This window comes from Thalassophryne amazonica, chromosome 1 (assembly GCF_902500255.1).
Source record: "Thalassophryne amazonica chromosome 1, fThaAma1.1, whole genome shotgun sequence".
Classification (NCBI taxonomy): domain Eukaryota; kingdom Metazoa; phylum Chordata; class Actinopteri; order Batrachoidiformes; family Batrachoididae; genus Thalassophryne; species Thalassophryne amazonica.
In genome coordinates, this window is record NC_047103.1 from 141,260,840 (window position 1) to 141,332,928 (window position 72,089).

The 72,089-nt window shown below is 42.1% G+C and overlaps 1 long non-coding RNA gene across 1 annotated transcript; it reads left to right on the forward strand.

Moving 5' to 3' along the window:
- Window positions 1–26,140: 26,140 nt before the first annotated feature.
- Window positions 26,141–42,939, forward strand: LOC117520499. The gene is made up of 3 exons (XR_004563665.1): window positions 26,141–26,338; window positions 37,036–37,039; window positions 42,930–42,939. It is a non-coding gene; the product is annotated as an uncharacterized LOC117520499 (long non-coding RNA).
- The last annotated feature ends 29,150 nt before the right edge of the window (window positions 42,940–72,089 follow it).

The window sequence follows — 72,089 nt, forward strand, 5'->3', positions numbered from 1 at the left end:
ATTGGGGTATTCAATGTCATACAACTGTTGTGATTTTTTTTAAACAAATGTAGTTGTCCCACACTATTGCCGTAATTTCCACCACAACACTGTAATGTCCCTTTAAACAGTTGTATGAGATTGTTTGGGTAGTTTCTATGGAGATAAACATGGGACATCAGAGCACATGTATATAGCGCCAAATCACAACAAACAGTTGCCCCAAGGCGCTTTATATTGTAAGGCAATGGTGTGGTGGAAATTACATTTTACAAGGCCAATAGTGCCCGTAGTTAAGAATCACCCGCATATGCTGTGGCCGAATGGTTGTGCCGACTGTTGTACGAGGCATTTGAGTGAGGCTCTGATTTTTCACAAGTGCAATTTGAATCCTCCTTTGTTCTCCATTCTGGCTCATTCATGTTATGTTTTGAAGGGGCCTGTAGCTACATCCATCATGTGCACCACATTTGAAATTGGGATTCAGTTTTTGAACTGTTCAAAACTTTCATCCTAGTCTTAAAGTAGTTGAAAGTACATGGTAACTTTGGCATATACGTAGTCTTAACACCTTCAATCATGCTCAAACATTTTTAAATGGAGTGTTCGCAGTGAGTACAGCTTGAAAGATGTTTGATCATGCTCCATCGAGATAAAATTTGAAGCTGAAGCAGCATTTTTTTGTGGTTTCAATCATGCCTGGCAGAGGGTGCAGCTCCTTTATTTGTTTTCAGGCAAGTTGCCACATGTGTACTTTATAAGCCACAGAGTTGCAAGGTCTGCACTTTATAAGGCAGCCTGTTAGGAGGCAAGGCAGTTTAAGCCGTTTCATCCCATTTTTGCACTTTTTTGGATCATTGGGGATTCATGGGCGATTTGTCACATTTTATGCTCCCTCAGAATATAAGTGATACTCTTCATCCTACTCTTGTAGTTACTGCTTGTTTGATACAAAGTCATTCCAGCAGTACCCAAGAACTTCAGAACTACAAACCCATGCTAATATTAGCCATTGACATTGCCCTTTGTCATTCTAGAAACTTCTAAAACATGACAACATTTTTAACCCACATTGGGGGGGGATAATGGTCTATCGGGGGGGGGGGGTCTACTGGTTAAGCTTTGGGGTTCAGACCAGAGGATCCTCCGTTCAAAACCCAGCCAGACCAGAAAATCACTAATGGCCCTTGGGCAAGGTCCTTAATCCCCTAATTGCTCCCAGTCTGTAGTGAGTGCCTTGCTTGGCAGCAGCCTGACATCAGTGTGTGAATGGGTGAATGTGAGGCATAATTGTAAAGCGCTTGGAGCTTCTGATGCAGATGGAAAAGCGCTATATAAATACAGTCCATTTACTTTGAGGTGCTCACCTTGGTCACGTCCTCAGCCACAGCCTGAAACTGAACTTCTAATATATATAATCATATAAAAGTATTATTCAGCTTTACAAGTGCATGCCACCACCTACTGAATTGGAGTGTGTGGAATAATGTGTAACACAATAACATGAAAAGTAAAATAATCAAAACTGAAAATCCATATTATGAAATGACACAAATTCATATGTTTTTGCACAATATATAGCACTTTTTAAAGACTTTGCATTGATGTGCTGATTTCAACAATGTGCTAAAAAAATAAATAAATAAACATGCTTTAAACTTAACTGTTTTTGACCAAGACGACAGCGGGTAGTTTTTGCTAGTTATTATGAAATACAAACACTGAGGTTAATCTGTCTGGAATTTAATAAAGAGATCAGAATGAAAGTCTGTCCAACAAGGGAATCTATTGACAGCAGCACCATGGCAAGAAGAATGTAGATGTCAAAGGAGAATATGTTAAAAATTAAGCCTCACATTGAATCATCCAACAAGGTCCTCATGTCTAACCTTGAATTCTTTTTCATCTCTCCAGGACTTCTTACAAAGTAAAAAAAAAAGAAAAAAAAAGAAAAAAAAGTGATGTTAAATTTATATTTCTGTGACAGCACCAGAAGCAAACTTTGACCTTAAACTTTTGGCACATTTTGACAGTGAAACTACCGTGTGATGTTTGTCTCATTTGTAACTGCAACAAGTCATTTTTCATAGGAAGTCAATTAAAAAGTTAAATTGGAAAAGGCAGACTATAAAAGAATAAATAACACGCTTTACACCGCTGACCTGTCGCTTGAAGAACCATTTAAAATGCAGCTGTCGTTCTTTGAAAGAGTCACGGATGAAATGGAAATCCAGTTTCCCCGGGCTTTTACTTGTTTTGTGTCATTACAAAGGAAAACAACATATCACAGACGCACATCCTGCCGCCTCAAAGCAAACCTGACACTTCATGCCACCTCGTATTCTAGTCCACGTCACCGGGGTGAACTCCTGCTTTTTTCCCCTGTCTAGTTCAGAAACGAGAGCCTTTATCTTGCAGAGGAGGAAAAAAATTAATAAATAAATACACAAAATATAAATCCTGCTTTGTGGCTTGCTTCTTCTCGCTCAAATGTCAGCCAATCAAGTGTGGTTATTCACAGTGTTTTCATTAGCAGACAGTAGAAAAAATAAAAAAAAATCCCCTGCAGGGTTGTTTGTCTTTGTGATTTCAAAAGTAGCAGTGGCCTGAATTTGGAAATTCAACCACTAGTGAGCAAGTGCTTGGATGTTAATTAAAGAATGCAAATTTCATGTTTCTGGTCCAAGGCTGACACACACTTGAAGCCCAGAGGTCCACAGGACAGAATGTGCACATACCCTAAAATATGCACACAAACAGCAAAAAAGAAAAGAGAGTTTGAATGCTTACAACCGCATGGGTACGTGCACACAAATAAACAATTAATCAGGCATGTGCAGTCCATTTGTTCTAATGAATACCAACAAGACAGTCAGCATTGACCATATGGGGAAAAATACAGGAAACTGATTATACAGAATGTGCAGCAATATGTTTACCAATATTCCAACAGAATGCAAATAAATAAATACAAAAAATAAATAAGTAAATAAAATGTAGGTCAAAAGTTTCATAAAGTTTGCAAAGGTGCATATGCATAGTTCTCATGGAGAAACTCAGACTGACTGACACATGCAATTATAGTTTTTGCAATGCATTTGATAAGTCCAGGACACAGCCCTGGTTAATAAGGCAGCATTTCCCACAGTAACAAGAAATCATTGCAGGGTCTGTTCCAGCTTTTACTTCGACTGGAATTTTGGATGCATCTTTCACTGGGCTGCTCATAATCTGCTGCTCTAAGATTATTTTGAACGGAAAATTAAATATTAGATAATGTTTTTATAATTGTGCTTTTACTTTGGCTTTATGGTTTTAGAGAATAATAATAATAAAAAAAACAATACCCTGCTGTCACAGCTCTGTTGACATGCAGCATTCCAAGTAACGTACAGCTGATAGACCTGTACAGACCATGGATCTTTCTTTCCTCTTTGTAATTTAGGATGGTTAAAAAAAAATATGGGCATAAGTAATTGAGAGTGGATCTTTCTTGATTGGTAATATGTGCTAATAAAATCAGCCAATCAATATTTGAACATGTTATCCAATACCTATATAATGACACTTTTATCACATATCTATTCTATCCCAACATGTGACACGCTGAATTTCAAGATTCTGGCATTCTTTGTTTTGGAGTTATTATGCCTGAAAGATGGTGGATCCACTCAGTGATTTATGCACTCAGATTACTGTCATATAAGCCAGTAATGCTATGTTTTTGGTGTGTGTGTGTGTGTGGGGGGGTATTATTACAACATTTATTATTACAACAATTACCATTTCACAACTGGTCCAATTAATCATTATTATTATTATTATCTCTCTTTTTTTTGCAATATTTTATTTATCAGTTTTGAAATTTACAGAGAACAAAAGAAAACTGACATAAATACAAGTCCTTCTCCCTCCCTCGCCTGCTCACTTGAGAGAAAAAAAATCAAACAATAAGTAGTACATAATAAATAATTATTAAATAATCATTATTATACTCCAAAGAAAGACCACTGCTCTGATTTTGAAACAAAAAAAGACATGACATATCTTTAGTAGGACCAGCTTATTTACCTAGTTGTAGTTGTACCTATGTAATCTAAGTAAGGTCCCCAGATTTTAAGAAAGGTTTTGTATGACTTTCTCAAACTGTATGTTATTTTTCTAATGGCACACAGTTGTTCAATTCAGCATACCATCTTGTTAGGGACAGGGGGAATCACACTTCCATGTAACAGTAATACATTTTCTAGCCACTGCCAAAGCTATTTCTAGAAATTTAGTTTGGAATTTGTTTAATGGTTCTTTAATTTTTGCAAAATTTCCAATTAAACAAAGTTCTGGATCCATCGGAATTGAAATTTTGGTCATGTTAGACAAGGTGTTGCACAAGTCGAGCCAGAAATCAGACATTTCTGGCTCGACTTGTGCAACACCTTGTACAATGTACAAAGGAACCAATTTCTGTTGCACATCGAAAACATACATCAGAAAGTTCTGGCTTAGACCTGTGGTTTTTTTGTGGAGTCGGGTACAACTGGTGGAGAAAGTTATAGTGGATAAGTCTGTACCATGAATTTGTTGTGGCTGATGTGCTGTCCTGACATAGATTAGACCACAGGTCCTCTTCAGTTGTAATGTTTAAGTCTGATTCCCACTTATTTTAGATTTATACAATGCTGGTTTAGGACATTCTTTTATTCGAGCGCCGTAAGATTAGGTAGTGCCATATTTTACCCAAAGTGCCAAGGAATGACCGTAATTGAAGATAGCAAAAAAAAAAAAAAAAAAAGTTTTGTCTGACAGGTTGTATTTGTCTTTCAGTTGTTGAAAAGCCATCAAAGTTCCTTTCTCAAAGCAGTCCTCCAGGATATGTATTCCATTTTGATGCCAGGTGTCCAGGATCTTGTTGTTTACAGTCAATGGAATAAGATGATTTTGTTTCAGGGGTGACTTTGGGGACAGTCAAATTTTTTGTCCAATACATCTATGTATGTCATACCATAATGAGATGTAACAGAACTGGGTTATCACTTACTTTAGAAAGAGTTTTTAAATCATAGCGGCAAAGTAATATTTTTAAAATTAGGTAGTTGAAGCCCTCCTGACTTATAATCCCAAGATAACATTTCTAAAGACCTCCTAGCCCCTTTACCATTCCAGATGAACTGTCTCACAGCTTTGTTAAGAGATTTAAAGAACGCTTGTGGTAAAGGTATGGGGAGTGATTGAAAGAGATACTGCATCCTTGGTAGGATGTTCATTTTAATGCAGTTAATTCTTCCAATCAAGGTAATGGGTAGGCTAGACCATCTGTGCAGGTTTTCTTCAATTTTTTTAATAAGTGGGGCATAATTCAATTTATAGAGATTTTTAAGGGTGCCATCCAGAGTTATGCCCAAGTATCTTGTGCTTGACGTCCATTTAAATGCGGAAATTAATTTACATGCCGATTAATCAGATGTTGTAAGTGGAATAATTTCACTTTTATCATAATTTACCTTATAGCCCGAAATAGTTCCATATGAATCAAGTAAATGCTGTAGCCGAATAAGGGATTGGGATGGGTCTGTTATATACAGCATAATATCATCAGCTAATAAGTTAATTTTGTGGACTGTCCGACCAACCACAAAGCCCTTTATGGCAGGATCCTGTCTGATTGCCTCCACCAGAGGTTCAATTGCAAGTAGGAACAAACTTGGAGTTAAAGGGCAGCCCTGGCGGGACGATCTAGTCAAGGAAAATGCCAAGGATATCTGCCCATTAGCTGTAATTCGTGCTTTTGGTTTATAATAGAGTGTTCTTACCCAATCAATAAATTTTTCCCCAAATCCAAATTTTTCCAATACCTTGAAGAGGTATTGGAAAACAGATTTAGATTTAGCAAGGTGAATTATGTTGAACAATCTACACAGGCTATTGGCTGATGTGCGTTTCTGGAAAAAGCCACTTTGATCTGGATTCATTATTTTTGGAAGAATATTACTAAATCTGTTCGCTAACAATTTGGAAATCAATTTATAATCTGTGTTAAGTAGTGAAATTGGTCTGTAAGAGGCACATTTCACTGGATCTTTATTTTTCTTGTGTATAACTGTAATTATGGCTGTTGTAAAAGATTTGGGCAATATATGTGTTTTGGCTGATAAATTAATTACGTCCATAATCAAAGGAATGAGCTGGTCTTTAAATTCTTTATATAATTCAGGAGGGAATCCATCCTCTCCTGGTGCTTTGTTAGACTGCAGTGAACACAAGGTTTTGTTGATTTCTGCTTGAGTGAAGGGGAGCTCCAAATTATTTTGGTCTTTTTTATCAATTTTCGAGAGTTCAATTGTAGATAAAAAATTGTCAATGTATGTCAAATCATCTGTAAGTTCTGACATATAATTTGGAATAAAATGTTTTAAATGTATTGTTTATCTCAGTTGGATTATATGAGATTGTTCCCATTTCAGTTTCAATAGCATTAATTGTCCTTTTGCTTTCCTCTGCCTTCAGTTGCCATGACAAAATTTTATGTGCCTTATCTCCCAATTCATAATATCTTTTTTTAGTTTTTAAAATAGCTCTTTCAATTTTGTAGGTATCTAATGTGTTATATTGAAGTTTTTTTTCTGGACTAACAATTGGTAGGTGTCATCTTAACCATTTCTTTGAAATTCTTTTTCCAACTCTGAAATGTCTTTTTCAAGATTTTCAATGTCTTCTGTATATTTCGTTTTTAGGCATTTGGTATTGGTATAGGAAATAATTTGTCCCCTTAGGTAGGCTTTTAGTGTGTCACACAAAATAAAGCAATTTGGAAAGGAGGCACTGTTTGTTTCACAGAAAAAACTTGATTTGATCTCTTACAAATGTTCAAAAGTCAGTTCTCTGAAGAAGGGTGGGGTTTAGACGCTACCTATAGGTATTTCTTGGTACAGCCGGGAACAGGATGGACAGAGTTAATGGTGAGTGATAATAATTCTGAGTGATCATAATTCTGGATAAATATTAGGAATCCAGTACTCTGTGGAATAATTGTGAGGACATCAGTAATAAATCAATTCTAGAATGGGAGGCATGGCGGGATGAATAAAAGGAATAATCACACATTTGAGGGTGCGTCTGTCTCTAAATAATCCATTAGGTTTAAATCTTTCATAAATGTTTGAGTGGTAATAGCTGCTTTCGATCTGGTAATAGTTTTAGATGATTTGTCCAAAGCAGGGTCTAAACAAAAGTTGAAGTCACCCCCTATTAGTACATTGTGTTGTCCACCTGCAACCTTTAGAAAAATATTTTGCATAAATGTTATATCATCATAATTCGGAGCGTATAAATTGAGGAGGGACCATTTTTCTGAAAATATTTTACAGGTAGTCAGAACATAGCACCCTGATGGATCAATAGTAGTGTCAGTAATTTCCAAAGATATATTCTTGTTTACCAAAATAGCCACTCCTCTTGCTTTTGAATTAAACAATGAAGATATCACCTGTCCAACCCACTCTAGTTTAAATTTTTTGTGTTCTTGGGGGGTAAGGTGAGCTTTTTCAGATATGCCAAAATCCTTTTTCTTTTAATTGGCTCGTTTAAACCATTAACATTAAAACTACCAAACTTCAATATTCTGTCCATTCAAATCTGCTGGTATATAAGCTTTTATAGCAGATAAACATAAGATCTAAACAAAATTAGATAGTGGAGCATTGTATATAGAAAACAAAACAAACAGATAATGTCCCCAAAACAAAAACAGTGAGCACAAAACCCTGTAGCACCATCTCCGAACGTATGGCACAAATCCCCTCATCTGGAATGGTCTTATTTGTGAACAACTTCTATTTTACCAATTGCCCTCTGGGGGCTCTCCACACAGATAATGTCAGTTTACAAAACTTAAACACTCTCAACTTGGTAACATGTTGATATGTCCTGATGCCTTGGTGATCGTAAAACTGTGTATAATAAGTTATTAACATACTCAAGAGCAGCTCGCTGGATAGCGGTAACAAAATAGAATTTGACTCCAAGTCAAATTCTAATATTCCAGAGTGTCTACAAACACACCTGCCTCCTTCGGTGTTTTGAAGTATTTCCCCTTTCCATCCGGGAGGGTTTCCTCAGTGTCGCAGGATGCAGTAGAGAATAATCGATGCCCATAGACCGTAGTTTCTTCTTCACCTGGTCATATTCCTTTCGTCACTTCACCAGGCTGGCGCTGAGGTCAGGGAAGAACATCACTGGCTCATTATCAAATAAGATTGGACCTTTGTTTTCTTTGGTTAGCTTGGAGGCGATGCGCAGTATATTCTCTCGGTCCTGGTAGTTCAGCAGACGTACAGTATAGCCCTTGGCTTCTTGTCTCCAGATGGTCTGGGTGCGAGGGTCCGGTGTGCCCGCTCTATCTTCAGAGGCTCAGTGAAGTGTTCACGGCAAAGGAGATTTGGTAGCCAGTTGGTAAAGAATGACACATGGTTGTTTCCCTCACAGCCCTCACATAAATTCACAATGCAAATGTTGTTGCGCCTGCTGAAATTCTCTAGCGACTCTGCTTTCTCCAACAAAAGCGTATTATCTTTGGTTAGCTTTTGCACCTCCACCCTCATTTCAGCTATCTGGTCCTCCACTGTTCCGATGCGGTCCTCTGCCTCGGTGACGCGGGACGAGAAACCGTCAAGCAAGCCCTTCAGTCCCGCTATGGACTCCTTGATCTCTGCCGTTCTTATGTCCATCTTATTGGAAAGGGCTTGGTTCCCAGTTCGTATCTCCTGTAGTACAAGCGCTGCGTCCAACGATGCTTGTATAGCATGGGCTGTGCCATGATGGTAGCCTTTCCGTGTGGGTTTTCTTCTTCACGCGGCAGAGATTGCATGTCTGTCAGGTTACCTGGCTTTTTTTTATGCCTTAGGTCCATGGTGTGGGTCGACCTGAGTAGGTAGAGATTTATGCGTTTCAAAAAGTTTAAGAGTGTTTTGCAGGATAAATTATTGGAGAGCCACCAAACTAGCGTCCTCCTAGCAGTGCTGCATCACGTGACCCCCCATTATTATCATTACTACATTAAAGCAATTCATAGTCGATACTTTATTTTTTTATATTTTTAGTGATATTATTACAATTACCATCTCAGAGTTGTTCCAGTTAATCATTGTTATTTTCATTACTATGTTAAAATGATTAATATTCTATACTTAAGTAATATTTTTCAGGGTAAGTAATATTATTACAATCATTAAAACATTTCACAATCCAGCCATTTTCTGTACCCACTTATTCCAGTTAAGTGTGATGTGGGGGAGGGTACACCCTGGACAGGATGCCAGTCTGTTGCAGAGCCACATATAGACAAACAAACACATTCACACCCACATGCACACCCACGGTTGATTTAAAGTTTGGAATCCACCTAACCTGCATGTCTTTAGATGTGGAAGGAAACTGGAGCACTCGGCGGGAGCCAACACAAACACAGGGAAAACTTGCAAACTCTATTTCACAATTGTTCCAGTTAATTATTTTTATTATCATTACTATGTTAAACTGATTTATATTCTATACTTAAGTAATATTTTTCAGGGTAAGTGACATTGCTCAATAAATTGTCATGTTTATAATTGCTGGGATTACTCAGGGTAGCTTAGCAGTTACCACTGTTGCCTCACAGTGAGAAGGTTGTGGGTTTGCATCTAACCTGGTCCTTTATTGAGGAGTTATTTTATTTTTCCTCCTGTAAGTGATTTGATCACAGCAGTTATTATTACAATTATTAATTCAGCAATTACCATGTCACAGTTGTTGTAATGATTACTTACTGTTGTGTTTTTTCAGGTGCCCCAAGTTTCCAGTGGGATACACTCCAGATCCACATTGGGATTTGGCACTAATGTTATGCTTGATCCCCTTCCTGACACAACTCCAGTTGTACAACCCCAATTCCAATGAAGTTGGGACATTGTGCAAAATGTAAATAAAAACAGAATATAATGATTTGCAAATCCTCTTCAACCTATATTCAATTGAATACACCACAAAGACAAGACATTTAATGTTAAAACTGATAAACTTTATTGTTATTGTGCAAATATTTGGTCATTTTGAAATGGATGCCTGCAACACATTTCAAAAAAGCCGGGACAGTGGTATGTTTACCACTGTGTTACATCACCTTTCCTTCTAACAACACACACATATGACTGAAAACAATAGCCTGCATTGCCTCTTCACTGGCAACTGGCATTGAGGGTAAAAAGCCCCTCATGACTGCTGTAGTCTCTAAAGAATTGCATTTCTTCGTGTTAAACACTACATAGCATATTACCTATATTATGAACATTATACACACGGCATGTGAAAACGAGGTGTTTGAGTTTAGGTTCCTGGCTTTATCAGAGTTCTCCTTTCCATATCTTCACTTAAAATCCAAAATTCCAGTGCTCTTCCAGTGCGCCATCTTCGGATGGGATTATTATTTCTGGAATAAAGTCTATGCTTTGCTGCTAAACATTGAAGATTATTGCTTTTTTTATGCACAATGTGAAGATTGAAATGTCAGAGCAGTAGCACATTCAGCATGGGAAAAATATTGCTCCAGGTACTAAAATATATTGCTGAGTTTTTGTAAGTGCATACAGGCTCATTTTTGCTGCTCCTACATTTTTTAGGGAAGTCGAAGCAAACTATAATGCAGAGCCTGTGGAGATATAGTTTCATTACACTTGCATAATGAGTCAAAATACATTTTTCTTTTTCCTAAACTCTTGTTTTCATGTATTTTAAGTATGATATCAATCATATTTAAACAAATGTATGGATGAAAGCATGCATGACATGCTGATGCCTGGGCATACGTGCATAAATGCTCACTTGAAAAAAAGCATCTGTGTACAAGTGAGGCACATCAAGAGTGCCACTGCAATGCTTTTAATTCAGTAATAAAAGAAAACAAATTGCTTCATCCACGTTGACAAGCTAATGTGCTGTGTTTCACAGCTCTGTGCCCGCAGGCTAGAGTTAAAGCGCAATGCTCATTTTTCCAGCTGATAGATTTCTCTTTCAAACTGCTACAAACTTTTAAGACAAGGCAAGCCTGTTGGCAGGAGAGTTTATAGGCACAATTTGTGCTTAGATTAAGGAAGAAAAAAAATGATATATGAGTACTTCTGACTGAGCTCAGATCTGGTGGTGGTGCCTGAACTCACTTTAAAAACTCAATGGTAATAAAGGCATAGCTTCACTGACTATACTGAATTTGGTCATATTTTGAACTGAATCTGAGGATTTAATGAGTTACACAATGCACCCGGAAACTATTTACAGCACTTCACTTTATCCACATTTTGTTATGTTAGAGTCTTATTCAAAAATGGAGTAAAATTTTTTTTCCCCTTCAAGTTCCTACTCACACACTGGCACCATGTGTAGTAACTGATTTGGTGTTAGAAATGGGTTTCTCAAAACCTTTATTTCACAAAATTAGTGCAATATATGAAAAGGATGTTTAAAGTACTTGCATATAGTATGATGCCCATGTGTTGCATATCAAAATGTTCAGAACAATCTCTGTTTCAGAATATTAGGCATATATCTATCTAGAACAGATTTATGTATGTGTTACTACACATGGAGCCAGATTATACATCTGGCTCCATGTGTAGTAACTGATATGGTGTTAGAAATGGATTTATCAAAGTCTTCAGGTCACAAAATTAGTGTAATGATATGTAATGGATTTTTTAAATGATGCATAAACATGTTCTTTCATATTCTCCCTTTTTCACTTGTGGTTGCCAGAGTAGATCCAATATGGATGTGCATGTTGATTTGGCACAATGTTTACACCGGGTGGACATCCTAGCATTACCCTACATTACGTTTTGAGTTGGCAGGGGTTGTCAGAACCAGGAATCTTCTGCTTTGGGAAAAAGCATGCTCATTCCCTTCCCACCATACACCAGTGATGCTCCAGCACCACTTGCTGGGACATGCAAGATAGATACTTGGTATATTCACTGAGCCTATTTGTGAACTACAATCACTCACAAGACCTGTAAACTCTGTTAGTTGGACATACTTTTGTGCCAAAAATGCTATTAAATACATGCCAAAGCTTTTGGCAGGTACAGTTTACATATTTATCAAAAAAATGTTCATCCAAGAAACTGGTTTATTGACTTAGTGACAGAAACATTAATACATCAAGGTGAGCATAGGATTTTATTTTAAACTATACATTTTTTTCAAAATGGATGCTTCAATGCCGCTTAACCCTTTGGCGGCCGACACCGTCGTAAACGGAGGCTAAGACCAAGCTTTATTAAATTATAAATAACTTTAATGATATGAGACAGAAACTTACTTTTTTGTAATTTTTTTGCTGAAAAGTTAACTCCGCGGACGTTCGAGCCAGCCATGGGCCATCTTTGTACTCCTCATAGAAGCTGTGTGATGACGTGCGCAATGTGAGCGGCCAGTCGGAATTGGTTCACCGTCACATGGTTTTCCAAAATCCAATCATAGGGCAGATTCACCTCACATGAAAAGCCAAAGATCATTTTCAGGACTGATATGTTACTAGTTGGCCCGTTTGAATAGCCCCCTGGGTGCCCCAATGAGTACATACTATTGGGCTCCAAATGCACCCTGCACCATTACGCACACCGATCACTGAAAGCAGACGGAGAGCCACTGATAACAATCTCACATGCTCAAACAAAGAGTGTGTAACTATCAGGATTGCTCCACTAGTTTGCATGTGAATGTTACTGTGAAAAAAATGCATAGACCATTTTGTATATTTTGTTCAAAATGTGCATATGTGTTTATTGTTTGAACCTTTTTGTTATACAGTCTTTCACACAAGGCCTCAAATTACCTTTATAAAGTGTCAAAACAGTTGTTACCTCTGCCAAGGAGGTTATGTTTTCGGTCGAGTTTGTTTGTTTGTTTGTTTGTTTGTCTGTCTGTCAGCAGGATAACTCAAAAAGTTTTGAATGGATTTTCATGAAATTTTGTGGAGTGGTTGGAAATGACAAGCGGAATAAGTGATTAAATTTTATTGGATCCGGATCCAGGAATTTTTTAAAGGATTATTCACCATTGCGGGATGGGGGGAATTTTGACATTCTAGTTTCTAACTCCACAAAAACTAGGCAGAAAGGCTTGAAAAAAATTAGGGTGTAACATAGTCAAATGTTCTATCAAACAACAAAGTTTGGTGATGATCGGATCCGGATTCCGGATCTGGTGATCGAGAATCAGGGGCGTAGGCAGAAATAATAAAATGGGTGGGCCCAGAAAAAATCAGACGGGCCCAACCTTTGGGGTTGTAGGTAAGGTGTAGGTATTATAATACACCGTTTGAAAAAGTATGCCTTGTTTGGACATTGCAAGCAACGTTATCACTTAGCCTACAATACTGGTAAAGTGAGCACACAGACGTGACACGTCAGACACAAGTACTCTTCATGGATAATGCAAGCTGCAGTGCAGCGCCACACACACACACACACACACACATTCAGTGCAAGTCTGGTAGCCTACTTGGCTGGGCCTAAACCCAAAACGTCAACAGGTATTTAAGTAAAGCATTGTTTCAAAAATGAATTCCAAGTTTAATGATGAACACATCTCAGCCAACTGCACAGACGCTGTGTGCACAGTTACACAGACGCAAAGTGTCAGACACAAGCACCCCATGGACAATGCAAACAGCAACGCAACGCTTAGTCATGTAAAGTCCTTTAAAATAAAAATTCTAAATATATCCGCAACATGAAAACAGGTTGGCTCGGCGGCCAAATTATGAAATTGATAAACAATGGAAACCATGGCTCGGCGGCCAAATTAAAAAACATCAGAACGGACACCAACATGATTCGTGGCAGTTGCAATATAATATTAACAATTAGGCCTATTTAGAAGAAAAACGTAATTAATGGTCTCACACTTACATTTGATGAATCCTTTTAATGCTACAGCAGGAGACGACGGGGTTTTTTGTTGAACTCTCTTATCACGTCATCATAGTCCAACGATTGGGTCAGTTCTCTTTCAAGGGAAAGTACAGAGAGTACATTCAGTCTGTGAGTCAACATGGATGTTCTGGTGGACGTTTTTATCCAATTAACAGTAGAAAACAGTGAAATCCGCGAAGTAGTCAGCGCTATTTTTTGCAATTATTATAGTTGTTTTAAGGCTGTAAAACCCCTCACTACACACTTTATACACTTTTCTCAAACAGGCATTAACATTTTCTCACTTTTCTCTCTTGTGTAAACACTCTTTTTTCTTCTGTGCAAGAAGATTATAAACAGACACATGCAGAACACAATGCGCGTACTCTCCCTTCTCTCACTGCCTCCGGAGGTACAGATGCGGGACCCGCAAAGAATCCAAGTCCTCTCTCGTTGGCCACGGAGCTCTGCGGCTGTGGTCAACATCCGCATCAAAACAGCGAGTGTAGTCTCTGGACCTGTTGCCAGATTTGGCGCAATTCCGCACAGCAGACAGGAGGGCGTGTGAGTGGCCCGCTGCTGCGTTTACCGAGCCCGCAGAAAGCGCATCGGAGGCAGTGAGAGCAATCGCGGTGATGCCGACCAGTGCCGCGACCAGCCCGCCTGATAAGGACGCAGAACACAATGCGATGTTTAAAAAAAAGCATGCAAAATTGTTCTTAAAAAATCTGCGAAACTGCGAGGCCACGAAAGGTGAACCACGTTATAGCGAGGGACCACTGTACTCTGAAAATGAATTAATAAAAATCACAGAAGATGAATCAGATTTTTTTGACAAAATGTATTAATTGTCGCTCAGTGCTAATGCAATACCATATCATAGGAATACAATGAGGCAACAACAGGCCCAGGCCCAGGCCCATCCAGGCCCACCCCTGGCTACATGTAAATCCAGAATATTCAAAAATATAGGGAAAATAGAAAATGTGTCAGTGTGAGGTGACAAATGAAGCTAGAGATGCACAACTAACACCAAATTGTAGCTGAATCTGTACTGATTCAGTAAGGTGTCATCAGATTTGATGTAGCTTCAAATGTTTGGAGCTAGATCCAGAAGAAAACCGCCATTACCGAAAAATTGTTTTTATACAATAACTTTTGAACTAATAAAGATATAAAAGTGATTCTAAGTTCTAGTGGCATGTTTTCATGGTCAAGGATGTCAAATATAAAGGAAAGAAAAGTGTATGTATCATAGTTTTGGTTGTAACACTGAATTGTTGAATAGATCACTGTGCCAAGGAGGGAATTTCTTTAGGGTCAGTGACCATATGGCCTTGGCGGAGGTTTGTACTCTCTGAGTGTTTCTAGTTTATTATAGTTTGCTGTGTGTTTTGAATAAATGTGTGTGGAAAATTATTTTTCGCTTTACTTTTTCCATCCTTATTTTTGATTGTAAACCTTTATTACACTTATAAAACACAACAAAAGCATATATATTATGAAAGCACAGGTTGTCCTGAAAAAAAGAGACATAAAACTTGATTGTGTGATGCAGGGAGAGCTGTTAACAGCAATAATAAAACATTTATGTCAGGCGAGTGAACTGTCCAAAAAATGCCCTTGGACCCCAGGGGGTTAACCTGAGATGCAAACTTGTTTTTCTAAACCTTTAAAAGGTTTTATGTCCATTGCTACAGAGTAAATACCTTATTACATATAAGCATTTAGTTTTGGTGGTATCATTTATGTAGAAATAACACAAAACACTTGGTTTCTAAAGGTTAATCAAAAATATTGATATTGTGTTTATTACTTCCCCCAGCACTTAAAACTGAGTGATAGGGGAGGAAAAAAAAAAACAAAAACCTGCAAATATGTGAGAATCTATACATCATTTACATATGACAGTTACTGTATCATTTCTACTGCTTGGAATTTGTGGCTCATTTCTCTAAGAGCAATGGGTGAAACGAGCAACGCTGTAATGTTCTCCACCCGGATCACACAGATGACCGTGAAGGACAACAGGCCAAGTTTTATTGTCTGTGAAGACGACATTTGGTGAATTTATGACCCTTGACCTTCACTGTGTCTCTAGGCATAGGGCATGCTGCTTGTGGTGCAGTCTGGGACATTAATGATTCTCAACTCCAGAGTTAGGCTCTGTCAGCCTCTCCGCCTGTGTATTAATCTTCATACTTGTGAGGATATACATAGCAGTGAGGGGAGGGAGCCGAGTGCATGTTGAGTCTCTTTAATGCTTGCTTTCTTAATTATAAATCTCTCCAACTGTCATGAGTTCCCTGCTTGGTTTCCAGGAGTTTCTGGTAATAGTTCATGTCACTGTCCTGTCCACCAAACAAATCAGATGACCAGCAATTAGGCTTCTACTGAAGCCCCCTATAGGTGCTTGGGAGATCACAGTGGATATATTGATCTGTTTACAAACACTCATCACAGAGAGCACATACACGAGGCTTTTAAACCCTTTTTTAAGGGATAGAGTTAAACATTCAATATCACTGAGCAGACAAATTATTCTACAACATAAATAAGCCTGGTAAGTCAAATGGAAGAGCGACATATCAATAATGACCATAAATCCAAAAAAGTGTAGTTGCCTTCTATTTATGGCACGTACGAGGTCTATTAGAAAAGTATCCGACCTTATTATTTTTTTCAAAAACCATGTGGATTTGAATCACGTGCGATTACATCAGACATGCTTGAACCCTCGTGGGCATGCGAGAGTTTTTTCACACCAGTCGGTTACGTCATTCACCTGTGGGCAGTCTTTGAGTGAGGAGTCGCCCACCCTCTCGTCGATTTTTTCATTGTTTAGGAATGGCTCAGAGACTGCTGCTTTGTTTGATCAAAATTTTTTCAAAACTGTAAGGCACAACTGAGTGGACACCATTCGATAAATTCAGCTGTTTTTTGGTAAAAATTTTAACGGCTGATGAAAGATTTTGGTCTGGTAGTGTCACCGTAAGGACGGCCCACGGCGCCTGACGGCGATCTGCGCTTCGAGGCGGCAGCGTCTCGCTGTTTCAAGTTGAAAACTTCCACATTTCAGGCTCTGTTGATCCAGGAAGTCGTCAGAGAACAGAGAACTTTCAGAAGAAGTCGGCATGAGGAGTATATTCGGACATTCCATTGTTAACGGACATTTTGTAATGAAAGAACGTGCGGGCAGAGTCGCATGTCGGGCCGGACCCGACCGCGGGGGGTCGCAATAGGAAAAACACCTCCGTTGGAAACCTTAACGGGCAAGTTGGAACATGCCCAAGCTGTTAAACAATTTCTCAGTTACTCACTTGTTGAAAGCCATCAAAAGCCGCCTGAATTTTACAAATGGTTTCCAACATGGAGGTGTTTTTCCTGTCGCGGCGCACATAGATTTGCTGAGTCGTCACGGAAACGACTCGGCGAATTTGCGCGCACGTCTTTCATTAAAAAATGTCCTTAAACAGTGGAATGTCCGCATAAAGTCCTCATGCCGGCCTCTTCTGAATCTTCTCTGTTCTCTCACAACGTCCTGGGTGAATTAAGCCTTAAATTAGGATGTTTTCAGGTCGAAACAGGCCAACGGCGGCGCCTGGAAGCAATGCACGACGTCCTGCTCCATGGGAAGTCCTTACACCGACAGAAACACCCCATAATCTCTCATCAGCCGTTAAACTTTTCACCGAAAACCAGCTTAATTTCTCGAATAGTGTCCACTCGGATATTCCTCACAGGTCCAGAAAAAATGTTGATAAAGCAACGTGCACCGTCTCGAGCAGCGTGTGAAACAAAGGAATTCAGCCAAGAGGGCGGGACCACATCTCACTCAAGGCCTGCCCACAGGGAAATGACGTCACCGACACGCGTGAAAAAACTCACGCATGCGCACGAGGGTTCAAGCATGATTGGTGTAATCGCACGTCATTCAAATCCATATAGTTAAAAAAAATAAATAAAAGGGTTGGTTTATTATCTAATAGACCTCATATTTTACTTAACAGTTATGCAAAACATTAATAATATGCAATTGTGTAATTAGCGGATAATTACACAATTCATCAAATTTAAGAAGTGGTATCATAGTCACAAGCATGCATCTTTTATACATTGCAGTTTGCAATTGTGATATGATAAATAGCTGATCTTATATCATTACATTAAACTTCATAAGTATCTGGACACTTACAATTATTGTAATTTAGCTTCAGCAAACCACTACAATGGGGTTTAAATCAAACAATCAAGATGTGCTTAAAGTGTGGACTTTCATCTTTGATTCAGGGGATAACACAAAATATTGCATTAACCATTTGGGAATTGCAATCACTTATGGACACAGTCCCTTCATTTTCATCTGTCCATCTTAATGTGCTAATTTGGATAACTACTTTTGACAGCCTCAATGTTTAGAGTACATACGTAAATATAGAGATTATTGATAATGCAAATTGTACAGCAAGTTTTCTTTAGACAAGTCAGGATGGTATATCAACATTTTCAAATCATGAAACATGTCTAGGACTTCGTTTGCAACAATCATAAAGAAACTAACATGCCCCACACACTCTTACCTGTAACTTGATGCTTGGTCAGTACCCCTTTGAATAAATATGTGATAACTTGCGTACCCATTCACGTGATTTATTTGAGGACAGGGTAGCATGTTAGCATACAATAGCCTAATTTATCTCTGATAACATACTTGCTTGACTGTCGTGCCACCCATCGACACAGCATGGAACGTCTATCTATGTTTGGGTTAGGGTTAGAGTTGGGATTAGTATTTCCTCACATTTCAATAAATGATGCAAAGGGAACACTCTATTCATCACATATTGGCATTCGGTCAGAATAGGGTTTTTGCATCTAATGTGACAAGCTGTGTGTGATAGTGTTTTGATATGTCATCCTGTCATCCTTATTGCTTCTGTTCCTGTATGCAATAACTAATAACATTGGTCAAATACCACAAAATACAGATGAGTAGCTCCCTCCAAAAGCTGGCACAGTCTACCCCGCAGCATCAGCTATATGGAAGAAGTAACATTTTGCAGTTTCCCTCCAATTCCCTTGTGGTGCTGCATAGACATAAAGTGCTCTAATACAGACATTCTAAAGATATAGAGTATGGAAGACTGAAAAGGAACTGGAGGTGACAGACTCTCAGTTTTGACAGGTCAGTCCAGGCATCTATAGAATCAGAAAACAACCAAATCTAACACCATTTTCTGATGCCATCATGAAAAGTAAATTGATTTATTCCTTGTGCTGAGGCCTAACAGCATACAGGTGCATCCCCTGGGTGGCAGATAGTGGAAACTCATTTTCCTTTGGAGTTTGAGAGGGCTTCCTTTGGCTCCATTGGGCTGGGACTGGCTGTGTGGGCAGGTCCTGCTGGCCTTGGTCAGCATCTGGGGCTGGCAGACTGGCCTGAATGGCTGGTTCTGCTTCAAGGCTTCCTGGGAGGCCATCTCTTGTTCCATGTTGTGGGCAAGGGGAGCTTCTTCTGGTTGCCTTGGGCTAGGGTTGGCTGTGCAAGTGGGTCCTCCTGGCCTTGGCCAGCAGACTGGCTTGGGTGGCTGGTTCTGGTTAGGGGCTTCTGATGGGAGGCTAATTCTCATTCTTCTTAGGGATGGGAGAGCTTCCTTTGGTTGCTGTGGACTCAGCTGGCTGTGTGGGCAGGCCCTGTTGGCCTTGGTCAATGATTGGAGCCAGCAGGCAGGCCTGCATGGCTGGTACTTGCTCGGGACTTCTTGGGAGACCGTGGACCACAATGGCCAGGTAGGTGGGACCCGTTAGTCTTAGTTCACCCCCCATCTAGGAGATGGAAACTCTGAATTCAAATCCGGATGTAGTCAACATTAGTTATTTTTGGGCCCTCAGCCTGCAACAAATTTACTAAAACAATGATGGGTAGCAATTCAGAGACCGGCCCTCAGTAGCCAGCAAATGAGGGTTCAAAACTCAACGGGGACCCAGCCCAGGGTGTGCAAGGAGCAGTGTCCATGGGTGATCATACATGTGAGCCCCTGACTTGTCCAGTAGGGAACCGAGCTGGGTCTGTCATTAATAATATTGGAATGCCTTTTTTAGTGAAGAGAGTTTGAGACCTTCACATTCTCAGGAGAGTTTCTGCATTCATTCCTTGTCCCCTGCAGGAGTCCGGGATTGTTTTGTTGAGACTCCAGAGGCAGGATCTAGGCCTTCATACAGAGCTATGGTGAGTCCTCCAAACTCAACCACAAGAAGGTTGGCAATTTCTTTTGCTCTTGGTGGATCAGGACTCCCTGACAGGCCTTGATGGACTAGAGCAGGGGTAGGCAACCTGTTCCAGAAAGAGCCATGAGGGTGCAGGTTTTCTTTGCAGCCACTGACTCCACCAGGTGATTTTACTGATTAATATCACTTTGAGCAGATGGAATCAGTTAATCGGTGAAATCACCTGGTGGAGTCAGTGGCTGCAAAGAAAACCTGCACCCTCATGGCTCTTTCTGGAACAGGTTGCCTACCCCTGGACTAGAGAAAAGAGCCTAGTTTGACCTGAGCCCTCTGACTTTCAAAGTCAGTGGCAAAGCCATTATTAGGGTATAAGATAACTAACACGATCGTGTGCCAAACTGGCGGGGACAGTCAGGAATATTATCCAGATTAATTTGCATCACTGTAGGAGGCGAGTGCTGTTTTGCGTGCTTGTATCAGCAGGATGCATAGAGCTATAGCCCTAATCAAGGACCCTGAGTTTTTAGAGATCTCATAAGAGGCCTGGGTTATCCAGGGGGTACTCTCCTGTATGATTCATGCAGTATGAGGCCCAGAGCAGCAATACATCTTACAAAAGAAGTAGGATACATGGCACTGCCAAAACTGACATCTTTAGATGCAGCTGCAGTTCAAGTAAATGTTAACTGGAATGGTGAGGGTAAGGCTTCAGTCATTACATCTGTATACCTCACATTTGACTTACCAGATCCCCCACCATCAATGGAAGTGGTTAGTGTAGTTACCTATTGCACAGAGATAGAGACATTTCCTCATCCTGCTTGGTTGTGATGCCCATGCTCAACATGTAGGCTGGGGGAGCTCAAATACAAACCCTAAGGGTAGGGCTTTATGAGAATTTCTGGTGGCCACCAATCTCTTTGTTTTTAATCAGGGCAATGAATCAACTTTCTGTGTTTCTAAATGAGAGGAGGCCATTGATATCATGGTAGGCTCTATGGACCTAATAGATCCAGTCGGTAACTGGTCTGTTTCAAAGGAGGAGTCCATGTCAGACCATCAACAACTACACGTCATACTGAAGGTAGGAATTACAGAACCAGTAACCAGAATGCTCTCAGGATAGTTGAGAAGTGGTATGTGTCCAACAGTTGGTCTGTGAATCCACACAACAGAGTTATGGTCCTCTTCACAAATAAGATAACCAAATTTGGTCTAGCTCCACCAAACTGTCAGTTAAGTTCAGTTAAGTCAGTTAAGTTCCTTGGTGTCTACATTGATAACAAACTTTACTGGAAGAGAAACAAAAGTTTCCAACAGTGCTGTTGTGTTGTCAGACAAAGATTGGGAGTTAGTCTGAATTTAATGAGATGGATCTACACTCCGGTGGTAAGAGCCATGCTAAGGTATGCTGTGGTAGTTTTGTGAACCGGAGTGGAATTTGAGCTGCAAGATTTATGCTGACTCATGTTCAAAGACTCAGATGCCTTTGCATCAAATGTGCCCTCAGGACAACACCAACAACAGCTTTTGAAGTTCTTCTGAACTTAGCCCCTCTGGACCTCTACATTGTTGTAAAGGCAATATCTATGTCAGTAAGGTTGCATCAGTTGGGCAAGTGGTGAAGACTAGCGGATGCCAGTCATACCTTAATCATGGAAGGAAAAACAGTGGCTCTTGTGCTTATTATTTTCCCATGTGATCGGGTAGGAAAAAATGTATTCTTTTGTGAATAAATTTAGTACAGTCATAACAGAGAGAGAGTCGTGGTTAGACGCGGCTCTGAACACAACCTCACCTGCAATCACTTGTTTTACAGTGGATCATTGATCAGGAGGATTGTGTAGCTGGAGTGTTAATACAACATGACAGCCTGACAGAAAAAGAGCTTTACACTGGGCAGTTACACCACCATCTTTCAGGCTGAGGTGTTTGCTGCCATTCAGTGTGTGGAGCTCCTAATTAAACTTAATTTTAGAGGTAAAAGAGTTTTGATTTACTCAAATAGTCAGGCATGCATAAGAGCCATTAAAAGGGCCACTCTTCTCAACAGCTTTGGTGTGGGAGTGTGTCCAGCCAGTTAAAAGGGACCTCCTTTAAAAATTTTGTGGGTAACAGTTTAATTCTAAATGGTAAATCAAACTAATATCTGCGGTTATTTTCACAATATTTTTTTTATTTTCAAAATAATTTTTTTCTATTCATAATTATCATGCTAAACAAATGTACTAAAAATAATCCACCACTAGAGGCGCTGCAGTCAACCAGAAGTGTGACGTCAGTGTATGGGCATGTTTACAACACAATGTTTTTGCAAGGCATTTTTTCATTTTATTTTTTTTTCTTTTTGAACCTACTAGGTTGTTTAGTGACAGTAATGACAGTGATTTTGAAGATGCATACAGCAGTGATGATGAATAATCATCCAGGACTGAAAATCTGCTTTAGTGTATCTCTGGGCATTCCGGTTTGACGCCGTCAGTGTTGGAGTCACTCTGCTGTCAAGAAAATGATGTGCTTGGACTGAAAATGGACCATGAACCTGGGACTCATTGCATCTCCAACATGGACTCATCCAAAAGAGTCTCGACCCAGTTATTTTGGAAATTATAATGGTATACCTAAGGGCCCCTTGTGAATTTGGTCGAATTGCGCATGAAGTGCGCATGAAGCAGGAATCGTATGCAATATGTGTAAAATTGTAGCTGCTTCCAACGCCTTGTATTTGGCACACCAGTGGCTGAAAGACAGAATGTGCGTTGTAAGAACCCATCGAACCCTCTTCCAGCAGGTGTCGGCCAAAGTCCAGGTGACACAGACAAACATCTAACACCGCTCGTTTGGCACTTAGAAAATGTGTGGCCATTCACACTATCATCATGAAAACAGTCAGCAGACGATCACTTTCAAGCTGGATGTGCCCAACGACTGTGGAGTTGCAAAAAGCCACACAGATGTCTCATGTGTGTGCATGTGTTGCACCCCCCTCCCCTCAACACATCTGGCATGCTGGAGGGGGGCACACTTGCAAAAAATGCTTATATGTATGTACAACGCTGATCACATGGGGCACGGGGAGGTGCATGTCAGCTGATCACAGCACATTGACAGCTGGATGACAGCTCCATGCACACATTACAAACACATAAACCACCGCCAGGACAGTTATATAAATAATTATGACAATAACTACATACGCAATTACATAACAAATAACGAAAATCAGTGACCACTTAACACAGAGAGTGACACATTGGTCTGGGCACTGAATGGACAGGGGGGGTCATGTCCGTTCACAGCCACGGCTGTAAAGTTCTCTGCTCCTGGATGTCCCAGCTGGAGAACAGGTTCTGTGTTTGGAAGGACATGAACTTACAACATTCCTCCATGAGGTGCGAGTCTCTGCCTGCAGTCCTCACGTGGAAATATATAAAACATCTTTCGCCTTTGCACCGGGCTGCAGCGGCCCCACACAGCGCACCTCCTTCATGTCCTTGTTGATTTCAGGCATTTTTCCACTCTGATTACAGGCCAGCGATGGTAGGGCAGTGGTAAAGTTTATGTCTGGTAATCAGAGCTTACAGGTTCAAATCCCATTAGTGGTATTTTAAAATTTTATTTAACCAGGGTTATTTAACTGTGGGGTTCTGTATTGCGTCCCCTTTTATGTATTATTTATATCAGTCCAGTGATATTCACTACTTATACAGCTGTTTTTTATGTTATTCTCCTCCACATCATTGGCGCGATATGGTGCACCTCATCCCAGCTGCTCGTACTGTGTTCCTGTTCGCACGACACCGTCGCACTGGAATCGTGCACACTTGCCCTGTCAGCTCAGTGTTTTCATGGTTCACTCATATGAGCTGTTCTGCCGTGAGTCACCCAGACTTGTATTTAATCGTAGTATGTGTGAAGGAGCCCTGAAACACGTTGATGCCGAGGATTTGAGAGACCCAATTTCAAACAGGTCCATATGTATCTCACAGACTTTAGTATGTCTGTAAGCATGTATATTGTCATTTTACATATAATACACCAACCTTCTGCATCAGTGTGACATTTTTATGTCCAAAATATAGGACAAAAACTGCCACAGTAATGGATTATTTTAGAAAAGTGTGATGTGGAATAATAATTGTTTCACATTGTTTAATTATATACTATTTGTCAATGCCTTGTCTACAGCCCGGATTGAATAAATGAATGAATGAATGAGTGTTGTGTGGGCCGCTGAAGAGGAGGTACTGCTGGCCCACCACCACCAGAGGGCGCCCTGCTTGGAGTGCGGGCTCCAAGCACGAGAGGGCGCCAGACCCAGAAGAAGTGACAGCTGTCACTTATCCTCTGCACCAGCTGTCACTCGTTATCATCACTACCATAAAAGCCGGACTGCAACTCCACCTCCCCGCCGAGAAATCGACTACCAGAACCAAGGTAATTTCTCTGCTGACTAATAAGCTGTCTAACTTTGTTCTGTGTGCAGTCGCATTCCTGTGAAGACCCAGAAGAGGGACAAACAGGAGCTGCATGAGTGTGTGTGATTTGGAGGTGGAGGTGCTCCCTCCTAACGGTATCTGGACTATAGATTACTGAGTGTGCGGACTCACACTCACACATCATATTTCTGCTTTCTGCCAGCAGTACCAGGGTCGACAGTCGAAGACAGAGGCCACCTGGGGACTCGGGACTTGGCGGCTCCGGTGTTCTTCAGGCCGTTGGTGGTGGAAGCCGTGTGGGACGCGGCTTCTTTCTCGTCGGGCGTCTTCTATCTTCGAGCCTGCCCACACTTCACCTGGTGTTTATTGACTGTGAAATTAAGACACGTTTCGTTGTGTAATATCACAACATTAAATTGTTACCTTTTGGCTTACTCATTGTCCGTTCATTTGCGCCCCCTGTTGTGGGTCCGTGCTACGACACCTTCCCAACAATGAGTTTATTTATTCGGCACACGTGTTATATGTGTACAATTTAACAATTTAACAAAAACAATAAAAAACTAATGTAACATTATAACAAACATAACAATAATATTAACCAAAAAACAAACCCCATGTGTCCGAAAGGGAGTGGGTTGAAGCAGAGCTTATCACGCCCACCCCTTATACCACAAATCTAACAATTATTTTCACTCATACTCACAGACTTGTAAACACATATCACTACGCAGACACAGACTCACATATTCATACACTCACACAAATGCATGATACATACATGTCCACACACACACACATATATTCATATATTTGTCCATAATTAAACAATACCTATAATTCAAATCATATTTTCTTCACTGTAATACTTTGTTATAATATTCTTTTTAAATAATCTCTTGAAAAATACTGAAATACCACACATTCTTATCTCTGTCAGACATTCATTCCATTTCTTCACCCCAATCACAGACACACAAAAACCCTTTGCATTTGTTCTTACTGGTGTTTCTTAAAAATTGCACAACCTCGTAAACTGTAACCGAATTCCCTCAATCTAAAGAGATTCTGGACATGTCTCAGTAAGGCTTGGCTTTTTGCTTTAAAAAAAAGTTTGAATAGTGATGTAATCGACCACATCTCTGAATTTGAATAAATTTAAAGAGACAAATAGAGAATGTGTTGGTTCACAGTAATGTTTATTGCAGATGATTCTTATAGCTTGTTTACATTTTTGATTTGATATAATTTATGCAGTTTCCAGCTAAGTTTGTTATCAATTATCACACCTAGGAATTTGTTCTCCGTTACTACTTCTATTTCCATATTGTTTATAGTAAGGTTTTTACATTTAGGTACTTGTTTATTTCCAAATATAATACATTTAGTTTTCCCAAGGTGGACTGACAAATTATTAGCATCAAACCAAGCCTTAATCTTTTTCAACTCATTCTCCACCATGTCCAGAAGCTGTTCTAGATTATCACCACTGCTGAAGACAGTTGTATCATCTGCAAATAAAATTCACTTTCGTGATTGCGACACCCAACCTACATCATTAATATATAAAATAAACAACAAGGGACCAAGCACAGAGCCCTGCGGCACTCCACAAGTAATTTCCCGAAGTACAGAGTCAGTGTTATTGAACTGAACATATTGAAATCTTCCCTGTAAATAACTTATCCAGTCATATGCAAGACCTCTGATCCCATATTTTTGTGATTTAGTTAGTAATATTGCATGATTCATGTGTCAAACGCTTTCTGTAGATCAAACAAAATGCCAACTGTATATTGTTTTCTATCAATTACCGTCACTATACTTTCAAGAAAATCCATCAATGCCAGTGATGTAGTCCGAGATTTTCTGAATCCATATTGCTCATCACAAAGTATCTCATGCTTTAATAAATAGTCATGCAATCTCTTAAATATTTTTTTTCTAGAATTTTGGAAAATTGTGGTAGGAGTGATATAGGTCTATAATTAGAAAAAAAAAAAACATGTTTGTCACCGGTTTTAAACAAGGGTATTACTTTAGGTATTTTCATTTGAGAGGGAATTTACCAGTACTTAATGACATATTGCAAATGTGGTTGAATGGTTTTACTATGCAATCAATAATTATTTTCAATAAAGCCATATTCATTTCATTTTTCATTTCATTTATGGGTGCAAGGACAGCATACAATTACATTATGCTCATTGAGCAGAGATGTTTGTACCAGATTATAGCTGCAACAGCTAATTTCCATCTGTAGTCCTTGAGGGTCAGGGGGATACACATAGGGCTATTAAATACATCACAAACAACACCTACAAAATATGTAATACTAAATTCATAAAATATATAATATTAAATTCATTCTTATGTCATTCATCTCTAAAATACAGCCATATCAAAAACATTTAAAACAATCATTCATAATTCATCCATGTTACTCATATCATGCAGCATCAAAACATCAAAATTATCAAGACATTTATAAATTCATCTAAGCCTCTCAATTACTGTACAATATCAAACCACTTGTAAAAGATATTCACAATTCATACAGTTCATCTCTCAGTTTCTATGTAAAATCAGAACACTTATTACACATGTTCAATGTTGTCATGCTTTCGCCCTGGACCTGCCCCGAATCTGGTTTTGTCCCCCAGTCTCTGTCTGTTTCCCTCTCTTTGTCCTTCTGTCTGACCCTGAATGTTTATTTTCTGTTTCTTCCACTTTAGTCTTGGTTTTATGATCTGTTACATTTCAGCCACGTTAAGTTCTGTTATAGTTTAGTCTCTGCTTTTTATTTAGTCATACTGTGTTATCACATTAAGTTTTGAGGATTATCTGTTACACTTCAGCCACTTCTTGAGTTCTGTTCTAGTTTAGTCTTCATCCTTTACTTTCTGGTTATTCAGTCACTGTCTTGAGCACATTTGTAAATCAGGGTTTTCTGTACAATCCTGCCACATGTTGAGTTCTCATCTAGGTTAGGTCCAGCCTTTAATTTTCTGTTCTGTTCCTGCCTTTGTTTATTCTGTTACCACATTTGTATTCTAGGTATCATTATTTCCTTATTGTTTAACATTTGTTCTGTCACTGTCATATTCCTCTTTTTCCTGCTTTTGTCTGACACGCCCACCTGTCACTCCACTCGTCTCACTCAGCCATGCCTTCTTTCCTGCACCTGCATATCATCACGCCCTGATTATCCCCTGATTTAAACCCCTTGTCTTCAACAGCTCACTGCTAGTTCGTTGTGCATATTGCCTTGTTCCAAGCCTCTCGTGTTTTCTGCCATAGTCTGTTTTTCTTGACGTGTATGACCTTCGTCTGTTTTGAGCTTGCTTTTTTGCCTGAGCCTGTTAACCTGCTTCTCTGTGCCTGAACCCTGCTTGTTTGTTGGACTCCGTTTTGCCTCCTCTGATACACCTGTTTGCCCATGCTGGAACTCTGCTCGTTACTGACCACACCACTGCCTCACGACTGTCTGTACCTCCGCCTGCCTGCTTGTGACCCTGTGTATCGACCAGAGCCTGTTTTTTTTTTTAATTAAACCTTTTCTAAATCTGTCCTCTGAGCCATGAGTCTGCATTTGTGTCCACCTGCCTGTCGTGCCAAGTCCTCACAGTTCCTGACAGTACGAACTAGCCAGAACCTGGACACAGTGGACTCAGATCCCGTCATGTCAGTAAGCAGTCATTCCATGGACTCAAACCCAGATATGGCTGCAATCAAGAGGGTTTTCTCAGATCTACAGTTCTTTTTTATCTGTTTTCATGACTGTATCTCTCCAAGGGAGAAGTTTGATTATTCAGATCAAGTGTGGGAAGCTTTAGAGGCAAACCCCTGGCTGTTTGATGTGTTTCCTGAGTTAGAAGCTCTCGACAACTTATTCTTAGCAAGAAAGCTCCCAGCCTGGATTAAAGAACCAGCGCTGCACCTGCCGGCCCGCCCCCCGCTGGATGACAGCGAATCAGAATGGTCTGACCTTGAAGATGACACGTCATCCGAAGCTGAAGGCCTGGCTCTCCAAGACACAGCAAATATATTTTTTTAGGATTCAAGACTTATTTTTTCAATATCAGGACAACCCAGACCGGGAGAACAGAAAACGGATTTTGTCTGTGCTTGACCAAATCCTGCAAACAGAACCTGATGTTGTGTCTGCTTACCCAGATCTGGCTCAGATAAAGACATTGTTCAAGCAGGGTCAAGTTCCTCCCTATATTGAAGATCCCATGTATACCGCTTGTATGCCAGCAGGACCAGCTGCATGCGCTCCACCACTTCATTCAGCTGTGAGAGCGTCTCTCTCTGAGTCCGCGCTCCTGAAGACCACAGCTCCATCAGCTGAATCGTGTGGACTGAGGACTCCACCTGCAGCGCTCGCTGCATCCTCAGCGGCCCGCACACCTCCGGAGTCATCTGTGCCGCCTGCTTTCCCGGAACCACAGGCAGAGGAGTCAGAAGAAAAGATCACTTCGTGGGAGCTTTCAGCAACATGTGCACCTCCCAACTCATCAGTGGCACCGTGGAAGATCTGCGGTGCACCATCTGTAGAACCGCTTGTGTCACACTCTACAGCGTGCCCTGCTTCCGGAACTCCAGTGGCACATGCAGAATCACCTGTTCATGCACCCGTCACATCTCCTGCTACATCACCCATGGTGCTGAAGCCATCACTGCTCTTACCTGAGAGCGCATCACCCGATGCGTCCACAGCACTCGCTTCACCCGAATGTGCAGCCCAGCCAGCATCTCCAGAACCTTCTGTTCGTGTCCAACCTTCAGTGACCTCTCCAAGGACAACTGCTGGACTCACAACTTCCTGGATGGTTGGTGTGACATTATACTACTTATTGGTCATGCTTTTCTGTTTTTTTCCACATCTGTTGTTTCTTTTGGACACACTGTCTAACATCTCTTATCTATGTCCAGTCAGGTCTTTGCTACAACTCAATGCCAGGGTTTTGACAACCATGAGTTGCTTGTCTGTGTTTTTCTGGTTAAGGTTTTCGCCTTTTTGGTTGGTTAATGCCTTTCCTGGATCCAGTATTAAGTCTTCCATTTGTGATTATTTCCTGGTTTTACTTTATTTGTTCTCCCATTTTTTTGTTTTCTTTTGCCAAGCATTTTTCTTCATGTAATCCGGTAGCTGGTTTCTTTGGTTCTTGCATTTTTTTTTCGGTGGGTTTCTTATTTTTCATCTGCTTGGCTTAGGCAATTTCTTTTTTCACTGGAATCTTTTGTTGGCACCACTTGCTGTTTTGTGGTTAGGGTTTCCATTTTTGAGTGGGCCTGGAATGCATTTTTGAGGATTTATCATCTTGTGCATTTTTTATGCCTGCGCTTTTATATTTTATGTTCCTTTTTAGTTTTGCTTGGTCACAGTTCAGTATTTGGATTTGTTTCTCACTCATTTCGCAGTATGACCTTAGTTTACTCCTCACGTACGTATATATTTAGCTTTCTTGTTTTCTCACTTTGCACATTTTTTGGGTTTCTGTGTGTTTGGCCAAAGCAAATTTTGCCTCCACGTGGCACCTGTACTAATCCATTTTCTGTATACAGCTCTCATTGCATTGCTTTTTGTAACTTTTTTCAGTTTTCGCATTCCATGAGCAAGTGGATGGTGTCCATCTGTCAAAACATTTGCATATCTCTTGGTTCAGTTCTTAAGTCTTTGTTAGCATTCAAGGTACTATGGTTCTTGGGTTCAGAAATACTCAGGTTTTGGTTTCCTGTCTCGTTCATCTGTATTCCTTCTTTTCTTTGGATTCATGTGTTTATTTGTTTTGTGTTTTTGATTGCTTGGTTGTTTAATCTGTTTCCTCGTTTTTGGTGCTCCGGGCAAAAGCAGGTTGACTGTGCTCGTGGCCCTGGTGGGCGTTCTTGCCCCTCCCATGTTGACAATTTTTGCAAGACCCGTGATTCCACTGTTTTTGATTCTGTCTCTGCTCCTAGTCCTCCAGGTCTCACAGCTTCAACTTTTGGCAATTCTCCTGACAGACCCCTTACCTCAGGTTCTGGCCATGTTCGTCCACATGGTCGCCCCCCGGACCCTGTCGGTGTTCACCTGCCTGATACCCTGGCTAACCCCTGCATGCTGCTCCTCCGTTGCCCATCTGTGAGTCCTTTTTTGTTAAGTCGGTCACTTGTTTCCTCTCCCTTAGGCTGTGGGTGGGTTCCGTGGGTCCCTGCTAGGTCTCGGGGGTCTTGTTTCCCTCCTCCGTCCCCCCTCCTTCCTGCCCGTAGTCGTCTGTGGGTGGGGTGGTCCCTCTCGGGGTTTTGGGGTGGTGGTGTGGGCAGCCCCCGGTGTTGGCTGCCTTGGTGGGGGGTTCTGTCATGCTTTTGCCCTGGACCTGCCCCGAATCTGGTTTTGTCCCCCAGTCTCTGTCTGTTTCCCTCTCTTTGTCCTTCTGTCTGACCCTGAATGTTTATTTTCTGTTTCTTCCACTTTAGTCTTGGTTTTATGATCTGTTACATTTCAGCCACATTAAGTTCTGTTATAGTTTAGTCTCTGCTTTTTATTTAGTCATACTGTGTTATCACATTAAGTTTTGAGGATTATCTGTTACACTTCAGCCACTTCTTGAGTTCTGTTCTAGTTTAGTCTTCATCCTTTACTTTCTGGTTATTCAGTCACTGTCTTGAGAACATTTGTAAATCAGGGTTTTCTGTACACTCCAGCTACATGTTGAGTTCTCATCTAGGTTAGGTCCAGCCTTTAATTTTCTGTTCTGTTCCTGCCTTTGTTTATTCTGTTACCACATTTGTATTCTAGGTATCATTATTTCCTTATTGTTTAACATTTGTTCTGTCACTGTCATATTCCTCTTTTTCCTGCTTTTGTCTGACACGCCCACCTGTCACTCCACTCGTCTCACTCAGCCATGCCTTCTTTCCTGCACCTGCATATCATCACGCCCTGATTATCCTCTGATTTAAACCCCTTGTCTTCAACAGCTCACTGCTAGTTCGTTGTGCATATTGCCTTGTTCCAAGCCTCTCGTGTTTTCTGCCATAGTCTGTTTTTCTTGATGTGTATGACCTTCGCCTGTTTTGAGCTTGCTTTTTTGCCTGAGCCTGTTAACCTGCTTCTCTGTGCCTGAACCCTGCTTGTTTGTTGGACTCCGTTTTGCCTCCTCTGATACACCTGTTTGCCCGTGCTGGAACTCTTGTTGTGTGTTGGGGGGTTTGGCTGGATGTTTTTGTGTTGTTTTCTTTTCTTTGCTCTCCAGGTGGTATGCAAACTGGTTTTTGTCTGTGGAGACGGTGCTGGCAGAAGAGTCCTTCACCCTCATCAGCATTATTAGCTGCACCTGTGGAGGATGTTCACGTGCAGGCCTACTGACTCGCAGCACCTGTGGATGATGCTCACGTGTAAACTTAAAGACTTTCAGCTGAAGCAGATAATGAGATGGCGTTCTGCATTTAAGCCATGAGGGGCTCAAGCAGAATTGCCGGGAACTCGACCTTGTGACGTTCGTTTGTGAGACGCTGAGGACCACGCCAGGGTTTGACACATCGTGCCTGTGAAGGAGGACGGGTGAGGGACACATGCTGTCAGCACACATCAGAGGTGATTATTGTCTGAATGATCGTTAATAGTAATTTGGTATTTTGTTACGCAGTGTATTTGAACATTGATGAGAATTGTGCAGTTTGCTTCTCACTGCCGTGGCGTACGGACTGATGATCCTCCACCTGTTGTGAGAAGCTGCTCATTTACATAAAGCTTAAATTCAGACCTGAATGTGTTGCTGATAGTGTGTGCCTCTGAGGGATATTTGATGTAGCTCTGTTGACTTACCTCACCTTTTCCATCCTTCACAGAGTCAGTTTGTCGTGTCCACCTGGGGGGTGTTTGGCGGTGAATCTGAGTCCAGAAGCGCCGAGGCTTCGATCCTTTTGGGTGCTGGAGAGCGCGCCGTCCTTCACTCCACCAGACAAACTAAATATTTATGTTTTACACTAATTATTGCACTAGAGGGGGAAATAAAATCATTTTGTTTGTGGAACCGCTTTCTGGTTATTTAGCACTGGGTTCGGTCAGACGTTGGTCCGCTCCTCAACCTGCATCTGCACATAACTCTGCTCGTTACTGACCACGCCACCGCCTCACGACTGTCTGTACCTCCGCCTGCCTGCTTGTGACCCTGTGTATCGACCAGAGCCTGTTTTTTTTTTTTTAATTAAACCTTTTTCTAAATCCGTCCTCTGAGCCATGAGTCTGCATTTGTGTCCACCTGCCTGTCATGCCAAGTCCTCACAGTTCCTGACAAATGTTACCTTTAGCAGTGCTATATATTTAGTGCCTGCATCTTTAGTTTTGAAGGAGCCATGATTTTACCTTTACAGAAAATGTCTTAAAGTCTGGATGTGTTTTTATTTCTTCTGGTAATATGTTCCACTTCTTTGTGGCTCTGTAAGAAAACGTTGATTGTGTAAATGCAGTCTTACATTTGGGAATGGTACACTGCCTCTGAGTGGTTGCTCTTGTTACCCTTGTTGTTGTATCAGAGGACAGGTGAATGAAGTTCTTGAGAGGTGGCGGAGCTTGATAATGGACTATTTTGCATACCATTTGAACCTCATAGAGAAAGATAAAATTTTCAAAGCTGAGAAAGGCATATTTGCTCAATATATGACAATGGTGATATTAAATGGTTTTTTGATCAAGGATTTTAAGAGCCCTTTTGTACAGGGACTCCAAGGGTCTTAATGTTGTTGGATTTGCTTGGGCCCAACTTGTTATACAGTAAGTGAAATGAGGTGTTATCATTGCATTTAGAAAGCATTTTGCAGCCTCTGTTGTTAATGTATTTCTGATGGTTTTAAAAGTAGGTAAATTAAATTTCAAAGTGTTTGAGATCTTTTTTTATATGCTTCTTAAAGCTGAGCGTTGAAGCTAATGTAAGCCCTAAATATTTAAATTCAGTTACATTTTTTTTTATAATTTGATCATTGATAATAGTATTTGGATATACTGTTTTATTCTTAATAGTGAAGTACATGGCTGCTGTTTTTTTCTGTTTAGTGTTAGACAGGATTCCTGAAGCCAGGTAGAGACTCTTCCCATGGCTATAGTTAGTTTGTTCACAACCTCAGTCATATTTGTTCTGTGTGTGTATATTATTGTGTCGTCTGCATACATTTGTATGCTCACATTGTCACATGCTAAAGGTAAATCATCTATATACAAAGAAAATAGTGCCGGGCCCAAAATTGACCCTTGTGGTAAACCTATATTACACAGTTTTGTCTCAGATACTACATTATTAATTCTGACACATTGATTTTGCCCTGATAAATAAGATTTTAACCAACTTATTGTATTTTCTTGTTGTGAAAAGTGTGATGACACGGATCCACAACAGGGTGCGTAAATGAATGGTCAATGGAAATACGAAGTAACAATTTTAATGTTGTGAAATGTGCACAGCGGATACAGATACAATTCAATACTATGGTCAATTATACAGTTGGTGTCATGTGGGCAGGCTTGAAGATAGGAGACGCCCGTCCAGTGAAGAGTCGGGACCCACACGATTTCCACCGCCAACGGATCTGGAACACTCCAGAGCCACCAAGTCCTGAGTCCCCAGGTGGCCACCATCTCCAGCTGTCAGATCGGGTACTGCTGGCAGGAAACAGAAACAGTCAAGAGTGGGTGTGTGTGCACACACCCAGTAAAACAGTCAGCTGAGTATTCCTGATGGAGGGAGAAAACACCACCTCCCAATCTCACTACTTCCTCCTCAAGTGTAAGAGTGGAGAACGGCAACTCTTACCACTCCCTTCGACTCGGCAGTCAGTGGAGAAGCTGCAAACTCAGAAGGTACATTAGCTACCAGTACAGATGTGAAGAATGTCACAACTTAGCTGAAACAATATTACGGCTGAGTGTCTACCTGAACGGTTTAGATGATTTCTCGGCAGAGGTGTGGTGTCTTCTCAAGGCTTTTATGGGTGGCATGATGAGTAGATGAGTGACAGCTGTCAAAGTTCCTGGTGCTCCTGGCGGCGACTGCGCCCTCTGGTGCCTGAAGCCTGCCTTCAGGCAGGGCACCCTCTGGCGTTGGGCCAGCAGTACCTCCTCTTTGGGCGGCCCACACAACAGGACCCCCCCCAATGGGTGCCTCCTAGCGCCCGACCAGGCTTGTCGGGATGTCGTCGGTAGAAATCGGCCAGGAGGGCCGAGTTCAGGATGAAGCCCCGCTTCACCCAGGAGCGTTCCTTGGGTCCGTACCCCTCCCAGTCCACCAGATATTGGAATCCCTGGCCCCGTCGACGAACGTCCAGAAGCCTGCGGACGGTCCACGCAGGCTCTCCATCGATGATCCGGGCAGGAGGCGGCCCTGGTCTGGGAGTGCAGAGGTTGGAGGAGTGACATGGTTTAATCCAGGACACGTGAAAAACTGGATGTATCCGCAGTGAAGCTGGCAGCCTCAGTTTCACTGCGGCTGGACTGAGGACTTTGGCGATCGTAAAAGGTCCGATGTATCTGTCTTTCAGTTTTTGCGAGTCCACCTGCAGAGGGATGTCCTTAGTTGACAGCCAAACCTCCTGCCCGGGCTGGTATGCAGGGGCTGGCGTACACCGGCGGTCTGCATGGTCCTTAGCTCTCGTCCGGGCTTTTAGAAGGCCAGAGCGGACAGTGCGCCACACCCGACGGCACCTTCTGAGGTGGGCCTGGACCGAGGGGACCTCGACCTCTCCCCCTATGGCTGGGAACAATGGGGGCTGGTACCCCAAACACGCCTCAAAGGGGGAGAGGCCGGTCACTGAGGAAACCTGACTGATGTGGGCATATTCGATCCAGGCCAGATGTTGACTCCAGGCCATCGGGTTTGCGGAGGTGACACACCGCAGGGCCTGCTCCAGGTCTTGGTTCACCCGCTCTGCCTGTCCATTAGTCTGAGGGTGGTACCCGGACGAGAGGCTCACGGTGGTCCCCAGTTCCCTACAGAAACTCCTCCAGACTTGTGAGGAGAACTGGGGACCACTAACCAAGACTATGTTCATGGGGATATCATGCAAACGCATGACGTGGTGGACCAGGAGGTCTGCAGTCTCCTGGGCCGTCGGGAGCTTCGGGAGGGCCACGAAGTGGGCTGCCTTGGAGAACCGGTCTACTATCGTCAGGATGGTAGTCATTCCCTGGGACGCAGGGAGACCCGTGACAAAGTCCAGGCCTATGTGGGACCAGGGGCGACGAGGCACCGGCAGCGGCTGGAGGAGTCCTTGGGCCTTCTTATGTACTGCCTTGCCCCTGGCACAGGTGGTGCAGGCCTGGACATACTCCCGGACGTCGGTTTCCATCGACGCCCACCAGAAGCTCTGCCGGACCACTGCCATGGTTCTTCGCATCCCCGGGTGGCAGGAGAGCTTAGAACCGTGACAGAAGTCCAAGACTGCAGCCCTGGCCTCTGGTGGGACGTACAGCCGGTTTTCAGGTCCATCTCCGGGGTCCGGGTGTCGAGTCAGGGCCTCCTGGATGGTCTTTTCCACATCCCAGTGAGAGTTGCGACGACAGTGGACTCGGGGATGGTGGTGTCCGGTGGATCCGACAGCTCTGGCCTGACATCCTCTTCATGCACCTGGGACAGTGCATCAGACAGTTGGTTCTTAGTCCCGGGGCGATACGTGATCTGGAAGTCAAACCGACTGAAGAACAGTGACCAACGGGCTTGCCTGGGGTTCAGACACTTAGCGGTCCGGATGTATTCCAGGTTCCGATGGTCCGTGAAAACCGTGAAGGGAACCGTGGCTCCCTCCAGAAGGTGTCTCCACTCCTCAAGAGCCTCTTTCACCGCCAGAAATTCCCGATTGCCTACGTCATAGTTCCTTTCTGCCGGGGTCAACCTGCGGGAAAAACAGGCACAAGGATGGAGAACCTTCTCGGACTCCCCACTCTGGGAGCCACTGGTGGTTGGCTCTCACTGCGGTATTGTATCACTTCCTGTTCCGGAGCACAGCGGTGTTTTGCTGTATCTGTTAGCTGTTTAATCTGCGCAGTTAGATTGATCTAGTTACATAGATAACGATTTGCTTCACAGTGTAATCTTCATGTGCCTTAACTAAAGCACTCCCTCTGCTGAATCACCTCTAAATTATTTACACATTATTCACTTTGTGTGTTTTTTGGAATCCGCTAGCTTAGCGCAGCTACTAGCTCTTAGCTGGTTTAGCATGGCGGCTTCTCCTGTCTCTCCCGCACTTTTCTGCTCTGGGTGTGAAATGTTTAGTTATTCTTCGGCCTCCTTTAGCAGTAATGGTACTTGTAATAAGTGTAGCTTATTCGTAGCTTTGGAGGCCAGGCTGGGCGAATTGGAGACTCGGCTCCGCACCATGGAAAATTCTACAGCTTAGCCGCCGTTAGTTTCCCTCTGGCAGATCCCGAGCAGCCGGGAAAGCAGGCCGCTTGGGTGACTGTGAGGAGGAAGCGTAGTTCTAAACAGAAGCCCCGTTTTCCCCCACCAACCCGTTCACATTTCTAACCGTTTTTCCCCACTCGACGACACACCCACCGAGGATCAACTCTGGTTATTGGCGACTCTGTTTTGAGAAATGTGAAGTTAGCGACACCAGCAACCATAGTCAATTGTCTTCCGGGGGCCAGAGCAGGCGACATTGAAGGAAATTTGAAACTGCTGGCTAAGGCTAAGCGTAAATTTGGTAAGATTGTAATTCACGTCGGCAGTAATGACACCCGGTTACGCCAATCGGAGGTCACTAAAATTAACATTGAATCGGTGTGTAACTTTGCAAAAACAATGTCGGACTCTGTAGTTTTCTCTGGGCCAATCCCCAATCGGACCGGGGGTGACATGTTTAGCCGCATGTTCTCCTTGAATTGCTGGATGTCTGAGTGGTGTCCAAAAAATGAAGTGGGCTTCATAGATAATTGGCAAAGCTTCTGGGGAAAACCTGGTCTTGTTAGGAGAGACGGCATCCATCCCACTTTGGATGGAGCAGCTCTCATTTCGAGAAATCTGGCCAATTTTCTTAAATCCTCCAAACCGTGACTATCCAGGGTTGGGACCAGGAAGCAGAGTTGTAGTCTTACACACCTCTCTGCAGCTTCTCTCCCCCTGCCATCCCCTCATTACCCCATCCCCGTAGAGACGGTGCCTGCTCCAGACCACCAATACCAGCAAAAATCAATTTAAGCATAAAAATTCAAAAAGAAAAAATAATATAGCACCTTCAACTGCACCACAGACTAAAACAGTTAAATGTGGTCTATTAAACATTAGGTCTCTCTCTTCTAAGTCCCTGTTAGTAAATGATATAATAATTGATCAACATATTGATTTATTCTGCCTTACAGAAACCTGGTTACAGCAGGATGAATATGTTAGTTTAAATGAGTCAACACCCCCGAGTCACACTAACTGCCAGAATGCTCGTAGCACGGGCCGAGGTGGAGGATTAGCAGCAATCTTCCATTCCAGCTTATTAATTAATCAAAAACCCACACAGCTTTAATTCATTTGAAAGCTTGACTCTTAGTCTTGTCCATCCAAATTGGAAGTCCCAAAAACCAGTTTTATTTGTTGTTATCTATCGTCCTCCTGGTCGTTACTGTGAGTTTCTCTGTGAATTTTCAGACCTTTTGTCTGACTTAGTGCTTAGCTCAGAAAAGATAATTATAGTGGGCGATTTTAACATCCACACAGATGCTGAGAATGACTGCATTTAATCTATTATTAGACTCAATTGGCTTTGCTCAAAATGTAAATGAGTCCACCCACCACTTTAATCATATCTTAGAGCTTGTTCTGACTTATGGTATGGAAATTGAAGACTTAATTTCTTAATAACAATTACATTTACTCTGATGGACTACCCAGCAGTGGGGAATAAGTTTCATTACACTAGAAGTCTTTCAGAAAGCGCTGTAACTAGGTTTAAGGATATGATTCCTTCTTTATGTTCTCCAATGCCATATACCAACACAGTGCCGGGTAGCTACCTAAACTCTGTAAGTGAGATAGAGTATCTCGTCAATAGTTTTACATCCTCATTGAAGACAACTTTGGATGCTGTAGCTCCTCTGAAAAAGAGAGCTTTAAATCAGAAGTGCCTGACTCCGTGGTATAACTCACAAACTCGCAGCTTAAAGCAGATAACCCGTAAGTTGGAGAGGAAATGGCATCTCACTAATTTAGAAGATCTTCACTTAGCCTGGAAAAAGAGTCTGTTGCTCTATAAAAAAGCCCTCCGTAAAGCTAGGACATCTTACTACTCATCACTAATTGAAGAAAATAAGAACAACCCCAGGTTTCTTTTCAGCACTGTAGCCAGGCTGACAAAGAGTCAGAGCTCTATTGAGCCGAGTATTCCTTTAACTTTAACTAGTAATGACTTCATGACTTTCTTTGCTAATAAAATTTTAACTATTAAAGAAAAAATTACTCATAACCATCCCAAAGACATATCGTTATCTTTGGCTGCTTTCAGTGATGCTGGTATTTGGTTAGACTCTTTCTCTCTGATTGTTCTGTCTGAGTTATTTTCATTAGTTACTTCATCCAAACCATCAATATGTCTATTAGACCCCATTCCTACCAGGCTGCTCAAGGAAGCCCTACCATTATTTAATGCTTCGATCTTAAATATGATCAATCTATCTTTATTAGTTGGCTATGTACCACAGGCTTTTAAGGTGGCAGTAATTAAACCATTACTTAAAAAGCCATCACTTGGCCCAGCTATCTTAGCTAATTATAGGCCATTCTCCAACCTTCCTTTTCTCTCAAAAATTCTTGAAAGGGTAGTTGTAAAACAGCTAACAGATCATCTGCAGAGGAATGGTCTATTTGAAGAGTTTCAGTCAGGTTTTAGAATTCATCATAGTACAGAAACAGCATTAGTGAAGGTTACAAATCATCTTCTTATGGCCTCAGACAGTGGACTCATCTCTGTGCTTGTTCTGTTAGACCTCAGTGCTGCTTTTGATACTGTTGACCATAAAATTTTATTACAGAGATTAGAGCATGCCATAGGTATTAAAGGCACTGCGCTGTGGTGGTTTGAATCATATTTATCTAATAGATTACAATTTGTTCATGTAAATGGGGAATCTTCTTCACAGACTAAGGTTAATTATGGAGTTCCACAAGGTTCTGTGCTAGGACCAATTTTATTCACTTTATACATGCTTCCCTTAGGCAGTATTATTAGACGGCATTGCTTAAATTTTCATTGTTACGCAGATGATACCCAGCTTTATCTATCCATGAAGCCAGAGGACACACCAATTAGCTAAACTGCAGGATTGTCTTACAGACATAAAGACATGGATGACCTCTAATTTCCTGCTTTTAAACTCAGATAAAACTGAAGTTATTGTACTTGGCCCCACAAATCTTAGAAACATGGTGTCTAACCAGATCCTTACTCTGGATGGCATTACCCTGACCTCTAGTAATACTGTGAGAAATCTTGGAGTCATTTTTGATCAGGATATGTCATTCAAAGCGCATATTAAACAAATATGTAGGACTGCTTTTTTGCATTTATGCAGTATCTCTAAAATTAGAAAGGTCTTGTCTCAGAGTGATGCTGAAAAACTAATTCATGCATTTATTTCCTCTAGGCTGGACTATTGTAATTCATTATTATCAGGTTGTCCTAAAAGTTCCCTGAAAAGCCTTCAGTTAATTCAAAATGCTGCAGCTAGAGTACTAACGGGGACTAGAAGGAGAGAGCATATCTCACCCATATTGGCCTCTCTTCATTGGCTTCCTGTTAATTCTAGAAATTAAAAAATTCTTCTTCTTACTTATAAGGTTTTGAATAATTAGGTCCCATCTTATCTTAGGGACCTCATAGTACCATATCACCCCAATAGAGCGTTTCGCTCTCAGATTGCAGGTTTACTTGTAGTTCCTAGGGTTTGTAAGAGTAGAATGGGAGGCAGAGCCTTCAGCTTTCAGGCTCCTCTCCTGTGGAACCAGCTCCCAATTCAGATCAGGGAGACAGACACCCTCTCTACTTTTAAGATTAGGCTTAAAACTTTCCTTTTTGCTAAAGCTTATAGTTAGGGCTGGATCAGGTGACCCTGAACCATCCCTTAGTTATGCTGCTATAGACGTAGACTGCTGGGGGGTTCCCATGATGCACTGAGTGTTTCTTTCTCTTTTTGCTCTGTATGCACCACTCTGCATTTAATCATTAGTGATTGATCTCTGCTCCCCTCCACAGCATGTCTTTTTCCTGATTCTCTCCCTCAGCCCCAACCAGTCCCAGCAGAAGACTGCCCCTCCCTGAGCCTGGTTCTGCTGGAGGTTTCTTCCTGTTAAAAGGGAGTTTTTCCTTCCCACTGTCGCCAAGTGCTTGCTCACAGGGGGTCGTTTTTACCGTTGGGGTTTTTCTGTAATTATTGTATGGCCTTGCCTTACAATATAAAGCGCCTTGGGGCAACTGTTTGTTGTGATTTGGCGCTATATAAATAAAATTGATTGATTGATTGATTGGGACAGCACGGCTCCTATCCCTGAGTCAGAGGCATCCACTTCAACAATAAACTGGCGATCAGGGTCAGACTGCACAAGAACTGGTGCAGTCGAGAACCAACGTTTCAACTCCTTAAACGCGGCTTCGCACCGATCCGTCCAGGTGAAGGCGACTTTAGTGGAGGTCAGGGCTGTCAGCGGGCTAACAACCTGACTGTAGCCCTTAATGAACCTCCTGTAGAAATTCGCAAAACCGAGGAACTGTTGCAATTTCCTATGGCTTGTTGGTTGGGGCCAATCTCTCACCGCCGCAACCTTGGCCGGATCAGGGTCGACGGAGTTGGAGGAGATAATGAATCCCAGGAAAGACAAAGAAGTGCGGTGGAATTCACACTTCTCGCCCTTCACGAACAGCCGGTTCTCCAACAACCGCTGCAGGACCTGACGTACATGCTTAACTTGGGTCTCAGGATCCGGGGAGAAGATGAGAATATCGTCAAGATATACGAAGATGAACCGATGCAGGAAGTCCCGCAAGACATCATTTACCAATGCTTGGAACGTCGCAGGCGCATTGGTGAGACCGAACAGCATGACCAGGTACTCAAAATGACCTAATGGGGTGTTAAATGCCGTCTTCCACTCGTCTCCCTTCCGGATCTGAACCAGGTGATACGCATTTCTAAGATCCAACTTTGTGAAAATTTGAGCTCCATGCAGGGGCGTGAACACTGAATCCAGCAGAGGTAACGGGTATCGGTTGCGAACCGTGATCTCGTTCAGCCCTCTGTAATCAATGCATGGACGGAGTCCGCCGTCCTTGCCCACAAAAAAGAAACCAGCCCCCATTGGGGATGTGGAATTCTGAATCAACCCGGCAGCTAAAGAGTCCCGGATGTAGGTCTCCATTGATTCGTGTTCCGGATGTGAGAGGTTGTAAAACCTGCTGGACGGGTACTCAGCACCCGGTACCAAATCTATGGCACAATCGTACGGACGGTGCGGGAGCAGCATGAGTGCCAGATCCTTGCTGAAGACGTCAGCAAGATCATGGTACTCAGCTGGCACCGCTGCGAGACTGGGAGGGACTTGAACCTCCTCCTTGGCTATTACACCGGGTGGAACCGAGGATCCTAAACATTCCCGGTGGCATGTTTCGCTCCACTGCGTTACAACCCCAGATGGCCAATCAATCCAGGGATTGTGCTTTAACATCCAGGGATAACCCAGAATCACCCAGGAGGTAGACGGTGTTACAAAAAACACAATCTCCTCCATATGATTCCCAGACACGACCAATGTCACTGGCTGTGTCTGGTGTGTGATTAATGGGAGAAGGGTGTCATCTAGTGCCCGAACCGACAAAGGTGACGGTAAGGCCACTAGAGGGAGCCCTACCTCCCTAGCCCATCTACTATCCAGCAGATTCCCCTCCGACCCTGTGTCCACCAGTGCTGGGGTGTGAAGGGTGAGATCCCCACTCAGGATCGTGACTGGGATGCGTGCGGATCTTCAGGACCTCCCCTTGTGATTGTTATGGCCCACCCTTAGCCCAGTCTCTAAGGGTGGGCATTGTAGTTTAACCGCTTGGGGCAATTCTTCTGTATGTGCTCGCTCGAGCCACGGAAAAAACACTCCTCACGGGCCAGCCTCTGTAGTCTGTTTTCTGATTTTACTTTAGCCCTGCTCGTGTCCATAGCTTCGTCAGCAGGGGGAGCTGTTGCCACACGGAGCTCTCTGGCAGTGGAGCGGGGGGACGGCGGCACCCTTTCGGACCCGAAAGAGAGAGGGGCGACTCGTGCCCGGCCACGCCCTTCGCCTCACTCCTGACAATGTTCCTCTAATCGGTTGTCTAACCGTATAACCAGATCAACAAGCCCATCAAAATCCCGCGGTTCATCCTTCGCCAGCAGATGCTCCTTCAGGACTGGAGACAGTCCATTTACGAAAGCGGCGCGGAGTGCAACATTATTCCAGCCCGACCTCACAGCCGCAATGCGGAAGTCGACTGCATAATCGGCTGCACTCCGACGCCCCTGTCTCATCGACAGCAGCACATTCGACGCGGTCTCGCCTCTATTAGGGTGATCAAACACCTGTTTGAATTCCTGCACAAACCCAGTATATGTTGTTAGGAGCCATGAATTCTGCTCCCAGAGCGCCGTAGCCCAGGCGCGTGCCTCTCCTCGAAGCAGGTTTATCACATAAGCCACCCTGCTCGCATCAGACGCGTACATAACGGGACACTGTGAAAAGTCAAGCGAACACTGCATTAAAAAGTCTGCGCACGTCTCTACACAACCCCCGTACAGCTCCGGAGGGCTTATGTATGCTTCAGGGGACGGGGGGGGGTTCGTTGAACAACCACTGGAATGTCTGTATCTGGCACTCGGGCAGCAGGAGGAGGTGCCGTAGCAGCGCCCTGCGCGTGCGCTTCCACCTGAGCGGTGAGAGCCTCCATCCTCCGATTGAGGATAACGTTCTGCTCGGTTACCAAATCCAACCGAGCAGTGAAGGTGGTTAAGATGTGCTGTAGCTCACCTAATACGCCTCCTGCTGGCCCCTGTCCACCTTGTGTTTCCATTGGTGGTTCACCTGATGGTAGATGCCCCTCGGGATCCATGACGTTGGACCGAGAAATCCTGTTGTGAAAAGTGTGATGACACGGACCCACAACAGGGCGCGTAAATGAATGGTCCATGGAAATACGAAGTAACAATTTTAATGTTGTGAAATGTGCACAGCAGATACAGATATAATTCAATACTATGGTCAATTATACAGTTGGTGTCGTGTGGGCAGGCTCGAGGATCTCCAGCTGTCAGATCGGGTACTGTTGACAGGAAACAGAAACAGTCAAGAGTGGGTGTGTGTGCACACACCCAGTAAAACAGTCAGCTGAGTATTCCTGATGGAGGGAGAAAACACCACCTCCCAATCTCACTACTTCCTCTGGTTATCCGTACAGATTCCAATACACAAATGTAAGAGTGAAGAGTGGAGAACGGCAACTCTTACCACTCCCTTCGACTCGGCAGTCAGTGGAGAAGCTGCAAACTCAGAAGGTACATTAGCTACCAGTACAGATGTGAAGAACGTCACAACTTAGCTGAAACAATATTACGGCTGAGTGTCTACCTGAAAGGTTTAGACGATTTCTCGGCAGAGGTGTGGTGTCTTCTCCAAGCTTTTATGGGTGGCATGATGAGTAGATGAGTGACAGCTGTCAAAGTTCCTGGTGCTCCTGGCGGCGACTGCGCCCTCTGGTGCCTGAAGCCCGCCTTCAGGCAGGGCGCCCTCTGGCGTTGGGCCAGCAGTACCTCCTCTTCGGGCGGCCCACACATCATTTCTGATAGCTTGAATCTTTGTAATTTTGAATAGAGAAGTTCATGATAGTGTACAATACCATATATCCAGATTATTATAGTCAGTTGATTTCTCAAAATTAGTGCATATTTAAATGATCCTACATGCAACCTTTTATTTGACCTGTCAATGATGATGTTGAAATAACAGAATATGACGTGGATCTAGGACCTGGAATGATTTTCCTTTTAATTGTAAACCAAATTATACATTAACTCAGAACAATTAAACTACATGAAATTCATGAAGACTGAAACGAATAGAAAAAGCTTGTAGAATACTTGGAAAATCATGCCTTATAGTAAAAAGTCACATATTCTTGTGTAAATTCATGCAGCCTAAATCCATTCAAAGCCACAATGTCTTTTTTTACAATGAAAGAATGTCTAGATTAGTGAAAAAAGTCATTATCTTGTCTAAAATCCTGTTTAAACAGCAGAATGTTTATTTTCCAGGGATATAAAAATTCTTACCGTGTTTCCTGAGAGAACACAGTTCACTTTTCCCATTTCTTTTATCTTTCAGGAGTGTTGATGAAGCCAGCGATGATTCCACGGATTCTTGTCCTTATAAGACTTTTTCAAACCGGCTTTCTTGCCATCTTCTCTCTGTGCGACGTCGGTCCGTGACACAGACATGTTGCACAAATCTTATTTTAAAAACTTGAAAGCTGTAAAATTTTGGGATGTCCACATGCTAAGTTTAGCTTAAGCACCGCACAGGAGCAACACAGCGTCGCCGCAGCAACCAACCAGAAATGCTTTACGACAACTGTCCTAACAGCTACACTTTGAGTGTCAGTTTTCCTCTGCGAAACTCCGCGGATCCGAGGAAACTGATTTGTATCTGTAACACACAGATCAGTGTCCGCAGACTCATAAAACTTACACGATGTTGTAAATAAAAAATGCTTTACGATAAGCATTTTAAAAACTCAGTGATGTTCACGATTAAAGTACATCACTAACACCCCACCCCCCCTCCCCATGATGAAATCCGCGGAATCCTGAAGATCTGCGGAGTTTTCACAGCCCTGCAATAAACATTGACACAGGTTTATTGAATGAATTACTGTTAATCCAACAATTATTACTCATAGAATCAATACTACTTGCAAGATTCTTCCCCACATTAACAAAGTATTCATTAAAATGATCAGCAATACATTTATTTGCACGGTGTTATTATCTGAATAAAAAAAATGGAGGATAATCCCTGTCAATTTTATTCTTTTTGTTATCTCATTCATGATATTCCAAGTATTTTTAATATTAGTTCTATTTTTGTCAAGTAATTCACTGTGATACCTATTCTTACTAAGTCTCACAATGTTTATTAATTTATTCTTATATGTTTTATATTTGCTTTCAGCTTCCTTAGTTCTTAATTTTATAAATTGTTTATACAATATTTTTTTTCTTTTTACATGCATTCTGAAGACCCTTAGTTATCCATAGTTTGTTACTGTACTGATTTCTATGAATTCTTTCAACAAGAGGACAATGTTTATCATATAACCTTGAAACAACGGAGACAAAAGTCTCATACGGTTTGTCAATATTGTCAATGTAGACTTCATTCCAGTTCTGAAGTGTTAGTTCCACTCTTAAGTTATCAATAGCTACAGGTGTTAATTTTCTAGTCATGGTTCTAGTATCACTTCGGGGGTTACCCATAAGCAGTGATTCAAAAACAGCGAAAACTACTTAACAGTAGTCCCCCACTGAGATTATCTAATGTAACGTTAGTTAAAATGTTATCAATGAGAGTTGTTGAATTCACAGTTATTCCACTTGGATGAATAATAGATGGCTACAGCCCCAAAAATATAAAGAGTTTATGAATGAGAATCTATATTAAAGTCTCCACAGATAAATGCTTGTTGCTATTCATTTTATTATATGTTCCCATCACTATATCCTCGAAAGTGTCGATATTTTCTCCAGGAGCTCTGTAAATGCAACTAACAACCATATTGTTGGAATTTGTAGATGTCATTTTGACGGTAACACACTCCATAACGTTGTCAACTGCAAATGAAATATTCTTAACAAGTTTGCAATTGTAATTTGACCTTACATACAATGCAACACCTCTGCCCCTTCTCGTCTGCTTATTTACTGAGAACAGATCATTACCATCCAAGTGTACAAGATTACCATTAACATCATTTAGCCATGTTTCTGAAATAGGAATAACTGAAAAAAACTTTTTTTGGCTCTTGTCAGACAATCCTTAATTCTAGACATGTTCTGAGGAAGACTTGCTATTAAAATGTATAATTGAAAAAGCTCCGTCATTGATATTGTAATCTTTGAATTGTTCTTCTGTAAAGTATTTGCATTGACGCTCAATGTTAGCAGTAAAAAAGAGATCTGGATCGGACTCAGGTCCAAAGGGGCGGGATGCGCTTTTATTATAATCAAATGTTTCTAGACAGAGCTCCTGGGCAGAAATAAACTGGTTATTCTCCATAGTCATTATGTAATATATAGACTTTCATATGTCATCATAATCAACCTCAGGACCAATACATTTCACCATTTTTGTCCTTATTCATATTTTTCAGTTCATCAATATCTTTGATAACCAACACCTTAGCTTCCTCCGGTGTACCATTCAATTTGATAAACACTTTATAACTGTTGACCCATGTACTCTGAATTTTATTTTATTTCTCCGTAAGTATTTGGCTTTCTTAGCAATATCTGCATTTCTTTTTGTCAAGTGATCATTCAAACAGACATTTGTACGTTTTAACTTTTTTCCTTGTTTCATCAATGCTACCTTATTTTTCCTATTGACAAACCTCATTATGGGGGATGGCAAGCCTCAATTGAGTCCACATCCAGATAGATGTCCCTGGATGCGAGGAAAGCCACCACCTGGTGTTCAGTGGAGCACCCCTCAGTCTCTGCAAAATATTCGTCCCTGTTTGCTGTTACTGCATGGGCATATGACCTGGGTTTTATTTTTAACCCGGTAACAATTACCTCATTCATTATTGAATACTGTCCCAAATCATCCAATCTCCTCTCCTATCTTTTTGTCTCTCTCCTCAACCAGCGCTCATAATTTTATTACTTCTTCCACAAGTGAAAGAATCCTATCTTGCTTTTCCTATCCTACTTCTACTGTGGTTGGGCTGATTCACAACAATGCTGAGACGGCCTACAGAGAGGAGGTCCTGAACCTCACTACTTGGTGCTCCCTAAATAACCTGGCACTTAACTCCTCAAAGACAAAGGAGTTGGTGCTAGATTTTAGGCGGAAGAGGGAGGACCCCCCCTTCTCATTCAGGGAGACACTGTAGAGAGGGTCAGTGACTTCAAGTTCCTGGGAACATACATTTCTCAGGACCTTACATGGGGCACCAACACCAATGCCCTTGTGAAAAAGGCACAGCAGTGTCTGCACTTTTTAAGGTCACTGAGGAAGATCAACCTGTCCCAGGAACTGTTACTGTCCTTCTATAGGTGTTCTGTAGAGAGCGTCCTCACCAACAACATCTTGGTGTGGTACAGGAGCTGCTCTCAGGCTGACAAGAAGGCTCTGGAGAGAGTCAGGAAGTCAGCACAGAACATCATAGGAGCGCAGCTGTCCTCTCTGTCAGACATCTATAACACCAGATGTCTGCGCAGGGCCAGAAGCATCAGCTTCGATGGTTCACACCCCGGGCACAGCCTGTTCTCACCGCTGCTCTCAGGAAAGAGGTACAGATCCATCAAGGCCCGCACATCCAGACTCACCAACATGTTCTACCCAAGTGCAATACGAGTATTGAATGCACATTAGCCTACAGTCTGCACTGTTCATTGCATTTATTTTTTATAAAGGTGAATGCAATGAATAGCACAGACTTCTATTTATATACACCTACTGGCTCCCTTGTAAATACATGTATATATTCTTATTTGTCTTTTTATATTTAGTTTTACACCTTTGCACTACGGGAGTTGTCTTTTCATTTCATTGTACCTTGTGTATAATGACAATAAAAAGCATTCTATTCTATTCTATTCTATTCTTTATAATAGAGATGTCCTGTGAAAGAAAGTCGAGTGATCTCCTGATGTCCTCATTGTCCTCCGCTGTCAGTGCTCTTTGGAGGCATGATTATGGGACACAGCTAGTTAGCCTCCCGGCTAGCTAGCTCAGTGCACGGGCCTCAGGGTCTGGTTGGAAAACGCCGACGACGAACTGCTGCACCACCGGGCCTCAGAGTCCAGATGAAAATTCCTCCGGCGAGCTGCAGCGAGCCTCGGCCCTAAATACCACCTCTGCCGATGATTCACTGCGGGCCTCGGGACCGGATGGAAATGGCATTGTCGTACTGCTGCTAGCCTCAGGACCTGGGAACCTGGATGGGAACGCCTTCGTCGAGCAAGCCACTAGCCACGGGTCCAAATGGAAATTTTGCCGGTGAACCGCTGCGGGCCTCAGGCCCGGATGGAAATGGCAGAAACGTACCGTTGCTAGCCTCTGGGCCTGGGACCTAGATGGGAACTCCCCCGACGAGCAGGCCGCTGGTCCCGGGCCTAAATGGAAGCTCAGCCGGTGAACCGCTGCAGGCCTCAGGACCGGATGGAAACTCCAGTGATGTACGGCTGCTAGCCTCAGGGCGTGGGAGCTTGATGGGAACTCCTCTGACGAGCAAGCTGCTGGCCTTGGGCCTAAACAACATGGTATGGCTTTCACCTGCTAACAATGCTACACACAGTCTAGCTGCTACACACTGATGCTCTGAGTGATGACTGATAACTGTGTGATGATTGTTTCTTTGGAGACAGCGGTAAGCTCCTCCAAAAGATTGATTGTGTCAGTAATTCACCACTTCAATCCCCAAAAATGTATTTCTATAATCACATGGTGCAGAGACCTGGTGAACATGAAATGTATCAGCTGAGTTTGATTGAATATTACAAATATGTACTAATATATAAGAATACATTTGTATAATGACTCTATGGTATAATAATACCATTACAAATGATTGAAAAAGAATCCATATCTGCAAATTTCACTCTGACACCTGTTGATGCATTGTCCAAAAAATGTTTTCTTAATTATTGCATTTTACTGATTCAGATTGTACAGATACACAGCATACTGCAGTTTTACCTGGTGGATCTATGGCAAACATGGGAGGAAATACAGAAAGGTGATTCCAGCCTGTGCAGTTATGGCAATAGGAAACAGGTTCCCAGAAGAGAATGGCATTTATGAAGGCTTCTATGCTGCAGTGAGTGGAGACCTGGTTCAGCTTCTCCACGAGCATCAACACATGACTTCACATTTGTAAAATGACACTTGACAAATGAAAATTTTTGGATGTGGTTGCTTGATAAAAATAAAATCAAATTAGAAACTGTACATAGTGCCAACTGCTTAATTGAAAGTCAAAAAGAATAACTGCTTATTTGTTGATAAACATTTATTTTAGCCTCTTATTTTGGTAAACAGAGTGTTATTGATCTTTTTTTTTCCACTAAATTTTCCATCTGCAATTGTTCAATGGACAACTCACATTTACCACTAGGCAGATAAGCAAACCTGCAAATATTTATGTTGATATAAATGAGCTTAATATTGTCTCATATTCATTTGTGAATTGGAAATTTTTGCATTTTCATCCATAGCAGTTCAAAACATGACAACAATAGATGTCATTTATTCACATGTGACAGTCATATTTATGACAGTGATAATACTGTTGTCCCATAATTGTCCGCATAAATACTCATTCAGTAATATTTATGGAATCCTGAGACATGATTCTGGATAGCTTCCAACTAGTTTGGCTTGTACTTTTTGCCAATGGTTTTCCTTGCTTGTTCTGGTGCAGGTATGGCACCTTCTTTGGAATCGGCCCCTAAAACAAAAAGAAAAATCTGAAGACATCATTCAATGTAGCAATAACTTCCCTCAAGTGAAATAAATGATTGGCTAGTGCACTTGGTTTCAGTACAGAAGGTTCCTGGTTCAAACCCCATTCTTGCCACATTTATCCATGTACTGTGGAGTTGCATCTGGTGTAAAACGTGTGCCAAATCAACATGCAGATCAACCTCTGATTTGCTTTGGTGACCCCGCGTACAAACAAGGGAGCAGCAGAAGGGACATAGTTTACCTTATATCTCAATGGCAAGTGCAATGCAAGTGTTTCAACTCTGTGATTGTAATTATACAGAATTTTCAGTAATCAACAGAGGTGAGATGAAGTCACTGTCAAGCCATTCTCAAGTCATCAATCTGCAAGTCCCAAGTCAGCTTGCAAACAATTGGTGATCATTATGACTTGAGACTTGACTTGGATCTTGCTGATTCATAAGTTGAGAGTGACTTGATGGTGACTTCGTCCCACCTTTGGTAATCAATACATTCATAAATCTGAAACAGACTGAAGAATATATAATTACATGGACACGTCTGCTGAAGGTGGCTTCCATCAGCTCCCCCCTGAATGTGAAATCCTTGGGATTTTTGCTCCACTGAATTAAGAATATTTTATCACCTCCAAAACAGAAGACATATTGTTAATAAAAACAGCTAAAGTGTAAAAGATGACAAGCAATTTAATCTTGTTTTATTGATAACAGACACACACACATCAGCATGCTTTCAATTTTCCAGGGTGTGTGTATTATCCTGTCACTGACTGTTATGAATGAGATGTCATTCACAAGTCACATAGCAACACACACACACATAAAAAAAGGCTGTCGTTAGTATGACGACTGTGACTGTTGACCAGTTAACCATTCAGAATTCATATCATGTTCTCACCAAGACTGCTAAATAAATAAATATTCTACTTTTGAAACTCACCTCCTACATACTTCCTCCTTCCTCGCTTGTCTCGGCACTCATCATGACAGCTAGCTGTGTATTTCTGTGTCTGGGGCACACACTCACTGTGGCTCACCCCATGTTTTTACACTTGCTGAAGTCAAATATTATCAGGATTACGGTGTCCTTCAACAAGTTTTTTTTTTTTTTTTTTCATTCAGAACCCATGAGCTTGAAAATCTCTTTCACGGCAGTCACATGGTAAATGGATTCCATTTATATAGCACTTTTCCATTTGCATAAGACGCTCAAAGCGCTTTACACATCAATGCCTCACATTCAGCCCAGTGTGAGGTTGCTGCCATGCAAGGTGCCCACTGCACACCGGGAACATCAAGAGGATTAAGGACCTTGCCTAACGGCCCTAAGTGGATTTCCGGTCAGGCTGGAATTTGAACTGAGGATCCTCTGGTCTCAAGCCCAACACTTTAACCACAAGACCATCACCTCCCCTCCCATTTCCGCTGTTAGCACAAAAATAGTGAGCAGACATTCACTTTCAAGCTGTCTGTGAAAAGTGCCAACAGGGTTGGGAGGGTTACTTTAAAAATGTATTCCGATACAGTTACTAGTTACCTGTTACAAAAATATAAACGCAACACTTTTGGTTTTGCTCCCATTTTGTATGAGATGAACTCAAAGATCTAAAACTTTTTCCACATACACAATATCACCATTTCCCTCAAATATTGTTCACAAACCAGTCTAAATCTGTGATAGTGAGCACTTCTCCTTTACTGAGATAATCTATCCCACCTCACAGGTGTGCCATATCAAGATGCTGATTAGACACCATGATTAGTGCACAGGTGTGCCTTAGACTGTCCACAATAAAAGGCCACTCTGAAAGGTGCAGTTTTATCACACAGCACAATGCCACAGATGTTGCAAGATTTGAGGGAGCGTGCAGTTGGCATGCTGACAGCAGGAATGTCAACCAGAGCTGTTGCTCGTGTATTGAATGTCCATTTCTCTACCATAAGCCGTCTCCAAAGGCATTTCAGAGAATTTGGCAGTACATCCAACCAGCCTCACAACCGCAGACCACGTGTAACCACACCAGCCCAGGACCTCCACATCCAGCATGTTCACCTCCAAGATCGTCTGAGACCAGCCACTCAGACAGCTGCTGAAACAATCAGTTTGCATAACCAAAGAATTTCTGCACAAACTGTCAGAAACCGTCTCAGGGAAGCTCATCTGCATGCTCGTCTTCCTCATCGGGGTCTCGACCTGATTCCAGTTCGTCGTCGTAACCGACTTGAGTGGGCAAATGCTCACATTCACTGACATTTGGCACGTTGGAGAGGTGTTCTCTTCACGGATGAATCCCGGTTCACACTGTCCAGGGCAGATGGCAGACAGCTTGTGTGGCGTCGTGTGGGTGAGCGGTTTTCTGATGTCAATGTTGTGGATCGAGTGGCCCATGGTGGCGGTGGGGTTATGGTATGGCAGGCATCTGTTATGGACGAAGAACACAGGTGCATTTTATTGATGGCATTTTGAATGCACAGAGATACCGTGACGAGATCCTGAGGCCCATTGTTGTGCCATACATCCAAGAACATCACCTCATGTTGCAGCAGGATAATGCACGGCCCCATGTTGCAAGGATCTGGACACAATTCTTGGAAGCTGAAAATGTCCCAGTTCTTGCATGGCCGGCATACACACCAGACATGTCACCCATAGAGCATGTTTGGGATGCTCTGGACCGGCGTATATGACAGCGTGTACCAGTTCCTGCCAATATCCAGCAACTTCGCACAGCCATTGAAGAGGAGTGGACCAACATACCACAGGCCACAATTGACAACCTGATCAACTCTATGCGAAGGAGATGTGTTGCACTGCATGAGGCAAATGGTGGTCACACCAGATACTGACTGGTATCCCCCCCCCCCCCCCCCAATAAAACAAAAATGCACCTTTCAGAGTGGCCTTTTATTGTGGACAGTCTAAGGCACACCTGTGCACTAATCATGGTGTCTAATCAGCATCTTGATATGGCACACCTGTGAGGTGGAATGGATTATCTCAGCAAAGGAGAAGTGCTCACTATCACAGATTTAGACTGGTTTGTGAACAGTATTTGAGGGAAATGGTGATATTGTGTATGTGGAAAAGTTTTAGATCTTTGAGTTCATCTCATACAAAATGGGAGCAAAACCAAAAGTGTTGCGTTTATATTTTTGTTGAGTGTAATTTGATTACTTTCAATTACTTCTGGATTACTCCAATATCAAATATGCTAATACAGACAAAAGAAACTAAATATAAATAGTCTTGACCACATAGTACAGTTTATTAAGCAAAAATAAAAATGTTTCTTTTACATGGCATGCTGTTTTACTTCACATTATGAATTAAGAGTGCCACAATACTGTTTTAAACACACCCATTGTTCACCTGCTAAACGAATGAAGGATAATGAAAACTCAGGTGGTGGGCAGATGAATTTGTAATTAAAAGTGGCTTGCAGAACAATATACAAAAAAAAAAAAAAAAAATCTGCTACTTGTTCAGTAAACATACAATTATCTTACTTTAGTCTTTCACATAGCATTCACAGCATGTTTAACATATCACTCCACTTACTGAACTTTCAAACTAAGAACAAAAGCATAATGAAAACCATTAAGTAAATATGAGGTCTGTTAGAAAAGTATCGGACCTTTTTGTTTTTTCAAAAACCTGATGGATCTGAATCACGTGTGCTTGCATGAGCCAACCTTGAACCTTCGTGCACATGCGTGATTTTTTTCACGCCTGTCGGTTGCGTCATTTGCTTGTAAGCAGCCTTTGTGTGAGGATGGGTGGAGTCTTTCGTCATTTTTTCTTTGCAAAGAAATGGCAGAACGACTGGAGCAGCGCAACTGCATCAAATTTTGCCACAAACTGGGCAATAGCCAGGTGGAAACCATTTGGATTATTCAGATGGCTTTCAGTGACGATCCTCTGGGCATCACACAGATTAAGGAGCGGTACAACCAGTTTAAAGACGGCCGCACAACGGTGGAGGGCGTGCCGCACTCCGGTCGGCATCAACACGCTGAAATGACCGGATAATTTCCAAAGTAAACACTGTGATGATGTGGGACCATCGTGAGATTATCCGAGAAATTGCGGAAGAGGTGGACATCAGCACTTTTTCAGCACATTCCACTGTGAAAGAAGATTTTGCCATGAAAAGAGTCGGCAAAATGCACTGAGGCAGCAACAGTTGAAGTCTCACAGGACATGTTGCAACATGCCCAGCTCGTCAACCATTCCGAAGATTCAGACGGCTTTCAGTGGCTTTTCAGTCGTATGACTATCCGAGAAATTGTGGACAAGCTGGACATGTCAGGGCATGTTACAACATGTCCTGTGAGGCTTCATCACGGAGGCGCTGTTGCTGCGCCATCAGCTTCGTGCCGATGAATTTCGCTGCAACTCTTTTCATGGCAAAACCTTCTTTCACAGTGGAATGTGCTGAAAAAGTGCTGATGTCCAGCTCTTCCGCAATTTCTCAGATAATCACACGACGGTCCCGCATCCCCACAGTGTTCACTTTGGAAATGATCCGGCGCATGAAATGTGGGGTGACAGGGGGGGGATCTGTAGCACTTAGGATTAGGGTTAGGGAAAGGGAGAGGATTAGGGAAAGGGGTAGGGTTAGAAAAAGTAAAATAAAAAATCGCATCACAAACATTTTGTAACGGGTGCACAGAAAAAGCATGAGACTTGGTTGTCAGGAAGCTATGATGATGTAATTCTTAGTTGATTCTCAATGTGTAAATAATGAGTTGGAGACAATCATAGATTTGACAAAAACTCACTTAATTAAAACTGACATGCAAACAGTATCCTATTATACACATTTGTAATGTGTAACGGTTGGTGCAGCTGTTTTGCAAGGGTCACTCAGCCAGTGGTGTCTGTCCTTTATCAACTTCCTTTTTTCGTGCAGATGAGTCATTCCAGAAATACGATTAATCCATCCTCATCTAACCACTCACTACAGCATCGGTTAGATTACTCGAACAGCAGGAGCGGTGGATGGAGGCAAAAACGACAGTGAGAATGACGAGAGGTGAGAAATAAATCTGTGCATGACAGAGAACCACATATGAGAGTGATAAGGAATGCCTGAGATGAGGAGGCCAAAACATAAACCCTGAACACACAGACAAACAAACATCCACCCACACACCAACAATTTCACTGTACCCTACATATTCAACAAATTAATACTCATCTTTTCCTGCTGGGCTCTGTTAGTAAAGCATATGTGGACTGTGCTGAGAGCTCATGAGGATGGGTACCACCAAGACAGCACCATAATGCTGCTGAGTTCTTAACGACATGGATGTGACCTTTACCGTCCTCCCGAGAGCTAGTCGGGTCTGCTATCAGACTGCCCATGTGCCTCTCAGGCTTTCCCCTCGCTCACATCAGACAGATATAGTGACCTTTATTTTTACTAGCACAGGGACAAAAATCTTTCCATCACTGGGAAACACTATATCCCTTTCCCTTACACCAATATGTTCCAAGGATTAGTGAGCATTGTTTTCTGGCTCATCAGGCCTGGTTCTCATTACAGAGTGTTACTTCCTGTATTTACATTTTCCACATATTTTTTTACTGTATTTGAATATTACGTCCCCCAAGATTGATGAGATTGTCAGTCAAGGGTTTTGCTAAATGATACTTTTTAGTGATATGTCATTTATACAACAACTTAGCAACAGCCTCAGGTGCCAAAAACTTCATTTCTTTCAATGTCCAAGTTTTCAAAAGAAATGTTTGCAGTTGGGTTTGGCATGGAAGTGTGGTTGCTTTGAGTGTACTGGCACTATACAGCCCCATGCTAGCTGCTAGAGGCCACTAGCTGATGTGGACTTGATTGTGTTTGTCCCGTCGGAGCGTTAGAAATATCTGAGAAAATATGGTTGATGGTCTGGACTCTGTGGAGCAGGTGCTGGAGCGAAGAACGCTCTCCAAGATCAGGGCAATCCTGTCCAATCACTGCCACCCCCTGTGATCCTCTGTGATATCCAAGCAGGGGAGCGCCTTCAGTTCCAGACTCCTCTCCCTCAAATGCTCCACTGACAGACTGAAGAACTCTTTTGTCCCTGGAGCCATCAGGCTGTATAACGCAGCCACGTCACCCAGGGGCAGCAGACGGGGGCTATAAATGCCTAAACATAGTCTCAGGTGCCTTGACTCCTGTAACTTGTTGCACTTTTATATACTGTTTTTGTATTACTTATTTATGAAGTTGTCTCTGTGTTGTTTTTATTCATCAACTTATTTTTTAACTTGTTGTGTAACTTTTATATGTATGAATGAGAGCGAGGGACGCCACACAATTTCCCTCGGGATTAATAAAGTATTTATCTATCTGTCTATCTGATGTGTAGATAATTATACTAATGAACCTTCTAAAGTCAAGTTATAGTTAGCTAACTAAATTCTATAAAAGCCAATTCCTCAGTAAATGTCTTAAGCTAAAGTCAGCAAAAGCTGAAGCAACAGTAGATAAAGTTAAATAAAACTGTACATCTGGATGAGGTGTAAAACACAGGTTTAGGTAGCTTTAGGGATTCTTGACCTGATCACAAAGATATTAGATAGGTCTTGGGAGTATGACCAACCTGTCAACATGTGATTTGGGGAGTTGGAAAAGGCATTTGACCGGGTCCCTTGACGTATTCTGTGGAGTGGTGCTGAGGGAGTATGGGGTACCGGATTTGCTGCAATGTGCAATTCATTCTCTGTATGAGATAGGATCTGTGTCCGCATACTTGGCATTGCATCAGACCTGTTTCCAGTGGGTATTGGACTCCGCCAGGGCTGCCCCTTGTCAAATCTGTTCATGATGTTAATGGACAGAATTTCAAGGAGCAGTCAGGAATTGGAGGGTGGTGTCCAGTTTGGTGACCTCTGAGTTGCATCTCTGTTTTTTTTTTTTTTTTTTTTTTTGTGTGAATTATGTGTTTCTGTTGGCTTCATCGGGCAATGATGTCCGATGCTCACCGAGCAGGTTTGAGGCTGAGTGTGAAGCTACTGGGATGAGAATCAGCAACTCCTTATCTGAGACCATGGACCTCAGTCAGAAAACAGAGAATTGTCCCCACTGGGTCAGGGGAGAGATATTGTCCCAGGTGGAGGAGTGTAAGTATCTTGGGGTCTTGTTCATGAATGGGGATAAGTTTGGAGCATGATATCCATACCAGTCGATTCCTTTTGTCAGCTATGGTCATGAACTTTGGGCAATGACTGAAAGAATAAGATCAAGGTTACAAGCAGCGGAGATGAGATGACTCCCTCGGGTATCTGGGTTTACACTCCTGGATAGGGAGAGAGGCTTGACTATCTGGGAAGGACTCAAAGTAGAGTTGCTGCTTCTTTGCATCAAATAGAGCCAGTTACAGTGGATTGTGCACCTTGTGAGGATTTCCCCTGGTCGTCTCCCTTTTTGAGGGCTTTCAACTGGGAGGAGGTCCCAGGGAAGACCAAGGACACACTAGAGAGACTATATTTCCCAGCTGGCCTGGGAACATGTTTGGAATGTCCCTCAAGAGGACATGACTTTGCCAAGGATAGGGAAGTTTTGGATGAGCAGCTTGGTCTTCTGCCACCGCTACCCAGACCTGGGTAAATGCCAGAAAATTAATTATTCTTCTTTTCTTCTTCGTCTTTCGGCTGTTCCTGTTAGGGGTCGCCACAGCAGATCAATCGTTTCCATCTCACCCTGTCCTGTGTATCTTCCTCTGTCACACCAACCACCTGCATGTCCTCTCTCAGCACAGCCATGAACCTCCTCTTTGGTCTCCCTCTTCTCCTCCTGCCTTGTGGCTCCATCCTCAGCATCCTTCTCCCTATATACCCTGGGTCCCTCCTCTGCACATGTCCAAACCATCTCAATCTCGCCTCTCTGACTTTGTCTCCAAACCGTCCCACCTGAGCTGTCCCTCTGATATGTTCATTCCTAATCTTGTCCATTCTTGTCACTCCCAAAGAGAATCTCAACATCTTCAGCTCTGCCACCTCCAGCTCTGCCTCCTGTCTTTTTGTTAGTGCCACTGTGTCTAAACCATACAACATAGCTGGTCTCACTACTGTTTTGTAAACTTTCCCCTTCACTCTTGCTGATATTCTTCGGTCACAAATCACTCCTGCCACCTTTCTCCACCCACTCCACCCTGCCTGCACTCTCTTCTTCACCTCTCTACCACACTCTCCATTACTTTGAACAGTTGACCCCAGATATTTAAACTCATCTACTTTCACCACTTCTACTCCTTGTAACTGCACTATTCCACTGGGCTCCCTCTCGTTCACACACATGTACTCAGTCTTGCTTCTACTGACTTTCATTCATTCCACTTCTCTCCAAAGCATATCTCCACTTCTCCAGACTAGACTCAACTTGCTCTCTACTCTCACTACAGATCACAATGTCATCTGCAAACATCATAGTCCATGGGGACCCCTGTCTGATCTCATCTGTCAACCTGTCCATCACCACTGCAAACAAGAAAGGACTCAGAGCTGATCCTTGGTGTAATCCCACCTCCACCTTGAATGAGTCTGTCATTCCGACTGCGCATCTCACCGCTGTCACACTATTCTTGTACATGTCCTGCACTACCCTAACATACTTCTCTGCCACTCCAGACTTCCTCATACAATGCCACAGCTCTTCTCTTGGCACCCTATCATAAGCTTTTTCTAAGTCCACAAACACACAATGTAACTCTTTCTGTCCTTCTCTGTACTTTTCCAACAGTATTCGCAGAGCAAACATTGCATCTGTAGTGCTCTTTCTCGGCATGAAACCGTTTTCTAAGCCTAGCTTCTACTACTCTTTCCCATAACTTCATACTGTGGCTGATCAGCTTCATGCCTCTGTAGTTACTGCAGGTCTGCACATCACCCTTGTTCTTGAAAATAGGAACCAGCACACTTCGTCTCCACTCCTCAGGCATCCTCTCACTTTTCAAGACTTTATTAAACAATCTGGTTAGAAACTCTACTGCCATCTCTCCTAGACATTTCCATGCCTCCATTGGAATGTCATCTGGACCAAATGCCTTTCCACTCTTCATCCTCTTCATAGCAGCCCTCACTTCTTCCTTGCTAATCTCTTTTACTTCCTGATTTACTCTCGCCACATCATCCAGCCTTTTCTCTCGCTCATTTTCTTTATTCATCAACTCTTCAAAATATTCCCTCCACCTTCTCAGCACACACTTCTCACTTGTCAGCACATTACCATGTACATCTTTTACCACCCTAACCCGCTGTTTGTGGCAACGTTTTCCTCCTCTTCTTCGTCGTCTTCGCCCAGCTGTAGCCCAATTTCCACCGGCACCCTGTTGGGCAATAGCACCGGTGGCGGACGTTGTTAACCCGGGTCGCGACCGATCCGGTATGGGAATTCGATTCTGAGTCTGCATAGTTGGGTTGGCTTGTTTTACGCCGGATGCCCTTCCTGACGCAACCCTCCTCATTTATCCGGGCTTGGGACCGGCACTCAGAATGTACTGGCTGCACACCGAGAGCACTTGAATGGTTTAGAGACAGTGGCACTAACAAAAAGACAGGAGGCAGAGCTGGAGGTGGGAGAGCTGAAGATGTTGAGATTCTCTTTGGGAGTGACAAGAATGGACAAGATTAGGAATGAACATATCAGAGGGACAGCTCAGGTGGGACGGTTTGGAGACAAAGTCAGAGAGGTGAGATTGAGATGGTTTGGACATGTGCAGAGGAGGGACCCAGTGTATATAGGGAGAAGGATGCTGAGGATGGAGCCACCAGGCAGGAGGAGAAGAGGGAGACCAAAGAGGAGTTTCATGGATGTGCTGAGAGAGGACATGCAGGTGGTTGGTGTGACAGAGGAAGATACAGAGGACAGGGTGAGATGGAAACGATTGATCTGCTGTGGTGACCCCTAACGGGAACAGCCGAAAGACAAAGAAGAAGTCTCTCACAGTGGACATGCACCTAAGATGAAAATTTCAGACCCCTCCATGATTTCTAAGTGGGAGAACTTGCAAAATCACAGGGTGTTCACATACTTATTTTCCCCACTGTATATCAAATGTTCATAAAATACTAAATATTTGGCCTTTTTACATAGGGGGAAAAAACGCATCTTCGAGATCATTCAGCTCAGTAAGTGTGCACTACATTGTAGCTGTGCTGAGCCAAGCACACACATTTATCAATGGATTGGACTCTCAATTAGGGAAAGAAAGAAAGAAAGAGAGAGAGATAGACAGAAAGAAAAGACATTGTTTCTGCACTAAAACAAGGCACGAGAAAGCTGCTCTGGCCAAAGGGAGGGAGGATGTGTGGAGGGATTGACTATGTTATGTGTAAAATTGTGGCTGTGATTTTGCTGCAAGTTGTGGATAGAACTCCTATCTTGGTGGTTTTGATGGAAGTGGTTTGACTGGAAAAACCGTTATGCCACGTACACACCGCACGCCACGCAACGCCACAAATTTGCATCCCTCGCCTGGCGATGGACGCCCCACCATCACAGTGTGTGTCCACCGGTGTGTCCCTCTGTTTGAGCCGCATTCACACTGGATGCCACGCAATGCCACAAATTCATCATTTGCTGCAGGACCTGCGTCTGGATGAAAGCCGCTTTCAGCGGTACTTCTGCCTCTCCAGGACCCAGTTTGAGGACCTCCTGTCCCATCCGCGCGCGCACGTTAATAATTAAAAAAAAAAACCTGGCTGTTGGTGCTGCTGCGGTGCTGCTGCTTGCTCTCTCCTCAAACTCTGTCATAATTGTGTTATAAACCAGTCACCATTTGTTTTATTATATATCTGTGTAGCTAATAAAATTGTCTTTACGGACGATTCGTTCACACATGCGTAAAAACAAAAAAAACAAAACAAAACTGCCCACTGCCGCTGCTACGGTGTTGCTGCATCTATACATCTGTGCAGTTAATAAATAAAATAATCTTCATGGACAATTAGTTTGTGCGTTCACGTGAAAAAAAAAAAAATGGCTGCTGCCTCTGCTGCGGTGCTGCTGCTCGCTCTCCCCTCAAGCTCATGTCAGAATTGTGAAACAAAGGACAAAAGGGACATAAGTCCTGCTCACAGGCTGGCTGCCAGAGACAGGACATGTCCACATCAAGTATAAACTCCAGATATCTCCACGTCACTACATATCCAGTCCCTGATTGGTCATCGCGACGCAACAAGATGAAAAAGTTCAGATTGTTCAACTTGGGGAAGAGGGCAACGGGACGCAATATCGCGCCCAAATGCACCAATCACTCAAAATCGCTTCATTCGTGTCCATCGCATCGCATTGCGTGGCTTGAACTTTTGTGGCGTCCTTCCATAGGGATTACATGACAACCTGTTGCCGCCGTCGCTTGCGTGTCATCCGGTGTGAACGCGGCATTAGTGTGCTTACCATGTAGGTTTTGTGGCTGCTGCAGACTCAACTTTTACTAAACTTTTACTTATTTCCAGTATTGTGAATCCACTTGTTTCTTAGCATTGTATTCTTAGGAAAAACATACAAGTTTACTTGTTTATCCTTAAGATGATTATTAAAGCATCCAAGGACACAAGAAGTAATCTCTGGCAATCTGAAGGTCTGTTTGCCCAGTGCACAGACTGCAGGGGGGTCCAGCAGATGTCCTGTGATGTCCTTCAGGTGGGTCAACACCAGCTTTTCAAAAGACTTAATGACTACAGATGTCAGGGAGATAGGCCTGCAGTCATTTAGTCCTGTTATGGAGGGTTTCTTTGGGACTGGGATAATAATGGAGTCTTTGCAGCAGGAGCGGACCTTACAGAACTCCAGAGATCTGTTGAAGATCCAGGTGAAGATGGGTGCCATCTGGTCAGCACATGCTGTCAACATGAAATAATCAGTGGAGAAATACACAAATTTGCACATGAACAGGGGACGGGAGTGCACTTGACCCAAAAGACAGCCACACAATAACAATTACAGACAACACCAATTCGAGGCTTAAATGACCTTTGTGCCTTCTGGGAAACTGCAACTGAAATGTCAACTCTTCTCCTGAAGAAAATTCTTCACCAGACCACTCCACCATAAAATGTACAAGTGATGACACAACATAAACAAAATTGTACCGTGAAGTTTTTTAAAATTTATTTATTCATTTATTTGCAGTCAAAGAAGATGGTAACTCCTTCCTTGTCTTCGTGTCTTTGTGTCAGAAGATCTACACATGCCCTTTAAAAGCTTCAATGCTAACGCATGGTCCAGTGGTCAACTCATGACCAAAACTCCAAATTAAGCAATTATCACACTGCATCCAGAAAGACTGGTAAGACTGGTAAATCACTGATGCTGGATTCCAACATTGCAATGCAGAAACAACAGATCTTTAAGGTATTTCAAACTGTGAATCATGCAAATATACTGTGGGACCCCAAGTTAAAACCTAAGGGGCTTCGGGGGGGGGGGGGGCATCTAAACATTACAAGTGCTCTCTGGTATGGGAATTCGATTCTGAGTCTGCATAGTTGGGTTGGCTTGTTTTACGCCGGATGCCCTTCCTGACGCAACCCTCCTCATTTATCTGGGCTTGGGACCGGCACTCAGAATGTACTGGCTGCACACCCCATGTGGCTGAGTTCCACTGTGAGAGACATAATCTAAAAAAAAAAAAAAAAAAAAAATCCAGAAATCACAATGTATGATTTTTTTATATAATTTATTTGTATGTTACTGCTGCAAATAAGTATTTGAACACCTGTGAAAATCAATGTTAATATTTGGTAATGTTTGTTTACAATTACAGAGGTCAAACGTTTTTTGGAGTTTTTCACCAGGTTTTCACACACTGCAGCAGGGATTTTGGTCCACTCCTCCATACAGATCTTCTCTAGATCTTCCAGGTTTGGAGTTTCAGCTCCCTACAAAGATTTTCTATTGAGTTCAGGTTTGGAGACTGACCAGGCCACTCCAGGATCTTGAAATGCTTTTTACAGAGGCCTACCTTAGTTGCTCTGGCTGTGTGTTTGGTGTTATTGTCATGCTGGAAGACCCAGCCATGACCCATCTTCAATGAACTTACTGAGGGAAGGAGGTTGTTTGCCAAAATCTCGCAATACATGACCCCATCCATCCTCCCCTCATTATGGTGCAGTCATCCTGTCCCCTTTTCAGAAGAGCACCCCCAGAGTATGTTGTTTCCACCCCGATGCTTCACGTTGGGATGGTTTTCTTGGGGTTGTTCTCATCCTCTAAACATGGTAAGTGGAGTTGATTCCAAAAAGCTCTATTCTGGTCTCATCTGACCACATGACCTTCTCCCATGCCTCCTCTGGATCATCCAGATGGTCACTGGTGAACTTCAAATGGGCCTGGACATGTGCTGGCTTGAGCAGGGGGACCTTGCTGCCCTGCAGGATTTTAAACCATGACAGCATCATGTGTTACTAATGTAATCTTTGTGACTGTGGTCCCAGCTCTCTTCAGGTCATTGACCAGGTCCTCCTGTGTAGTTCTGAGCTTTCGCAGAATCATCTTTACCCCACAAAGTGAGATCTGGCATGGAATCCCAGACTGAGGGAGACTGACAGTCATCTTGTGTTTCTCCCACTTTCTAATAAATAATCATAACAGTTGTTGTCTTCTACCAAGCTGCTTGCCTGTTGTCCTGTAGTCCATCCCAGCCTTGTGCAGTTCTACAGTTTTGTCCCTGGTGTTCTTAGACAGCTCTTTGGTCTTGGCTATGGTGGAATGGTTGGAGTGTGATTGATTGAGTGTGTGAACAGGTGTCTTTTATACAGGCAAGAAGTTCAAACAGGTGCAATTAATACAGGTAAAGAGTGCTGAATAAGAGGGCTTCTTAAAGAAAAATGAACAGGTCTGTGTGAGCCACAATTCTTGCTGGTTTGTAGGGGTTCAAATACTTATTTGCAGCAGTAACATACAAATAAATTATTAAAAAATCATACATTGTGATTACCGGATTTTTTTTTTTTTTTTAGATTATGTCTCTCACAGTGGACATGTACCTAAGATGAAAATTTCAGATCCCTCCATAATTTCTAAGTGGGAGAACTTGCAAAACCGCAGGGTGTTCAAATACATATTTTCCTCACTGTATGTATAACCACTAAATATGTGCAATTTACCCCATCACTCACAAAGTATTAACTCCTATAAGCAAGTTAGTCAGAACTCACCTCTCTATCACATCCTTTTTCTTGCCTTTTAACCATCTTTTTACTCCCACATCTCTTGCTGCCTCGAATGGTGAATTAATAACAGCTCCAGCTACATTTTCGGGGTCCAAAATTGGTTAAACGTGCTGCGTCTCTCTTTGTTTACATCCATGGATGCCGGCTGTAGGCATATAGACTATCCCATGATGCATTGTGCAAGGGCTATTTCTCGGCATGCGCACTGACACATGCAATCCCCTATTCATGGTGACAGGTTGGGGTGGGCTGGAGCTGATCCCAGCAGTCACTGGGTGAGACCAGGGGTACACCCTGGACAAGATGCCAGTCTATCACAGTGTGCACAGAATGTGAATCTGTCATTCTCTAATGCATATACACAATGAATGTTTAATTTCAACACAAATCTAGTGGCGTAAAGAGTCAAAACTATGTTTAAAAAAGTGTCACTGTCCAATTACTTATGGGTCTGAATGTAAATACTTCAGTTTGGTGCAGATATATTGATTTTCTTAATACTGTCGTGATATTTTCAAATCAGATATTCTTCATTGCACAGGGAGGAAAGAGATAACAACGGACAAAATGTCTGATGAGCAGATGAGGCTGGACAGCAACAGTGCAGGATTTGCTACAAGTTTAGAGTGGGAATCTGCAGATAAATCATTTCCCTCTCTGGATTTGGCTCTTTGGAGCTACTGATGACTGCAGTCTGTTGAGGTGAGATAAAAAAAAAGGTGATTTAGAATGATGGTGTGCTCAAACATTTCTTGTTTGCAGCTCAAGAATGATGCTCTATAATGTATAAATGTTTAGTTAGATAGATAGATAGATAGATAGATAGATAGATAGATAGATAGATAGATAGATAGATAGATAGATAGATAGATAGATAGATAGATAGATAGATAGATAGATAGATAGATAGATAGATAGATAGATAGATAGATAGATAGATAGATAGATAGATAGATAGATAGATAGATAGATAGATAGATAGATAGATAGATAGATAGATAGATAGATAGATAGATAGATAGATAGATAGATAGATAGATAGATAGATAGATAGATAGATAGATAGATAGATAGATAGATAGATAGATAGATAGATAGATAGATAGATAGATAGATAGATAGATAGATAGATAGATAGATAGATAGATAGATAGATAGATAGATAGATAGATAGATAGATAGATAGATAGATAGATAGATAGATAGATAGATAGATAGATAGATACTTTAATGATCCAAAAGGAAATTTAAAACCTGTGTTTTAAATTTGTTACACCTGTGAATACAGGAGTTACACCTGTGATTACAGGAGTTACACCTGTGATTAGAATACTGCATTCTAAGTAAGTTTTGCCTTTTGTATCACAAGTCACAACTTCATGTTAGAATGGACCAGAGAAAGATTTTCATTTCAGAAAAGTATGGCACTGCATGGTAAATCTCTGAGTGATGCTGCAAGAGGAAAATACTATGGGAAGCTACCAAGACACCCATGACAGTGTCACTTCACCAAGAACATTGCAAGATTTCTTATTCAAAGAATAATGTTGAGGGTTTTTTTGGTTATTGTTTGTGGTACAACAATGTTTGAAAAAATACGGCAAGGCAGACATTTTTTTACTAACATATCATTATGGTATGTCCTGATTTAATCTCAGCAATCTGAATTGTGCCTGATAAATGCTATTTCTGATAATCTGTACCAGATTGAACCATTTTTGGGAAAGAGTCAATCATCAAGTCAGCTCAGAAAGAAATCGTTTCACTTACATCCTTGAAGACACATTTTTGTAACTTACTTTTTATGAATTTTTCTTGCAGTTTATCAAACAAAGCACTTATGTCCACTGGGCACAAAAAACACACAATGTGGGGTGGATCTGAACATTGAGCAGTACAGAGGATCAAATATAAACACTGCATAAAAACAGTGCATCTGGAAGGCATTCACAGCATTTCACTTTTTTCACATTTTGTTATGATACAGCCTTATTCCAAAATGGATGATTTTTTTTCCCCAAAATTCTACACACAATATCCCATAATGACAAAGTGAATTTTATATATATATTTTTGCAAATTATGAAAAAAAAATGGAATCACACATAGATCAGTATTCACAACCATTGCCATAAAGCTCAAAATTGACCTCAGGAGAATCTTGTTTCCACTCATGATCTTTGACATGTTTCTACAGCTGAATTGTAGTCCACCTTGGGTAAATTCAGTTGACTCAACATGATTTCTGTTACTTCAGCTTCATAAAACTTTGTAATAACCTTAAAACTGTTACAATGGTCTAAGCAGTTGATCACCCCTCCGAGTCTGGTCTGCTTGAGGTTTCTTCCTCAATATCATCAAAGGAATTTTTTCCTTGCTAATGTCACCTGTGTGCTTGCTCTAGGAATTGGTAAGGTTAGACCTTACGCATGTGAAGTGCCTTGAGGCAGCTTTGTTATGATTTTGTGCTTTATCAATGAAATAAATTGAAATTGATTTGGGAAGGCACACACTTGTCTACATAAATGGACCCACAGTTGACTATGTATGTCAGAGCACAAACCCAAGCATCAGGTCAAAGGAATAGTCTGTAGTCCACTGAGATAGGATTGTCTTGAGGCACAAATATGGGAAAGTGCACAGAAACATTCCTGCTGCTTTGAAGGTACCAGTGAGCACAGTGGCCTCCATAATCCTGAAATGGAAGAAGTTCAGATCCACCAGGAGGCTTCCTGGAGCTGTAGGTCAGGGAGGGAGGGAGGTGACCAAGAACCCAATGGTCACTCTGTTACAGCTCCAGCATGCCTTTGTTGAGAGAGGAGAATGTTCCAGAAGGACAACCATCTCTTCAGCAATCCATCAATCAGGACTGTATGGTGGCCAGATGGAAGCTACTCCTTAGTTAAAGCACATGGCAGCCCACCTGGAGTTTGCCAAAAGACACCTGAAGGACTCTCAGAATATAAGAAAAAATGTCTGGTCTGATGAGACAAGCTTGACCTCGTTGGTGTGAATACCAGGCACCATGTTTGAAGGAAAACAGGCAACCATCCCTACGGGGAAACATGGTGATGGCTGCATAATGCTGTGGAGATGTTTTCAGTGGCAGGAACTGGGAGACATTTCAGGATTGAGGGAAAGATGAATACAGCAACATACAGAGACATGAAAACCTGCTCCAGAGCACTCTTGACCTCAGACTGGATTGATGGTTCATCTGCTAGCAGGACAGTGACTGAAAGCACACAGCCAAGATATCAACGGAGTGCCTTCAGAACAACTCAGTAAATGTCCTTGAATGGCCCAGCCAGAGGACAGACCTGAATCTGATTAAACATCTCTGCAGAGATCTGAAAATTGCTGTGCATGCACTTACACTCCCTTTTCATCCTGATGGAGCTTGAGAAGTGCTGCAAAGAGGAATGGGCAAAACTGCCCAAAGATACGTGAACCAAGCTTGTGCCATCATATTCAAGAAGACTTGAGGCTGTAATTGCTGCCAAAGGTGCATCAACAAAGTATTAAGCAAAGGGTGGGAATAATTATTGTCACATTATTTCTTAGTTTTTTTTTCTTTTTAATAAATTTGCAAATAATAATAATGATAATAAAATCATGCTGTCATTATGGGGTGTTGTGAGTAGAATTTTGAGCCAAAAATGAATTTACTCCATTTTTGAATAATGCTGTAACATAACTAAATGTGGTAAAAGTGACGCACTGTGAATCCTTTACAAATACATTGCACATAGACACATGTACCACACCCCTACTTGTTTCAGCAGTCTAGAAAATGTACACCCAGTACACCCATATCATCATACTTGTTTTTGCACATCATATCCACTGCTACCGATACAACATTCTTCTTTGTATACTGCATTTTTGTTGATACACATATATCCAAACCTAAAAGGTTAAATATTCTGCAACTGAGGATAACTAAAATTGAAATCATTTAAATTTGGAGGATAACACCATATTATTGTAATATTTATCATACAATATCAGGTATTACAGTTGAAAAATAATTGAGCCATCTTGACCAATTTTTTTGCCAAAAATATCAGTTTGGTTCCTTAGTCTGAATGTAATACTCTGTATCATACATATATACACACACACACACCCATATATATATATATATATATATATATATATATATATATATATATATATATATATATATATATATATATATATATATATATATTGGAACACATTGGAACAGGGGTATTGAATTTGTTACAGAAAGGGCCGAAAGGGTGCAGGTTTTCTTTGCAACCACTCACTCTGATTTCACTGATTAACTGATTCTATCTGCTCAAAGTGATGTTAATCAGTAAAAATCACCTCAGGGAGTGGGTGGTTGCAAAGAAAACCTGCACCCTTTTGGCCCTTTCTGGAACGAGTTGAGTACCCCTTTAATAAACTATGTTAATCCACTCATTTATTGTTATTTGTCTTTCTTAAGGGCCCCTTCAGACATAGTGCAAATTTGGTCGAATTGCACATAAAGTGCGCATGAAGCAGGAATCGTATGCAAAATGTGTATATTTGTAGCTGCTTCCAATGCCTCATACACCTGTTGCTACATATATTTGTGCACACCAGCGGCTGAAAGACAGTGTGCACTGTGCGAGCCCATCGAACCCTCTTGCCGCAGGTGTCGGCCAAATTCCAGTTGACAACCATGAACATCTAACACCACTCGCATAGCACTTAGGAAATGTGTGGCCATTTGCGCTGTTAACATGAAAACAGTCAGCAGATGGTCACTGTCAAGCTGGCATTGAAATTTGTCTATGTGCCCCATGAGTGTGGCTTTGCAAACAGACACAGTAACACGTTGGTTTGTGCACTGAACTGACAGCGTACGTGTTTGATTTGGTTCCCTCTGGGTGCTCTGGATTCCTCCCACTTTCCATGCATTTTAGGTGATATGAGGATTTTAAACTGTTGTAGATATGAGTGTGATTAATTTTGTCTGTCTGTATGTGACCCTACGATAGACTGGAATCCTATCCAAGGTGTAGCTTGCCTCACCCCTCTGAGTGATGGGATTAGCTCAGCTCCCCCCCAGTGACCCTTAATTGGATTTAGCACATTAGAAAATGAATGAAAATTTGAATATATTAATAAAGTTAATAAAGTTGAATTGCCCTTAAAACGTACTCAATAATATAATACATTCAGTATCAAAATGTGGAATTGGGCATGACCACTCATCATATCTCTCTAAGACCTTTGCAAAATGTTATTCCTGTTGTTTCTAGTATCAGCAATCTCACTTGTGAGTCTTTGAGATCAGTTCAACATTTGGTTTGCCTAACAGTTTCAAACAGTGGATACAGTTCTAAAATTGTAACTGTCAATGGCACATTCTTTCTGGGAACACGGTGTGCAACTCAAATCCAGCAGTGACTGAGATTTGCATCTATATGCCACCGGAAAGTAACCTTGCTGATATTTGGTGACATGTTATGTTAGGATAAAGGATGCAAATCTCACTGTAGCTAGTGCTGAACATGTTGCTGTACTTTCTGAGTTTGGCACAATAAATGTGAATCTGAATGTAATTAATTAAATTAGGCCCAATAGATATTACGGACAAACATTTTATGCATACCCAGCAAGTCTTCTTTGTCCTGTTCGCTGTAGTAAACACTGCTCTTTTATCTCTGTTGGTATTGTCCACCAAATATTTGCAGACAGGATATTGGATACTGTGGATTTATGATATGATTTTATTTATTTATTTTTAGCTGAATGAAAAGATGGCTTGAACGTCCTGTAGGGCCATGGGGAAGGATAGGTAAAACTGTACTTGCTGTGACAGGTTTGCCTGTCACTGGCTTTCACACAATTACTGTTCCATTTTGCAGCCGTTGCTAGGATACTAAAATCCAATAGTTTTTTTTTTTTCTTTCTTTTTTGAGGTCAACTCCTGAGCTTCTCATCCAAAAACAAATGGAACAAATGTTAGTAAATCAGAAATCCATCCGTTAATCCTGTATGACATCGAATCCCCGGCTATTCGTTAATCCTGCCTTGTCACAGCTGAAGTAGATCAAAGTAAACAGCATGATGAAGTTTTGGCAGTAGCAGGCATATGAACAGAAAGGGTCCACTCGTGCACATGTTATAGGCTGACTTGGCCTCCAGCAGAGAAAGCACCATTCAGTTTTCATCCTCGCCCTCCATGACATCTAAGTGAATAAGTGGAGGCAATGCTTCATAAGTGACTTTTACAGTTGCATGACGCCTCAATAAAAGCATCTTTTCCTAAAGATGCTTTTTGACCACAGTCACCAGTTGGTGCAGTTTTAGCTTGTGGCAACTTCTATGTCCTCCAAAAAGGAGAACAATTGAGCCAAAAAATAGGGGCAAAGGGTTATTTATAAAGCACTTTTATCAGGCTTGATAGTCAGAAAATGCTGGACACAGATGCAGGACTCACACAGGTAGTTTTGTATGTAAAAATGGTTTACTGAAACTCAAAACGGGGTCCGAAACACAACAAGTGCAAAAGTACAACTAACATTAGCCTTAGGCGTGGTTGGATACACAGGCATGTGGTCATACACACGTGAGGCAAACAGGATGAGGAAATATGAGGAACAGAGCTGGAGAGAAGGTACAAGGTTCATCAATCTGGCGAGGGAACAGAGCAAACAGTAAAACTTAAATACACCCAAGAGATGAGCTGCAAATTAGGGACAGGTGTGTGTGGAAACCACCAGAATGAGGGTGTGACCAGAGAGTGTGAAATGTCCACCATGAGCCAGACCCAAGCAGGAAAACCCAGCAAGAGAATAAACATACAAGAAAACAAATGGACAGAAAAAGTAACAAAACACACCAAAAAATAAGACAAACAACATGACAAAAATCTCACATCTTGGCAGCTTTAACATGAGAGATTTCAAAGTAGTCTCAAAATAAAAGCAGTGGACTTGTTTCCTGAAGATCTCAGGACAATTATCTGTCAGAATAAAAGAAGATCCCCTGACCAAAGTCCTTAAGTTGTGCTGTTGACCAGCTCGCATGCAGCACCCTGGCATTGGTGAATGAGTGTACGTGTGTGAACCATTGTAGTCTGATGGTAAAATAATGATATGTACAAAAATGTAAACCACAAAATTAATGGATATTTTTCAACATAACGTGTTCATATCTGCTGGTATCCAAGAGCCAAAAAAGAAACAAAAAAGGTGGTAAGCTGTCTTATACATATCTTTATTATAACAGCCAAGTGGGCTCTGTGTGCATGTGTGTGTGGGTACATGTGTGTGTATCACTGTGATCATGGTGAAACCGGGGAGAGCTGACATTTGCTTTTTGGTATGCTTATGTATTTTGGGTCAAGGATGAACGCTGTGAAAATGGAAAGTTCATAGTGTTGGGAAGGTGTCGTAGCACGGACCCACAACAGGGGGCGCAAATGAACGGACAATGAGTAAGCCAAAAGGTAACAATTTAATGTTGTGATAATACACAACGAAATGTGTCGTAATTTTCACAGTCAATAAACACCAGGTGACGTGTGGGCAGGCTCGAAGATAGAAGACACCCGACGAGAGAGAAGCCGTGTCCCACACGGCCTC